At 40.2% G+C, this 70,248-nt stretch overlaps 5 protein-coding genes and 1 long non-coding RNA gene across 9 annotated transcripts in view; 1 reads left to right on the forward strand and 5 right to left on the reverse strand.

Annotated features, from left to right (window-relative positions):
* Window positions 1-4,591: 4,591 nt before the first annotated feature.
* On the reverse strand, window positions 4,592-10,610 carry LOC103826452 (alpha-1-antitrypsin-like). Its single transcript, XM_009101781.4, has 5 exons — window positions 10,519-10,610; window positions 8,228-8,851; window positions 7,298-7,568; window positions 6,599-6,746; window positions 4,592-4,914 (listed from the first exon to the last, which is right to left on the reverse strand). Exons 2-5 carry the CDS (start codon window positions 8,835-8,837, stop codon window positions 4,705-4,707), a joined length of 1,239 nt encoding a protein of 412 aa, XP_009100029.3. The 5' UTR covers window positions 8,838-8,851; window positions 10,519-10,610; the 3' UTR covers window positions 4,592-4,704.
* A 5,548-nt stretch (window positions 10,611-16,158) lies between these two features.
* LOC103826888 (alpha-1-antitrypsin-like) lies at window positions 16,159-22,393 on the reverse strand. The gene is made up of 5 exons (XM_018907268.3): window positions 22,280-22,393; window positions 19,971-20,640; window positions 18,245-18,515; window positions 17,415-17,562; window positions 16,159-16,430 (listed from the first exon to the last, which is right to left on the reverse strand). The coding sequence occupies exons 2-5, from the start codon at window positions 20,626-20,628 to the stop codon at window positions 16,239-16,241; spliced, it is 1,269 nt and encodes a 422-aa protein (XP_018762813.3). The 5' UTR covers window positions 20,629-20,640; window positions 22,280-22,393; the 3' UTR covers window positions 16,159-16,238.
* On the forward strand, window positions 19,510-27,817 carry LOC108961228 (uncharacterized). Of its 4 annotated transcripts, none has more exons than XR_007777789.1 (6): window positions 19,510-19,573; window positions 21,501-21,734; window positions 22,377-22,526; window positions 24,342-24,782; window positions 25,490-25,553; window positions 27,165-27,817. It is a non-coding gene; the product is annotated as an uncharacterized LOC108961228 (long non-coding RNA). The 4 variants fall into 4 exon arrangements; XR_003946265.2 differs by having other exon boundaries at window positions 24,724-24,782; XR_007777790.1 differs by having other exon boundaries at window positions 21,501-21,563; window positions 21,648-21,734; window positions 22,377-24,782.
* Window positions 27,818-34,537: 6,720 nt separating this feature from the next.
* LOC103826449 (alpha-1-antitrypsin-like) lies at window positions 34,538-38,987 on the reverse strand. Its single transcript, XM_009101777.4, has 5 exons — window positions 38,922-38,987; window positions 37,502-38,191; window positions 36,792-37,062; window positions 35,920-36,067; window positions 34,538-35,184 (listed from the first exon to the last, which is right to left on the reverse strand). Exons 2-5 carry the CDS (start codon window positions 38,172-38,174, stop codon window positions 34,978-34,980), a joined length of 1,299 nt encoding a protein of 432 aa, XP_009100025.1. The 5' UTR covers window positions 38,175-38,191; window positions 38,922-38,987; the 3' UTR covers window positions 34,538-34,977.
* An 8,251-nt stretch (window positions 38,988-47,238) lies between these two features.
* Window positions 47,239-54,416, reverse strand: LOC103826448 (serine protease inhibitor 2.1-like). Its single transcript, XM_009101776.4, has 5 exons — window positions 54,310-54,416; window positions 50,926-51,588; window positions 49,796-50,066; window positions 49,000-49,147; window positions 47,239-48,194 (listed from the first exon to the last, which is right to left on the reverse strand). Exons 2-5 carry the CDS (start codon window positions 51,569-51,571, stop codon window positions 48,000-48,002), a joined length of 1,260 nt encoding a protein of 419 aa, XP_009100024.1. The 5' UTR covers window positions 51,572-51,588; window positions 54,310-54,416; the 3' UTR covers window positions 47,239-47,999.
* Window positions 54,417-64,918: 10,502 nt separating this feature from the next.
* Window positions 64,919-70,248, reverse strand: part of LOC103826887 (alpha-1-antiproteinase-like) — a 14,206-nt gene continuing 8,876 nt past the window's right edge. The window contains exons 3-5 of the mRNA XM_009102349.4: window positions 70,018-70,248; window positions 67,620-67,767; window positions 64,919-66,458 (exon numbers count right to left, since the gene is read on the reverse strand). The exon at window positions 70,018-70,248 is cut by the window's right edge and continues 40 nt beyond it. Coding sequence (XP_009100597.2) covers window positions 66,270-66,458; window positions 67,620-67,767; window positions 70,018-70,248 — 568 coding nt within the window. The 3' untranslated portion in view covers window positions 64,919-66,269. The remainder of the gene's footprint in view (window positions 66,459-67,619; window positions 67,768-70,017) is intronic.

Raw genomic sequence — 70,248 nt, forward strand, 5'->3', positions numbered from 1 at the left:
TGCCTACAACATTCCCTATTGCTTCTCAAAAGCCGTAATTTTGCTAAATGTCAGGTCAGACTGTTCGGAAATACAAAACAAAAGCACTGGTCAGATAATCTCCATCTCCACTTAGCGATGATTGTGGGTGGTTTTAGGTCAGGACTCCTGTGACTTCAGCTACAGTACTGCTGTCTCTAAACACTTCAGAAATGCATTTTTCTTAAGTAGGGCGTTGACACCAAAAACATCAGAGACAGACGACTAATGCGGGCACAGAGAGACCTGTCTGTGCAAAATGGAGGTCAAACATTGCAAAGTCAAGGCAGTCTAGTTTTACCCCTTACTGTGCATCCTGTATGCCCAATATTCCTGTATGCCTAATATTCCAGTATGGTAGGGGTAGATGCTACTTTTTTTAGTTAACAAGGGAAGTCATCAAGGATCAAAATGAATGTCCTTGAGATTTTAACCAGTTACCTGTAGGTGCTATGCTGGTGGAGGTTGAGGTGAGGCTAGTTTTCCCTGTTAACACCAGGCCACAGCACATGGGCAGCCCGCTCCAGGTGCTGGCACCACATTTTCTCTCCCTTAGGTCAGTCTGAAGTATGGGGGCGTTGAAGTACGTTGAAGTGTGGCCAAGGGTTCCTTGTATTCTTTAGAGAGATTTTACTCTCCCACTTCTCTTCTTTCCATGTTGCTCCTGAAAACGTGAAGCTTCTCAGTCTGCTGGAGTTATCTTGGCTCAGGGTGATATGTTTTCCTCTTGGTAGCATTTAAGTTTCAGCCAGAGCTGATTCAGGAAATCTGCAGCTGGGCCAATGTGTTGTCTCTGGTCTTAAGGCAGACTTTCTGAACATCTGTAAAGATTTCACTTTTTCTGATAAATCATCATGTTCTTGCTATATTCCCCCTAGCTCCACCATGGAGCTAAAATAACTGAGCAAATCAGCTCAACACTCCTGTTCTCTTCCAACTCTTTAAGCTCCTTTCCAAAATCCATCTAAGTTTCCAACAAAGTCTTTGAACTTAAGTGCTTATTTGAGAAATCACTGGTCTGCCTTTTAAAGCTTTTTTAAAAATTGTTCTTATTTACAGTTGCAGGGAAATTACAAAAGCATAGCTGTGAACTGTCCTCCCAGCTGAAATAATGTTTCCACCCTCAAAAAATGCATTTAACCTATTAGGCATCAAGTGATCTTGCACTGTTTTTCATAAGAAAATCTCACAGTTCTGATAAGAGGATCATTAAGAATTTTTACAAATGTTTTTATTTCTTTTATCTAGTATTTATTAGTAAACAATAAAACTGGGGTTGTTCCTGGGTTTCATTTTGCAGAATTGGGCAGAGGGGAAGGGAACAAACGAGGCAATATGAACAATTTCCTGTTTACTTTCTTTCTTGCCTTCCCTTTAACGTGTCTTAAGTAGCACACAGTTAACTGCTCCCTTAAACCTCACCACTCCCAAAGCAGGGGAGCAATGACTGAGCAAGTTGTATTAGTAGCTGTGGATGAAGAGACTTGTAGCTTGGCAGCCTTGTGTGAAGCTAAAATCCTTGGCTTGTCTCCAACAGCAGACGTTTGCCCCTTCAAGCAATGCTGAAATGATTTTATTTTCCTGGGAGAGAAAACGTCTTAGGTATGGCTGACTCAGATTTTCCATGGAGCATTGCTAGTTTTCTTTGTTTAAAATCTGCAGATGGGGCATATAAAGGGATGATTATAGAGAAAATATTTTGCATTAAGCAAGTTTAGGTCTGTGTGAATAGGTTGGCTAGAGGTTGAGGTTTTTTTTCCCATAGGACTGTAGAAAGGTCTGTGCTTGCTGACATGAAAGGCTTTATTATCTCTCACTGCAAAAACGCACACTATGGTTTTCCCTCCACCACATGACCTGCCAGGGCTCTCCCAAACGAAACCACGTTGCAGAAGCATTTAGCAGCTCTGACCCAGCCTAGCCAGAAGCTAAAGCCCTCCAGCAGTGTCAGGAAGCCCCAGGCCCCTTCAGTGGACTCTTCGATTCCAGCTCCTCCTAAGGAGGAGGGCAGAGCTGAGGATGGAAAGCCAGGGGGGAGCAGTGTCCTGAGCTGTCCTGAGGCTCAGCTCAGGCTGTGTTGGAGAAGTGCCCGCCAGATGTTGATGCTGAGGGGACACTGTGAAGGAGCTCCTGGTAGTTCATTAGCACCATCAAAGTGTTCTACCCACCCATTAAATGGCATTACCCATTGTGAACCACAGCTGAGGACTGGGTTCTGTGTATCTGGTGGGTGTGCACAGGTGCTGGCCGAGGGGCCTGCAGGGCAGCCTTTTGAGGAGAGGTCAGGGCTGTCCAGTGCTGGACATGACCAGTTCCAGCCCATTCCAGAGGGCTCCAACAGACCCATCACACAACACAACTGAGCCCTGCAGCCAAGATGGATGACACCTCTGGGGAATGCATTTGAGAAAAAGGAAAACACATTGTGCCAGCAGCTGGGAGAGGGAGGACTGAAATAAACGAGAGAAGCAGCCCCACAGACATTCAGATCAATGCAGGAGAAGGGGCAGGAGGTGCTCCAGACTCTGTAGCAGAGATTGCCCTGCAGCCCCTGGAGAAGCCCCTGCTGAGGCAGCTGTGCCCCTAGGGCAGCCCATGGAGGGGGCTGGAGCAGAAGCCCACGCTGCTTGAGGACGCCATGCCAGAGCAAATGAATGTGGCCAAGAAGAAGTTGCAGCTTGTGAAGTCCTTGCCCTGGAGCCTGGTCCTGGCAGGACCTGCAACCCCATGGAGAGAAGACCACATGGTGAGACATAAACTTTAAGGTGTTAAGGGGTTTTAGAGGAGCTAAGATTATAGTTAGAGATAAGCTTTATTGGAGCTAAATAAAATAAATGGGTAGGCCTTGATGAAGTTAAGAGTTAGTAGTTAACTAAAAATTGATTGCTTGTCAGCACAATGTTTGGTTAGCTGGGTTTATAATGAAGAATATAGAAACTGATAAATAGCCTTTAGGAACATAAGACAATTGTAGGCCTCCTCTCTTCTGAAACTGATTGAAGACAAGAAATGGGAGTTCTACCAAGGGTTCATTTGTCATATTTGCATTGAAAAAGTAGAAAAGTCAGAACGAGGAAGACTTCATTTACTTCCTCATTTTGGGACCCCTCCCCATGAAAGGGACCACCAACCCATTTCAAGGAACAAACTACGCATTCTTAATAGCTTTGAACTAATGACCATACAAAGCGTGGGAATAGGAGTACCAAAGTTATGAATATGGAAGGACTCTGTAATCACCTGTAAATTGTGGTGTGTATTTGGGAGCCATCCCGCACGCTGCCCAGCATCACAATAAACGTACACTTTCTAACTTGAAACTGTTAGAGAGTCTTTGTCCATCACTGTTGGATATCGGTACTAGATCAATATCCATATTTTTTAATAAATCAGCTGGAGCAGTCTGTTCCTGATGGATTGGATCCTGCAGGAAAGGCCCATGCCAGAGCAGTTCCTGAAGCACTGTCAACTGTGATCATGCTGGAGCAGAGAAAGACCAGGAACAGGAAGGAGTGGCAGAGATGAAGCATTATAAACTGACCTCAACTCCTCTGGTCCTGTGTCTGCTTTCCTGCACCACTCAGAGAGAGGAGCAGAGGAGTTAGGAGTGAAATTGAGCCTGTGAGAAGGACAGGGTTGGGGCGAAGATGTTTTCAATTATGTCTTTACTACTATCCTACTCAATTTTTAATGTCCAGTTAATGAAATTAACGTGCTGCAGCACGACTTTCCCTTCACATAGTGCTGTTGGTAAATGTTGGCTTCTGCCTACTCAGTACTCAGGAAGGTGCCCAAGACACCTTTCTGCATCCTGAACATCAGCTTAATGGAGAGAATCCTCTGGGAGGCACTCAGCAGCCTGAGCTTGCTGAAGCAAGTAAAGTTCAATAGGATCAACTGGCATCTGGACAAAGAGACATGACCTCTTTGCAGTCACCAGTTTCTGGAACCAGATCTGCCACATCTGGTTCTCCTAGGGATCCCATGCTTCACTGTGCATGCACAAGACCAATAAAGCTGATAATTTGTGCAATGATGCACAGCTTTCACTGACACAAAAGCTAAATTTTTACCTTGCCAGAAATGTTGGGCCCCTTATCCTGAAAAAAAATAGTGAGAAATGCAGAAGGGAGCAAGGTTTGAAACTAGCAGAAGGCAGCTGTCAAGCTAGAAGGAAAAGGATTATTCTTTACCAAGGAGCATCCACCATCTAGGAGAGGAAAGGTATGAAAGCTCTATGTCTCTGTATCCATTCCCATGGAAGGACTTCAAAGAGGAAGGAGACTTCTGGGATTTATGGAATGAGAGGGAGGGCAGGGAAAGAAGGGTTCCCCAGCTGAAAGGGATAGAGGTTTGTGAGGTGAGGACAGGAAATGGGAGACACAGGAAGTCTCTCAGCCAACAGCAGGAAGTTGTATCTGCATGCAAAAACCCCTGACACCGTGATAACAGCACAGAAAATGTGTGTCTGTTCCAGATCCCATGGCTGCCTACTTGGGCTGAGTAGTTTTGTAAAAATGGCCTATAATGTTTGCACCCAAATGTCTGTTTTGAAGTAAACAAGAACTTGACAGAAGATTTATTCATTTATTTGTTTGCTAATTATGCATCAGATCAGTTCTAGTCCTGTTTTGCAAAGAAATTTCTGGGATGTGCACAAGCACTGGAGAGCTCAAGTGCTCTGGCCTAGTCTTCCTTGGCTGTTGGGTTGACAGTTTTCCCCAGGAAGAGCAGACCATCAGTGGTTTTGTCAATAATCATCATCAGGAAGGGCCTGTTGAAGGTGATGTGAGGAGGAGGAGGCAATGTTAGACTCATTGGTGCAAATTCTATTATAGTCACTGCAGCAGCCTCTGTGCCATTCTCTCTGACATTCACCGTGGCCTTGTGAATTGCCTGCAAGGAAACAGAGATTATAATCTAGGCACAGAAGAGAGAGAAGCAGCTGGGAAAAATTTGTTTGCTTAACACTGGGAGAAGGTAATTCTTAAAAGAAAACACCAAAGGAATGTAGAACTTGGGTGAAGAAAAGTGTCCAGCCTATCCAAGACAAGCAAACTTTGCTCTGAGTTCAGGAAAGTTTTCTTCAACAGTCAGAGTCAAACATGCCTGCTTGCAGAGACTGAGCAACATAGAGGATATTTATTATTCTGTTATTTCTCAGATTAAGATTTTGTCCTTAGTACTGAACAGAAAAGAAAAAATTTTTCATTTTGCATCAATTTCTGTGTAAGCAAAATAGTTCTCTCTGCAAAAACAATAGTGACAAGCTTTATAGTGTTTTTCTGTAACACAGCCCACAGATAAGATTTTTCAGGACTTTCTGTGGTAGGTGTAGCAAATTTGTGTTTAGGAATTCACATGAGCTATTTCATTGGTTTTGGATAGTCCTCTGTTTTCTTCCTTCGTTGTCTGCAACACATGTAAAAGTTCCTCTCGTGAGTCTCTGCTTACCCTTCACCAATTTACTTGGCTTTCCAGGCATCAATCCCATATCTGCAATCCACATGACAGGGAGGAATGTGAGGAATCACAAATACTATATGATGGAAGGACCTCTAGAGGCCATTGAATGGCACCAACCCTCCTGCACTGTGTCGCCTCTGACACCAGAGGAGGTTACACAGGATTTAATCCAGTCAGGATTTGAGTATTTCAAAGGACAGAAATTTCAAAAGTAAGCCCTATGAGTTTTTAATCACCCTCATGGTGAATTTTTTTACATAAAACCCAATCAGAATATCCCATTTTCTATCTTTTATGTGTTGTCCCTTGATGTATCACAGTTCATCTGCAAGAAGAGTCTGTGTCCATCTTGTCTCTCCCCTTCTAATAAATATCTGTAGCCAGTGCTAAGAGCCCCCCGTTCACCCTCCCTTCTTCTGACTGGCAGCTCTGGCTCTTCCAGCCTCTCCTCATCCATCCAGTGCTCCAGCCACACAGCCATCCTGCTCCCCCTCCTCTGGACTCACTCTGCTCCAGGGTGTCCATGTGTCCCTTGTATCTGGGAGCCCCAAACTGGATCTGTTGAACTCCAGAGGTAGTCTCACAAGTGAAGGATGGAGGGAAGGCTCACCTCCCTCATGATACAAGGCATATACTCCTTGGGACTCTAGAGAAATAATTCTGTTTGTCTGTTTCCTCATTTCTTGCTTGTGGAATGGGGCTATCGCTGTCCCACAAATCTGTTATTCATATAAATTCTGAAGTTCTCAGACAAGGTACTAATGAAAAGCTTATACATAGTATACGAATGCTTATTCCCAGACTTATGTCATGATTCTTGTCATACATTACTTCTTTGACAGCAGCTTTTTGTGAAATTACTCCTGCTATGCTTTCTAGTTGTTCTCTTCTTCAGAGACTTTCAGCTAAGTTTGTAGGATCACTGTGCACTAAACAATTTAATATTCAACTGTAGGAACAACAGCCATTTGGTGCCTAATCTTTTCCTTCCTTTATTACCATCATTAAACAATGACTGCACTCCAGGGGTAGGATCGGCCTAGTTGTTGGATTAAACCTGCATACAAACAAGGCAGGAAAATCTCTTGATTACCATCCCTGCTTGCATACTTACTTTGGAAACCTTCAGAGGAAGATTTCTTGCCACTCCAGGGAGATCAGCTTGATCACTGAACACCTCTGTCACACCCATTTTCTGAAAGAGGCTCTTAACATCATAGGAGCCGGAGACAGAGAATTGTGGAAGATCCAAGTAGATTTCTCTTTTAAAAAAATAAATAAAAATGTGAGTTTGTTATTGCAAGATCCCTTGAAGCAGTATCGATTGCAGGTATATATCCATCCCAAATACCCCCAGAGCTCTGCTCCCAGGCTTGGCTTTCTAAGACTGTGATAAATCTCATGTTAGAGAAGCAGAGACTGAGGTACCTGTCCCACCAACCACACGCTGCTCCATAGTGCAGAGGTAGAGTGATGGTTTATGAAAATGACTGACTGGAAAGTATCATCCAGTCTGGAGAAAAAGAAATAGTATTTTCTTTTTAACTGGATTCCTCCTGCTGAAGGCAGGTTCCTGAAGGCAATCTACCCATGTGCAGGATCCTCACAACTGGGAGCTGTGACTGGGGGAGCTGAAAATGCTCTCCTTTGGTGTGAAATCACATGATAGCTTGTCTGAGTTAAAGAAGCTGAGTAGTGCTTGTTCCTCAGAGCTGTACTTAGCAACTTATCCTGGTATCCTAAGCTTTACCTTTCCTGGATGAGTAGTTTTAGCCTATTCAATATTTAAACAAAGCCACAATTAAAATATTACCTTTTTTCAAGAGCTCTCATCCAGTTAGACACCGTTTCTTTTAGCAGAGCATCTTCCACTTGTTTCATTTTCTCTTTGTCGGGCAGAACAAAGAATGAAGTAACATTTCCTTTGTATGGGATTTCTACTACCCAGCAAGACAACTTCTCATCCCTGTGGACATTAAAATAATTTTCTTGATGCATCATTTTGACTTGAACAGAATTCTTGGAATCCAAAAAGAAGTCATCATCTGTCGTGCTTAAATTGCTGAAAGGTGTTTCCCAGGAGCCTTTGAAAGAAAGAATGAGTATAGAATTGAAAAAAAAAGGGACTAATAAAGGCATGTCATATTAACTGATGCTTAAAACAATATACTTGAACTGTAGAGACAGCAACAAGCCTATCTCAATTTAAGGATTCTTGTTGCTTGGCCACGGAAAGAAGCTTCATCTCTTTTCAATGGTTTTAAAAAAATCCAACAAGAAAAGTATAGGTTGATAGGTTGAAGCTTGCAGTGGAAAAGAGATGAATCTTTGCCTGTTCAGATAATGGTAAATCTTTCACAGACTCCTATATAAACTAAACAAGCTTCAGGCTTATTCCTTTCATGCAAGTGTCATCAGTGTTTGACCATGTCCTGCACAGTCAAATACCTGTGCCTTTCAACAAATGATCATAAGTTCTGAATATTTTCAGCTCTGAACCTGGTTTAAAATTTATATGACATTGATCAGTACTTCTGCTGATTCTGTTGTTTTTTTACATTTTTTAAAAATTTCTCATGTAGAAAATGATTCTTCATACCTGTCTTTCAAGTATTTTTCTGTGTAATTTAAAACCAGAAAGATGTGTTTTAAATTAGATTATGCGTTCACAATGTGAAAAAGTTTTGTTTCTTAGAACTTCCAGAGCTTATTTGTGTAGCTGCTGCCCATGTCTGTCACTCACCTTTAAAGAAAACGTAGTTAATGAGAACCATCAGAGTGTCTGAATCAAGACTCTTGACTAAATCAACAATTTTGCCATGTGTTTTTGTTTCCACGTACACATTGATTTCCCTTATAGCCTGTGTAAGATTCTGGAAGTTACTATAAACAGGTTCAGCATCATAAAAATATGTGACACCATCCAGAAAGTTTGGAAGCAGTTCCACTTGGTTATCTATGAACAGGGCATTGCCCATGTTCAATTGCTCTTCTCGGTGAGGGTCATTCAGCAGCTGGAGGATGCGCTGAAATCCCTTATGAATCTCCTGCTCCTTCATCTGTGTCAGGTTGAAGGCAAGGCCTTCCTGCAGCTCTCTGAGCGTGTTTGATCTGGCCCCCAGGGTGAGCATTGCAAAGGCAGTGGAGATACTCAAAGGAGAGAAGAAAATGTTCCTGTCACCAGACTCATCACTGATCTGCTTGTAAAGCTTAAATGCAAAGTCAGCATTGCTGGGGGCTAGCTTGACATAAGGCAAGTTTTCATAATCAGCCTGGGACTGGTCTTCTGGGACTTGTTGACCCTGGACTTGAAGTCCAAGAAGCAGCAAACACAAATAGAGTGCAGACTTCATTGTCCTGAACAGTTCTGTTAAGAAAGAACAGAGCAACTTTTAGTTTTAGAGTAGTTTATCTTTACTGGATAAAAAGAATTTGTATTCTAGATACTGATTTTCAGATGTCAGTCATTAGAACTGCTATTCTTTTTGGAAATAATCTTCTACTTGGCCTCTGGAATGGACTGGCCTACAGTCTATTTCTAGTCAGTTCTCTTAGTTTGTGGCCAAGGAGCAAAGGAAATAAGACAATGATGTGGTGTTACCAGGGAAGAATCAGCTTTCCCGAGGTATTATGTGTGAAATAGTTCCTGCTTCTGACCAGCATTGCCTCAGTGTGTTCCTAAGTGCCTTGGGGTACGTGGCTGAGTTAATGTATTTGCACCCATCTATCTGGTGAGTACTTTGGCAGAGGGACCAACTTTTGCTGATATGTTTCTGTGGTACCCATGGTCTTGTTATGACTTTGGTTTTCAAGCATTGCAGAGATAGTTATAGCAGTGTATAAAACCCACCTAAATTCTCAGCCTTTAAAGTGTTTATATATTTCTGCCTCTTATATAATAGCTCTGACTCAAGACCTATATTATTTCAAGATTTTACCTTAAGTGTTTCAGGAAATTGAGGCTAAATCGAAAAAGTGTTTTGACACTCTATATTGCACATAAGCTATCCATAAAGTTGCAAAGCTCGAGACTGAAGAGCTTAGGAAAAGCTACAGTGGAATATGCCTTGCTGTGTATATGTAACTTGACAACCTTTCCTTTTCCTTCAAGTGACATAAGCAAATTCTGCATAACCCCACAGTCTTTCTTCTGTTCTTTTTGGGGAAGACTCCTGTGACATATTGGAGAAGAATGCTCTCTGCCTCATTGAAATTATCTCAAATGACAGAAACTCAAACCCCATGAAGCAAGCAGTGGCCCTCAGGGAAAGAGATGATCTGAATACTGTTTATAGCAGCTGAATACTTATCCTGGAGAATGAGATTCTGCCCAGAATCTGCCTCAGGCTGTGTGCATAATGCCAGGTTAAGGTCTTGCACCTTATGGGGAGTTATTATTTCCAGGTTCCCTCTTTTGTGGATGTCCATTATGAAAAAGTGGAGATATAAACTGTTGAAGTGCTGAGTGTGGGAGCTATGCCCAGCATGTCTAAAATTCTGGGTATAAGCGCTGACTCAGGGAAAAAAAAAAAAAAAGCATTCTAGCTTTTGATAATTCATTTTGTTCTGGTAACAATTAATGTCATAATTGGCCAAATCTGTCTTTGAGAGAGACTGATTTCTCTTCCAGGCCACTTGACTGCAAGTAGCCTGGTCTTTAAGCACCCTAGACAGAAATGAGGCTACTCTCATAAGCCCTGCATCCTCCTGAAATAGTTGGGACATTGAGATTTCAACTAAATTTGAAATCTCTGAGAGCAGAGACAAGGTTTTGTTCTTCATCTTGGTACTGATTGTTGGATATTCTTTTTGGATTTCAAATCCCTGTCATCTCTGTCATTCAGTGATCCAGCTCCTATAGCTAGAAGCTGGATCACTGAATGAATTTTGCTTCAAAGATTCATAAAATGCTTCCAGAAGCTAAAATAATTTCTAATTACTGTACAAAACAAATTAATCTCAGCAGTAAATAGCAGGGATCACACCTACAGCATAAATTCAAAGACTTCTAAGAAAGTATAGTATGGTACTTACTGTGCTGGACTTTTCTTTCCCAGTGCTTCTTCCCTCATTCATTTGCTTTCTAGTATTTAAAGCAAATGTCCACTGGTAAAGATTAAACAGGGCAAACAAGAGTTATTTGCAAAGCAAAGATTAAGTAAATGATTTTTTTTCTGAATATCAAATATTTAAAGTCTTTTTCCCATCACACAGCCAGAATGATGCCAGCACCTCGGGCTCTAAAGGGAGAGAAAGACCAGACTTTGCTAATCTTGGCTCAAGCTAAACTGTACATAAAAAAGCTTTACCAATAACCATGTTAAATCAGTTCCTGAAAACAGAACAGGAGAAGAACTGGAAAGCTAAGAAAATGCCAAGAACATGGATCTCCCGTCCCACTGAACTTCCTGCATGCAACAATGCAACTTCCCTGATGCAACAATGCCATCTAATTGAGTACCCAAGGCAGCAGCAAGTTTGTTCAAGTACAGCTCTGCCCTGCCCAAAATGGCATTATTTGATGGCCTCAGAACCTTTGTTAGCTTTTTGAGGGACCATTGATGAGTATTTTAGAAACTACAACAGTGAAAAGCGAAGCATAGCATAGCTTGAAAAATAACTGAAATAAGAAAACAAATGAAAGAATAAAATAGGCAAAGTTTTCCACAGCAAAATGTTAACTGGGGAGAAGAGAGAAGACCTTAACCCCTTGTGTATAGGATAAGCATGAATTACATACATATCATATGTATCTTACACTGAGATCCCTCTCAGAGGAAGCTGAAACAGGCACAATTTAGCTATTTAGAAGGTTATTTAAGGATGAAGTGGATGGCACTTAACCTAATTAGCAATGACTAATGATTTCCATTGAATGTACATGATTTTGCCCCAGGTGAACTTTCAATTTATCTACACATAGGAATCAACCATCATTGTTATTGCTATGTAATTGCTCTCTCTTACAAGACAGAGGCAGGGTTGGTCAGAATATATTCCTACAGAGAGGGCTTTTTTTCACAATATATGCAAGTACCAGAAAGTTTATTGCAGTATTATGTAAAATGGCCAAGTCTCAGGAGTAGCAAGTATACTGTTGCTTAACTCTAGAAAAGACAAGATATTTCTCTCAAGCCTAAGCCTGCCTACATAGATAGCATTAATCTTTCAGCCCAGTCCTAATGCTTGGCTAACCATCTGAAGGATGGTTTCTTGAGAATTTCTGAGAACAGCAAAGCTGCTGCAGTGATTCCTCTCTCCCAGGAAATGCAGCAGCACTCAGCCTGTCAGGACGAGAATGGAAAGTTGCTTCTGTCCCTGCTCACAACTCCCAGGCACCAGATCCTCTGACCCTGGCCCAAGTGTCTTCCTAGAAGAGGTTAAGACCAGCAGTTACAGCAGACCCACAAATGACCATTTTCAAAGAATCAGCTTCCCAGCAATTCCAGACAGATCAGCATGGTTAATGAATCCATCAGTCACGCCCAGTCCTTTGAAAATCTGCCTTAGATGGTAGGTACCAGAAATAGAGACTCTTGGATGATATATGTTGCTTCTGTTAAAGGTAGTGGAAGATGAGGGTGGATTACCACACACAGGAATCACCTGCATGTCAGCCAGGAAAAACAGAGGGAGAGGAAAGCAGTTTGTTACTTTGCTGCACATTCCTGTTGCTGAAAATGGCTGTGTCCCCAGAGCACAGGGATATGCAAGGCCAAACTAGAAATTTTGTGCAGTTTTGCAAAAGGAGAGCCAGCCATGGGAATTGCACAGAAGAGAGTGTGGAGGTCCTGGATGCTTTGAGATAAGTGGTGGCTGGGACAGGGGGACTCTTGCTCGGGGACCACGGGAGTCCTATAAAGGACTGACAAACATGCTTTTCCCATTGGCCTGATAATTGTCTACATGGAAGGAATAATTTCATTATCTCTATCTCTACTCTCCCAGACTCTGCTCAGTTATGCAATGTGTCTTGGTTCCTCCTTATAGGAGCAGTTTCATTCCATATCATTATGTTATTTCAGTTGCTGCTTGGTCATCTGATTATTATATGCTGGCTTTGCATGTTATATTTGAGGGCTTTCCAGGGCAAAGGATTTCTGACTGTAAAAAGAAAAGATCAGGAAAAGAAATGTGTAAATTGTGTGATAAATCCTCATGCAGCCATTTCTTCTTTCCCTATAAAGATGTATCATTCAAGCATGTCTACAAAAGTTCATCTAAATGTTGACTTCTTGACATACGTAACTCCATTGAAATCTGGAGATTGGTGTCATTGTAAAACTGGTATAAGTGGAATAAAAATCAACTCCTTTTGGTAATTTTCTGTTTTTCTGTAGAGGGCACCCCAAATATACTCTCCATGTCTTACAAAGATTTAATCCTTTTCTCCTAGAATAATGAAAGTGCTCCCATTTCAAAAACCAGTGTGATTAACAGAAAGAAAAAAAAGCAGAAGGCTAAGCAAAAGTCTGTGACAGAACTGGGAAAGGAAACTAGACCTTTCCTACTTTGTTTTCAGCTTCTTTCATCAATGCAGTAGGAATCTTTGAATTGAATTTTCATACCAGCTCATAGTCTGCTGGAAGAAAGCTGTATAAGCAGAACCAAATACTCTACTTTTTCCTTCTGCTGCTGATCTAAGAAGAAAATAAAGTCCCTTTATTTATCAGGTGTGATTTCTTTTCTCTTAACAGACATATTACCTCAGATGATTATTTCATCAGTGTTCAGAAAATAATATTTATATTTTCTTGTTTGTTTGTACTTAATCTCCTAGCGTTGAATGAAAAAATGTTTCCAATTTTGCCCAAGCCTTTAGGGCCTGACATGAATTCCATTGAAGTCAATCAGCCAGCACTGTAATGCTCAGTATGGGTAATCTGTCACTGACAGCTCATCTCAGATTTTCGTGATACATTTTCCATTAAGTTCCCAGATAGTAAAGTTGTAGACATACGTGACACTACCAAAGCTTTTCAAAACTAGTTGTTAGAAGTTTGATAAAAACCACTCAAATAAAATGGGGGTGAATATAAGTAATAGTAAGTAGAATTCAAGACCAAAATTTTGCTCTCAAAATGTATCTTAGCTTGAATTTCTCTTTTCGAAAGATACATCAAACTCAAGTAGTTAGGACTACAGACCAAAACCCTGAATTACTGGCAATGGTACAAGAACTTAGAGGTGGCATCTCTAACTCCCAGAATTAAAATAAATGACAGAAAATGAAAATTGTTGTGCCCTCCTGAGTGCCAGCGAGGTCAAAGGCCATCCCCTCCAGCACCTGAGCCTCACTGGTGGCTCCAGAGACCTGGGAGAGCAGAACAAAAGCAGCAGAAAAGCTGACCGGGGAGAAGAAAACACTCTTGCCAGGTTCTTGGGCAGTCAGTTACCTGTAAAACTGCAAGGAAGAGTGTGTGCTTCTGAGGACTATCCATTGGCAGCACCCAAATGGATTTCCATTGTGGGTCTGCTGTTCCTGTGTGTTTTCCTATTCTGCTTGTGGCCACTGAGCAGTTGGCAGTTAAGGACAACAGGCTCACATGCAGCAAAGGAGCATTTCATGCAGTCATGGATAAAGAAAAATTGTATATAGATTTCATATCTGGGTACCATGCCAAAAACAACTCCTAAATTCATCCATCTGCCCCTATAACTATTTCTTTATCAGGTTATAGCCACATTAGTCATTTTGATTTGTCAGTAAAATAACTTCTGAACATTTTTAGCAATCAAAAAATATGAGTTTCCCTTTGATCTGGCACTGTCTTTGAGCATGAATTAATCACCTAGGATTTGATTATATCTCTCTGGCTCAGCACTAATTTGGCAGTAGTGTTACTGCCAGTCATGCACTGCTTTAACATCACTGCCAGGTCAGAGGAGTGGGGAGCTATGCTCTTTGTCACCTCCATCTCTGCGTGCTCTCTCTGCCTGCCCCTGCACAGTTGTTGGAAGGACAGCTGTGTGGTGTTGGCCTTGAGTGCTGAGCCTTTTCAACAAGGGGTCCACCTGCCAAGGCGGACTCTCCCATGGCCTTTTTCTGCCAGCTCGTTCCAGTTTGCAGCATCAGGCCACACTTAGCAGGCAGCTGGGTCCTTGAACTAATGACAGACTTTCTGGATCATAACGAAAATCTTGGTTTCAATATTTTTAAGGAGTAAAGGGGATGTAGATGATGGACAATGCCTATGCTTCCACAGTAAGTTGGATAACATTTTAAATTGCATTTGAGTTCATTTGTGGTACAACATAATAAAATTAAGCTTTCATATTTGATGCTTCATGGTAGTTTCTATTTGCACAGCTTTGAAGTGTTTCTGGTAACTGCATCATCAAAGTGTTGCAGTATCATCTGAGGAACAGCACAAATCCTTACCAAGGAGCAGCCTTTTGAAAATAAGCATTCACATTTACTGTGAAAATAAGCATGCACAATTACTGCAAATGCACAGGACTAATCAGGAGAGACCACCCAAACACATCTGTGCTAAGAATGTGGGAGCCTTGCAGTCTGAGACTTGACGTAGTTTTGAAGGGCGTTTATTGAACTGCCAAATCTTACTCCACATCAGGGTCTCCAGTTCCCTCATTTCTGAGAAGTTGTTGTGAAGGCCTATCAGCATCACTTAGTATTAATCGAAAAAATGCAAATTACCAGCAGAGGGGGAGCTTGTAGGGCTGAGTGATGAAGGGACACTTTCCCTCTCCTCTGTTGTTCACTGTGGCTCCATTTGTTGCAGTACATAGAGCAGCTCTGGGGAGCAGACCTGGCCATCAGCCTGCAGACACATTCTTATACTTTTAGAACAGTTTCAGATGTCACCATGTGATTCTTCCAAGCAAGTACTAAGCATGTGTTTGGAGTTGGCACAGGCCATGGGCCATTTCCAATAAGTAGATGGGATGACTTGTGGGATCAGATTTAGGCAATGTGGATATGACCTGTGATGAGCCAGCTGCCCTTACGGTTAGGGGACAGATCTTATAGCTCTTTATTTACCAGCACAGATGTAAACTCTGGAGATAGGATTAATCTCACTGTTTGTTTTTGCCCCTTCCAGGTATTCCTATCCTGTCCCTTTTGAACATCCGCAAGGGACTTCTATTTACAAGAAATACAAGATTAAATCTATAATACAATGGATATCTAGCCAACTAAAACATTTCTCAGCACTGCTTCCACATAGGATGTTTGTGTAGAGTTACATTAATTGTCAGCTCAAGGACACCAACACAATGTGGGTGGATGCCATCAGCTGTGAATGTCCTAAGGGAGACTATGGAATAAGACTTGACCTTCAAAGGAAGTGTCTAGGCCTGGCCTAATGGAACGGAGTCTCCCAGTGTGTAATTTGCAGCTATGCCTTCCTTCTACTGGAAACCCTACCAATATCAGAAACCAACCTGTAGTTTGCAGAGAATTAATTTGGATTTATCCACTCAAATTTTATTTACTTGCAGTGTTTCAGCTGAGTCTCTCAGCTGGTTATTACCTTGCTTTTCAAAGAAGGCCCTGATCACTAAAAGGCTGATTTATCAAATTCTTCACAATTCACTAATAGTTATATCTCACTGGTTATTTTCTATGGAAGGACCAAGCAAAATAATGTTTCTAAGAATGACTGCACTCTTTTCTGATTTCTTTTGAAAAAGAAAATTGTTAATAACTGTTGGGATATAATTTTAATCACAATGGACAATAATTCCATAAAATGCAATTTAATCCAGTAAGACCAGCCAGTGACCAGTCATTTTTCAGTTGGGTTTACAACTTTTCCCATGAAGAGGATGCTCTGAGTATACTGATCGATAATCAACAGCAAGAATGGATGATTGAATTTAACAATGGGAGGAGCAGAATGAGGAAGAAAATCTATGCTGCTGGCTGCTGCAGCCTCTGTGCCATTTTCATGGATCTTCAGCAGGGCCTTGTGAGTAGCCTACAATAAAATACAGCAAGAATTAATGTATGTGGAAGATGTGGTGTGAAATGACTCAAATTAACACAAAGTTAATTCAACTACTGCCTTTCACAAAAATTGCTGGTAAGCCAGGAACCAGGAAGAAGGGCACTACAGCCCATTGTGTGATTTCTAGCAATGTTGTCTCAATAAGCAAATATTTACACATTCAGTGTTCCTCACCACAAGTGCATCAACTCAAACCTTCGCAACTGCACACCTTGTGGAATTAATTGAAAGTAAAATAACCAAGCAAAGTCACAGGGAATGTCAGTTTCAAAGGGAAAGGAAATAGGGTTCCAGAACTGCTCTGTAAGTATTCCTAACAGCACATGCACACAGTTTAGCCAGGAATTCAACCTTGCTACCAAATTTTTTGTAAAATTATTTTTGGGCATTTTTAATCTTTTTATTTTACTAGCCGCAAAATGCCAGAAAATGGTAAGTGGTGTTTTCAGAATGGCTGTAAAAATGCTAGTTTTTATCTTCACATTCTTTTCAGTAAATGGGACGTTTTCCTCAAGTCTGGTCCATTTTATCTTTTTAGCACTCAACAGAGCCTTCAATAGTAACAGCAATTTCTAAATCCTTTGAAATTGTAGAATGCATGTTAGAAAAAGGCCACTGTTTCTGTTGATATGCTGATACAAGGCATGCACAACCCCTAGTGACCCTTAGGCACTTCTTTTACATGCAGCAAATATGCTGTGTTTAGTTTCCTGGTTAAATGCCAAACCCATCCCTCCATCTGCCCTCCACCTTTGCTTGTCAGACAAAAGAAAATATCCTCATCTCCAGATCTTGGAGAAGTCTGAGGGAGTTTAAAGGGTCTTTATCAGCTAAATGTTCTATTTCAGAGTATCAGCCAGCCCTAGCAACAAGTAAACTTTCACAGGTGAACTTAGGGTAAGGCAGTTGGCTGTAAAGGAATCCATAGGTGGTTGTTTCTGCTGATAAACTTACTTTTGAAACCTTCACTTCAGGGTTTCCTGTGATTCCAGACAGATCAGCCCGATTGGAAAAGACATCAGTTACACCCAGACTCATTAAGATCCTCTTTAAATCATAGGTGCCTGAAATTGATACTTTTGGAATATGCAGTTCCATCCTCCTGTCAATCCAAAAGTAAATTATGGTAGTTATTGCAATCAGAGCATGGCTTGGACTGAAGATTCCTAACTTGATGGTGGTTCTCCTGAGCTAGAATGCTAGTCTTTTCATTTAAGAAACATGACAAGAAGAAGAAGATGCTGGTCTGGAGGCCAGAAAAGGATAGAAAAGTATGGAAGGAGAAAGACACCAGTTCATATTTCTTTTATGATTCTGCAACAGTCACTTTATGAGACAGTAAACAGTAGTGCTGCCAGCAATTTTGGGACCAAGTTTGATTTCTTTTTCTAACATTGAAGATTCTGCTTTTGGAATTCACACCACATTCCTTCTGAGGGATCTGACTGCTATGTCACAGCACTCAAAATATTACCACTAGAAATATTACTGCTCAAAATATTTTGCCTGAGACAAGGGAAATGGTGATACTTAGCATCAACTAAAAATGCACGGGGGAAAAAGAATTAAATTTCCCACCTCAGAGATCTCTTCTCTCATCATCAAGCAATGCTGATTCTAATTTTTGCTGATAGTATCAAATCATTTGGTCTGATCCTTTATACTTCTTCTGTTGTTTACACCTCCCATCAAAAATACAAGATAGTAGCTGTAAAACCTGACCATAGCATTCAGACTTCGGCCTCTGACTACCTCGAATCGTCAAATCAAAATTCTTTATTTACCATCTTTGAAGAGATTTGTCCCATTTAGAAAGAGTGTTTTTTGTCAGGGCATATTCCAACTGTTTCATTTTTCCTTTCTTGGGCAGGATAAAGAATGCTGTAACATCTCCCTTGTAAGGAATCTGCACCACCTCGCAGGACAGCTTCCTGTCAGAGTATGCTTTATAAAATCCATCTCGAGTCATCATCTCCACTTCAACTGAGGTCTTTGCAGTCACGTGGAAAAAGTCCTTGTGAGTTCCCTTAATATTGAAAGGATTTTCCCAGTAAGCTTAAAACCAAAAGGGAAAGAATGGAATTGAATACTTACTTCAGCGAGGATATATTCATATTTTCCAGACTAGTGTACAATAAATAAAACCATATCTGAATATTTACACCTGGAGATAAAAAGTATTCAAAGTTTATTAAATATCTTTTTCTCTAAAATTACATACCACAGGTTAAATTTTGTATGGACTTGTACACAATATTACTAGGTCAGATAAATTAAATGAAGTAGCTTCATCATATTACCTTGTGTTTTATTTGAAGCAAATGAAAACTGACCAGAATCCAGGGATTTGCTGTTTTTAGAATATTGCTTATAAAGCAAGTTTCATAGCAGATGTCTTAACTTGTAAAAGGTAGCATGTTATGCTCCTCACGTGGTTTCTTACATGTTTTTCATCTTGTAGCACTAAGGAAAAGCTTACATGCTAGAGAAACACAAACTTCTGGACCTGAACGTGACTGCAGTATGGTAAATTGAATAGGGCCTCAAGGTCTTAATTCTTCAAAACCCTTTGCTCTGTAGGTTTATTCAACTGAATTTTTTAGGATATTTTATTTTGTAATAGAAAAGGTCATTCACTAAACAAATAGACCGGGATTACAGCTTGCCATTCTGTAAGAATGACTTTTTTGCCTTTTTTTTAATGTTGAATAGAAATAGCCTAATTTAAAAAATAAATAGTGGAAAGTAAACTCCACAATATTCTGGTTACTTTATAAGTTTAAGCCTTCTCCCTTGCCCTCCAGGAAAGAAATTTACTCTGGTATGGTGCTCAGACTGGGAAACCTGAGATTAGGTCACCCAAATTTATAAAGTGTATGAAATAATTTTTTTTGAAATTTTGCTAAATGTTCATAATTTCCAAATATTCCTTTCTGGGTGGGAAATTCTGTGTATGTCCTGCATGCTGCTACAAATGAACATCCAAGAAGAAGTTAATAATTTCCAAAGCAACACATTCAAATACCTCTAGGGATGTGTGTAATATGATGACAAGGTGTAGAACATTTGGACTCCAACTGCAGAGGTGCCTACTCATGTAATAGTCATGGACTGTAAGTAAATTAATATTCTTGGCAATTTTTTTAATCATCTTCAGATTTTTGTTTTGTACTTCACACATCCAATGTGAAAACATTTTGATTTTTAAAATATTAAGTGGATTAAGTCTGACAGGATAATTTAACAATGCAATAATCTGTTGTGCTTTGGCAATTCCCTGAACCTGAATATTGCAATTAAATAAACTTTTATGCTTAGAAGTCTAAATATAGGCTAGAAAAATTTAGATGTGGAAGAGGTTTCAGAGTGGAAAACTTTCAATTTCTTTTTATAATAGTCTCATCAAAACACATTCATTTAAAAATTTTTCAGAAATAACGTGGTGTACTTGTTTTACTTCAGATGAAAGAGCACAAAAGAGATGCAGTAAATAGCATCTATGTAACTTACCTTTGAAATAAATGTAGTTAACAATTACTAGCAGAGTGTTTGAATCAAGGTCCTCAAGTATTTGGTTTATTTTCCCACGGGTTTTATTCTTTACATAATCATTGATCTCTTTTTTAGCTTCAGGGGAATTCTGGAAGCTCCTCGAGACAGCTTTTCCTCTGTACAGTGTTTTGATGTCCTTCAGAAAGGTTTTCATTGGCTTCAGGTGTTTGTCCATGAACAGGGTGTTGCCCATGCTCAGCTGCAGCTGGCTGCCAGGGCGGCTCAGCAGGCGGAGGAGCTGAGCAAAGCCGTGGTGTATCTCCTCCTGCTGGATGGAGGTGAGGTTAAAGGCCAGTCCCTCCAGCAGCTGGGCCTGGCTGCTGCCTCGGGAGCCCAGGGCCAGAAGGGCAAGGGCAGCAGAGATGCTGACTGGGGAAAAGAAAATGTTCTTGTCAGGTTCTTGAGTGGTTGCTTGCCTGTAAAACTGAAAGGCAAAGGCTGTATTGCTTGGGATTATCCTTTGGCAGGACTCGAGAGGATCTTCCTCTAGAGAACGCTGCTCCTGGGGGTCAGTTGCCTCAGGCTGGTCAGTGTGGTGATCAGTCTGGGTCAGACTGAGGGCATTGAGGTGAAGCATGGCCACCAGCAAGCACAGTGGGAGCATGGCCTTCATCATTCTTCACAGATGCTGCGTGGACAAAGAACAAAATGCTGGATGTTGGCTGTATCAACACCTCATCTTTTATTTCTCTCTGCTACTGCCTTCAAGTGGAAATCACTGTTATGTCCTGACCTCCTCCTTTGCTATGGAAGCGTTTTTCTAAATCCTTGTGCTTCTGAGTTTACCTGTAATTCCTATTCATTGCTGCCTACTTCAGTTCTACTTTACTCTAGCTACAAAAGTTCCTTGTTAGTGGGGAAAGAAACATGTGAGTATTAAAGGAAAATAAGAGTCCAAGAGAGAGAAGTGAAAAGGTGCTATTTTTTTCTCTTTTTTTTTATGACAAAGCAACATGTTAGAAGCTTCTGATTAATTCTTTTGTACTTATCTCCTAAGACCTCCAAGGATTATTATGCTATTAGGGTTTGAATGAGGTTTATGTTATAAAACAGTGCTACACTGCTATATCAAAGGAAAACAATACGAGACTGCAGAATTCAGAAGTGCTATTTTCTCTCATTCCTGACTCATTTTACCATACAAAGTAGCTAATCATAAGAGCTGGTAAAATCTTTCTGCTTCAATACCTGATTAAATTAGAATATGTTTATCTATTTTAAATGATCACTCATGTGTCACCTGTATTCCAGACAGGTTTCTTCTTTTGTGTATCCCACATCTGGTTATGGGAAGAGGAGACTATTAGAGTGTACTTGGCCTCTCCTGTCTTTCCAAGCTTCATATCAGCGAGAAAGTATCGTTTTGTACTGTAAATATGCCTAAGGCCAGAGTTGTGCTCAGCAGCAAGACTGGATCAGGGCATCTTGGACATTTGTAGTGACTGTCACCTCTTCTCTTTGTTTGTTTACTGCTTTCTCTTTTACCAGTTCAACCAAGAACACGCTGGGTTGATTTGTGGTGTCTAAGATGCTTAACCTGTCAGAAAACAAGTAAGAGCTATTCCCACTAAAAATATGGCACCAGTCACTAGAAAAACTCCAAACAGCCTTCACCTAATGTCCTGCTTGTAACAGACCAGCTTCAGGCTGAAGATCTCAAGCTACCTGCTTAGCCTCCAGTCAATGGTAAAAGCACTCAAAGACGTGGCTTCAGCAGAACAGGTGAGATGTTTACTGGGGTTCTCTCCACCCTGGAACAGCACTCTGACTACCAAGGTTTGGGTGAAAAGGAGCCAGCTTGTCTTTCTGCAGCTTTGCTCTGTGTGGTCTGGGTAAATTGGAATTTATGGAGGACATCGGCATAGCAAAATCAGTTTGTGAATTCTGTCTGAGTCATCTTAGTGCAAGCAAGACGTTTACTGATTCACTTCACTTCTGCTTATCTGATTGTAAGCCTTAGGGGAAATTAGTAATGATACATAAAATTGACAGTTGAGAAGTCAGAATACTTCTGTTATTGAAGCACATTTTTTCTAGATGTTTTTGAGCTATTTGGGATAAATATTCAGAGCAGTTATCCTCTGTGGAGCTGCTATAATGAATCCCCAGAGTTTGCTACTCAGTATTTCTTGAAATTAAATTCAGCTGTCATTTGAAACCTAGAAACTAGGTTTCACCCTTGAAAGCAGATGTGCTTTATGACTCACTTAGCTATATACCATACAGCTGGGTCAAAGTCATTAAGATAAAGATAATTGGGTACTTACTTTACATTCAGAGGGCTTGTGCTCTTAATGAGCTGTATGTTTCTTGCTGCCTTACTTGTACTGCTGTTTTCCTCTGTTAAACATTACATGGCTTTAGATATGTATTACCTGGAAGCACAAAGCTGAATGCTGATGAAGCCAGTGTTCTTGGACCTTGTATGCATATGTCCACATCTCTTCACTCCAAACAGAGCAAAGACCATGGGGCCCAGGCTGGTCAGTAGAGTACAGAGTTACATCCCAAAGGGTAAGCAACTACTAAGCAAATATTTATGGGAAGTGATACTTTGATGTCAAGAGCACAGCACTCTACCCTGTGTGCTACCTGAGATGAGTATAACTGTTCATCTGGAGACACAGTCTTGCCCGGCACTAAGCTCTGAAGGCCAGGGTGAGGGAGCTACAAGGAGCACCATTTGTGAAGGTGAGGGAGCTACAAGGAGCACCACTTGTCCTCAGTCAGGCTACCCAGCTTACTGGACTCCACTTATGTGTCAACATCTCATCTTTTATTTCTACACAGTAGAAACCCCACGGGTTGCTACTCAGAAGCCAAAGAGCCCTCTTGGCCTCAAATAAAGAGGGTACCTCATTCAGTCTTGTAAGAATGGTGAATTTTATGTCTGTGGCAATTTATTCAGTGGTCTCCTGACAATCAAATGATCCTTTCTGTATCTCTGTTAAGGACCACCTAGCCTATCAAGATCAGGAAAGTACTTTATGACTTCAGCACTTGAAAAAGCTGTATAAAATATGTGCCATCACTGCAAGTGCCCCAGTACTGAACAGATGCAACTGCTGTAATGTATATGAGCAGCAACCTAGTCTCAAATACATCAAATAATAGCAAATGATGGAAGAGAGTAACCCAGAAATATTTAGTAATAAATCAAGGCAGTGTAAAACTGTGAGTCTCACCCTTCCCATAAAGATGTATTTCCCAGGAATCTTCCAAAGGAAGATGAAGATAAGTGCTGTGAAGCCACCATTCACCAGTGGATGAGTTGTTCAGATGCATGGTTTGATCAGCCAGCCAGGAGAATGCCTGCTTAGTCCCTCTGTACCTGTGATACACTTTGCAGGACTTGTTCAGCAAGGGACAGCAAAATCCCCCTGATACTGTAGAACCAAGGAGATGTGTATGCAAAGCTGTGTAAGCACAGCAGTTCCCAGCTGTGCTGCTTTCAGAAGTTGTTCTTTACCTGCTGGGATCCATGGCCTTGGTCATGCAGATAGGTTCCCTGCATGGTGTTTACAAACTCAACCCTTTTTTTTAATTTTCTTTTTTTTTTTTTTTTTTTTTAATTTCAGAATATCAGTTAATTCTGCATTATTGCCTTAGATACAGGCAAAGTTTGCTGTTAAGTATTTTCATTTTTTGAATTTGTACTTTTTCTTATTAGAGTACCAATTCCTGCTGTCCCTTGGAGCACTTGTGAAGGTCAGGTGAAGCTTGATGGAATAGCTTGTTTTCTTTTTTTGTCAGCCACAAACACTCTGAATTTAAATTGAATGAATGTATAAGCCAGAATGCCTGATGGCACAAGTGCAGTGTTTCAGGGAAAATGAGAGAGGTGCTTGTGGTGCTCCAAGAGAGTCAGGCTGTTGGTGGATCTGGGCACTTCTTTAGTCATGGAGGCGAGCAGTGTTAAATATTTACACTTCTGTTAAGTATTGCATGGATAAAAAAACCTCCAACTGTCTGGGGACACAGAACTAAGTGCTGATGTAGCCATGCAGAGAAGGTAGAAGTCAGTGCTTGCTTGGCCAGCTGGCTTTAATGTTGTCCCCAAACATGCATAATAGCCACCTGCAAACTCTGAAGAGGAGAGGTCCATGGCCATGAGCACCTGTGCTACCAGATACACCTCCCTAGCTTTTTGCCAGCTAGTGACTCTAGTGCTAAGGCATCTCCTGAACTGGGTTATGGCCTGTTCTGGGGCTTTAGATTTTTGATCATGCAGCTTGGGCCCCTGATTCAACATGGCTAAGAAAAGCACATCAGAAGAGGTAATTAACCCTTGTGTAACTTGTATTTTTTCCCCACAAATGAACTTTGCAGCAGTTCAGAATATGTCCTACATTCAGAGGCTTTCTTTGAGCCTTGGTTTGATCACAGCAGAAGAGGAATCCTGGGCAGTGGACTCCACTGTGCAGCTGCAGGGCCAGCTGAAGCAGAAGGTAGCAGGAGAGAGAAGAGACAGGTGCTGTAGAGAATGATATTGCAACCATTGGGCTAAGTCTGGATTCCCTCTATGACCCTGAGGTGAACCAAAACATACTTCAGTACGGTGAGAAAACTCTGTCAGAGACACAAACACAAATGTTTTGCTGTTCAGCTATTCATCTGTATTGTTGTATATGTTGACATTCATCCCTCTTGTTGAAAGTCAGCATGGATTGATTTTTGAAAGTTTTCCAAAATATACTTCTCTTTGCTTCAGTTATCCTTGTTGTCATGATGTGGTGGCTTGAAGAAGAGATTCATCCCTCTGCTGGGAAGGTGAGAAGAGGTTCTTCAAGCCAACAGCTGCTCCACCCCAGGGCCTGCCTCTGGAGACAGTAAAAGCGAGCATACACTGATACTTTGTTTTACACCTTAGTTCCTTCTTAAAAATGTGACTCTATTCCTATTATTTTATTCAAAATACTTATTTTAAAAGCTACCTAGGTCCTTTCATCAGCAAATACTCAGCATGCCTTGCCTGCAGCGCCAGCCATGCCTTGCTGAATGCAATGTAGACCATCACTCTATAGAAACATTTTCTCAGGCTGTTAGAAAGCTCTCCTGTAATTCTGGGCACTCTGAAGGAAAAGTAATGGCACTGTCTGAAAGCAGCCATATGTCAGCCTTGGCTGAGGAAGGACCTGGACAAAGTATTTGCAGAGCAGTCCCAGCCACCCCATTCCAGATCTATAACATCCACCTGACAGAATACATATCTGATGTAGATGTGAAACCCTCGCTGTTGGCTGGCCCAAAGGTGTCTTTGTGTCCTGTCCAGAAAGAGTACTTGCATTACCAAAATTCACCATTGCTTACCCTGGCACCAGACTCCAGCTGAGAGGATGCAGTGACTGTGGGGGAGCTAAGGGGTGGTGGCTCTGGGGCAGTAGTCAGAGTTAGTTTGAAGAACTTACCTAAAGTGTGTCTTGAAGGCATCCATGGCTGCAGTCAGATTTTCCCATTAATTGCTATTCTTGCAACAGGACTGAAAGGTCTGCCCAGCCCTGGCCTTCCAGTCAGCAGGGAAGGAGGAGGGATGCATGGAAGGTAAGCCATGCTGTTTTGTCATGGTTCACAGAACAATCTTTCCTGCACTAGTTTGCCCACAAAGATTTTTCTTAGCTCTGTTATCCCATTTGACAGAACTCATGTGCTTATTTATACTGTAGATGGAGATGAATGTTGGCAAATTTTGCTTTAATGAGTCTTTAATAATTTGCATCATTTGAGAGGTAAACATATCTATTCTCATCATTTCAAATTATGAGAATAGAAGCTACAGATGATGAATGGTATTGTCAAATTGTCCAGGAGGAGCATAGATCTATGATTCCCATGTCAGTCAAACATAATATAGCAGGAGTTCACTTTCTGATGGACATTAAAATCATTATTTCATGATAACATTTTGTATTTAATAAATTTAAATGTATTCAAGATTTTCTTTTCATTCATTAGATTCTCAAAAGTTTTTCTTCTACGTATTGCATTCATTGAATCTGAGAAGAACCAGAATTTATGTGACAAATACACAAGTTTTCTGTGTTGTGTGGAAAGTGAACTTCTTAAATATGGAAACAGATTTCTTAAATCCATGTTTATGGACCAAACAAAAAATGTCCTAATAATCAGTCTGTACTTTATGGCAGATGCTTGAAATAAATGTTAAGGTGTTTGATATTCATGCTTTTATCCAAGAGGCCTGTTCTCACTAAAAGAGAGTAATTTTGAAACTCTTAACTTTGAAAACTCTAGTTGTACTAGTGGAAGGTTACTGGTCCTAAGTAGGTATGTATTTTTTTAGTAGTAATAGTAATGATTGGCTTACAAGAGACTTTAAAAACAGCAAACACAAGCTCTGGATGCACTGAATTGCCTCTCAGTGATCTGCTTCATTTTTCTTGTTAGCAGACTTGTGGAAGAAACATAATTGTGCTCTTCTAATGCTAACACAGGTCTTGTGCAAAGTCATTCTGATCTGATGTATTGTGTTTTATTCTTTCAAGAGAAACAACCATGTTGATGTTTGTTATTGATATTAAAGAAAACTCTCCCCTCATGTTTTCACTTGGCTTGGGCTGCTAGCACTGCTGAATTTCTGTAAGCAGTAACACAGTGGCTGTTCAATGAGCCATGCCTAACAAAGTAATAAGGTTTAATTAGCCCAACTTAATCTGACAGTATGCTGTTGGCACACTATCTGTTTTTACAGCTGGCTAGTGATGCATGTATTCATATGAAATAAAGATCACTCCTTGAAATTCTTCTTTGCTTCTAGTATTGTGTAATGAAATTTGAAGCTGTCTTCTCCTACATTCTCTGCTTCCTTCTGTACAATAAAAAACCACATCTCATTTCAGCAAATTGACATGTTCTTCAGTTTGAGTCTGATAGAGGCTATTTTTAAGCTACACATTTCATATTGTTGTTAAACCACAGCAAAAGTTTGGATCACACAAGAAACCAAAATCTGTGCAGCCAAGCCCCTAATCCTTAATATCTCCAGCATGTAAAATTGTTTCAGGGTGCAAAAGCTCTGAGTACAGCACACAGGCTCCTTAAGGCAGCATAAGGTCTGCACAGAGATAATAATGGATTACAGTTTACAGCATCTTCCTTTATACTTTAAAAATATGATCTTTTTTGTTTTTTCCCCAGTGATGTTGATGTTCATCATGCCTTACATGGATTTACAAACTCAAAGCTCTGAGCCAAGGTTTCATCAGGGATTTTTGCTACAGACAGTTTAACTATAGCTGTAATCAATAACAACTGCTGAGTAGTGAGCAGACAAGATATGCTGCAAAGAAAGTGGGCAAATTTCATCGGAACAGAGGTTGGACAGTAAAAATGTAAAGGGAGGTTGCTGATGCTGTGGCTCCGTGGAATAATTTCTTCTGAGGAATCCCAGCCCAGCGACTGGAAACAGACCTTCCTTGTGGACAGCAGGGAACTGGAAATGCCAGAAAGGGGCTGAGGTGAAGAAGTAAGGGAGATGTTCTGTGCTTCTCTAACAAAACACATGAATGCATTTAGTATAAAATCTTGTTCAACTTCTGTCCAGCTATGTTGTCCAATGGTTTCTTGCAGCAAACTTATAATCAATATAGCTGAGAAACATTAAAACTCAGGCATGATAATCAGATATTAAAACATGTTTCTAAAACTGTCTCTCTTTATAAAGTATTTTCCTTTTTGGGAAAACATCGTCAACAAGTGTCCCAGTGTGTTTTCCCCGCAGGTCTTGTGCCTGTGTAGCAGAATCTTAGAATCAAAATCTAGGATGGAAGAGACCTTCAGAGGCCATCTAGTGCAGCCCTTTTCATAAAACGTCAGGTTTCTTAGGTACGTGTCTCCAAGCACGGGTATTTTGCAACCTCTCTGGACCATGTCTTCCAGACTTAACCACTGCATGGTAAAAATCTGTTCCTTATTAGAATTTTTTTACATTCAAACAGTTCTGTTCTCTGATCTTCAGTGTCTTCCAGCTCCAGTATCATATATCTTTGTCATGATCCAGGGACTTCTGAGCTGTCATTTACAGAGAAACCAATGCATTTTCTCAGCTGAACTTTGCTTAGCATTAATTGAGAGAAAGCTTCCATGGATCTGCTCTTCCATTTATCTCGCGGTGTGGGGGAGGGGGTGTCTTTGTGAAGCATAATCCACATGGATGCTTTATCCTCCCTCCCTCCCAGGTGGGCCTCACAAAAAAGACTCAAAGGAGAAAATAAATGTTCTGGTCACCTGCTATTGCCTAGGTCTGCTTGTAAAGATCTGGTGCTTACCTTCAGTAGAGTCAGGTTTTGACTACAGGGCTGCTTTCCAGGAGATGGAGCTAATTTACTGCTCTTGAGAGGTACTATTCAGTGAAGTGATCAGTTTATGGGATTGAAACCCAGTCACACAGAGGACTTTTTATTTGCTGGCTGTCATTTACAAGATAATGAGGAAGGGAATTAACATCTGAGTGAGAAAGCATAATGAAAATTTCCCACCTCTGCACAGAAAGCCATCAATATTTTTTACAGAGGTTAATTTTATCTTAGTTCAGACTATGAACTCAAAGACGAGGAGAAAAAAAAAAAATTAAGTTTTAATTGATGCCTTCAAGTAGTTTCTAAGGAAAGATTGGAACACCCAAAAAATCCAAAGAGTGCCAAAAATAATTCCTCATTTTTTCCCACAGAAATGAGTTACAAGACTTAGAGCTCAGTGGTCAGTTCAGTGTTCCCAGGCTCCATGAATACTGAAGTGTTTAGAGAGGCTGTTTTCCCCTTAAACTTCTCTTGATCTTGCAGTAATGTTGTTTAAATTGCTGGCAGTTAGAACGGATATAAATGTCTCAGGAAAGAAACTGTTCCAGTGCTCTGCAAATGCTACATGGCTTGGTGCAGGGAGAGCTAAGGAAGAAGGAGCGAGAAGTGTTTATGTCACATCAGCTGTTAGCTCCTACACATGACCTTGTCTTGGGGAAAAAATTCAGGAAGCCAGTGCCAAAGGCCCAAGGACATGTGGGAGTCAAAACCCTAAAGCCTTATACATGCTCTGAAGTACATAAAAGACTGTGGAAGATGACACTGGAAAGTTAACACAAGGGCAGAATGTTTATTCTGAGTGTTCCCAAGTTTTAAAGCCTTAAAGGCCCTGTGTGGCCAGCATGTGACATCCAGCCAAACTCTGATCTCCCAGCAAGGGAGAAGCAGCAGTGCAGTTGCACTTGCATGGGTCTGAGCCTGTGCCCTGTGACTAAACGTCTAAGTGATAGAGGTGAAAACTTTAGTGTTAGATCTACTCTCCTACAATAATTTCCTTTTTTTCTCTTTCTGCTGGTATCACTTTCTGGCTTTTTGTGCCAAAAACTTTAATATCTGCTAATTAAGTTATGCTCAAGCCTTAGAAGATCTCAAACTCTACATTACATGGTGCTCTGCCCAGGCAGAGGAGTTAATTAGGCCAAGTGTAATGTAAGGCTGCTCTTGCTTTCCTTCTTTCCTGTGTCATGGCAGCTGCAAGAGGCACCTCAGTTTAAGCTCCTGCTTCTCACAGCAAAACGTGGCTGTCTTGGTAATTCCCCTCTTGCTCACACATACTCCCCATGGACCTCTGCTGTTTATTTGGGAAAGAACAGGCCTCTTCAAGACATAACATGTTTCTCCACAGAACCTCCTAGAACATTTCTGTTTTCTCACCATTTCACAAAAGCAGCTATTTTCCCAGTCCTTCCTTTGCAGAGAGGTGATGTCCTCTAGCATCACTATCAAACCCACCCTTAGGAAGCTGTACCATGAGTAACAGGTAACATGAGCTCTCATAGGAGTCTTATCCCATGTTCACACCACTTGCAAGATGCCCCCTTAGCCAAGGTGTTCTTGCTGCCCTTTCTTTTATTGCTTGCACTTCACACAATATGAGACAACTGAATGAGAATGTAAAAACAATCCTGTAGGCTGTAAATAATCTTCTGAGGAAGATTACTTCATTTTCATCTTTTTTTTTCAATGCAGGAAGCTAGTGGTTTGGGTCCTTTAAAGGTATTGTGATAAAAGTCCAAGATGCGTTTTTCAGTTAACACAAACCAGACACTTGTATGTCTGTTTAAATTGCAGAAATCTCATAATCAATGTCAAAATCAGCTACTAAGAGGGGAATGAGTAATCTGAAGAATGGGTTGGAAAGCCAACAGCCTCAGCTAGAGCATGCTTTGCTTATAGAACCATCCACTTCTGATTGATTTGTAAACCTATTTCTTTCCCAGCCCTTTTTCCTGGATGAAATAACAAAAATGACCAAACCATGTTGTATTTGAAGAATAGGAATACAACTCTTTTCCAGGCCTTTGAAGGACTCAAATAACCACAGATATTTTTTGTGTCCCAGCCAAATGACAGAGCACAAGTCAGGAATCGAATATACAGAAGAACTGCTGAGTTAATATTATGGCTTTCCATTAAGAAGGCTTGGAAATATTTGAGTGAAATGCATTTGTTTGTTTTGTTTTGACTTTCACCTGTTGTGGTCTCCTAGTAGCCAGTGTTGCAATTAAATCCACCCCATTCCAGAAGCCAGGTTGTCTAGCTCTGTTTCAGCCCCTCTAATACTTCAAGCCTATGAACTGTCTCTTGGAATTCATGTGCCACAACAGGTCATCAGCCTGTGCACACTTTGTGCAGGTACCTTTTCTCCAGGGGAAGCATCTGGGCATCAATTGCAAGCTCCCACCTGCACTGACATCTCCTTCCTTACCAGGCCCATCTGGGTGGGAGCTCCAGGCTTCTCAGGGCTGTCTCAGCAGGCACACTGTTTTGGCTCTGAGGTACCTCAGAGCCTGGTTTTGGCACCTTTACAGCAGAGACCAAGAGCACTCAGCACTTCCCTGAGCTGTGGACCTACCTGCATGCCCTGCCCATGCCAAGTGCTGCCCCACATCCGATGTGACACACCCTGGTCACACGCTCCCAGAGCCATTTACATTGCCCTGGGAACGTCCCCTCCTCACCAGACTGGCTCACAGGAGCTTCTGGGTCCTGAGGGGCCCTGGGCTGCTGCTCAGGTGTCCCTGAACATAGGTGATTCTGCTGCTGGTAACTCATTCTGATATGCCAGGAGTATGTAGGGGGCATTTGAGGTTACCAGAGCTCTAGTTGTGAGAGAGCACTGCTTTGAGGCATATATCTATCACATGGATTTCCTGAGCCTAGAGGTTGTTGTGATTAGCAGCTGCTGGCTATGAGGATCTTGGCCATGGCGCCTTCCTAGCTGGCAAGTTCCTGATGGTGATAGAAGCTGTACTTTCATCCCCAATTCATCACCAAGTTCTTTAAAAACTGAGAAATTCATATAGTATTTCCCAGGAAAATCTTTTAATTACTAATTGTGTGACAGTTACTGTTTGGGTTTGGGTTAGAATGGACCTTGAAGATCATCTAGTTCCCAATCCATGCCATGGGCAAGGACACTTTCCACTACACCAGGTTTTTTCAGGGCCCCATCCAGCCAGGCCATTGACCCTACCAGGGATGGGGCTTCCACAGCTTCTCAGGGCAAACCAATTCAGTGCCTTACCACGCTCACAGTAAAAAAATTCCATCTTAATATCTAATCTAACCTACTCTCTTTCCATTTGAAGTCATTCCCTCCTGTCGTGTCACTTCAGGCCCTTGTTAAAAGCCCCTCTCCATTTTCCCTGTAGGGTCTCTTCAGGTACTGCAAGGCTGCAATTAGGTAACCCCAAAGCCTTCTTTTCTCCAGGCTGAACAATTTCAATTCTCTCAGCATTTCTTCATAGGAGAGGTGTTCCATCCTTGTTTTGTGCATTTGAAGGAGCATTAGTTGGTCTTTCCAGCAGAATATGAAATTTGTTTTCAGCCCATGACATTTAAGGCTGTTGCTTCTGTTATGTGCTTTTAGATTCTCCCTAGTGGGTGCTGTATAACACTGGGAGCAATAACAGACCTGTACACTGGCACTAACCACTGGCTGTTGGAAATATGTAATTTTCTTTTATACCTTGAGCATACTATTTCTCTCTCTGGCTCCACAACAATATACAGTTTCCTGATTTTGCTTGTTCCTTCTTTTATTATCTTTAACACTACTCAAAATTGCCTCTGGTTTTCTTCCAGTGTCTTTTGAACTTCACATAATTTGTAGATAACTGTTAAATCTATCTCCACCATGGGTTAGCCTGGGTTTCTGAGCTCCTCACTTACATTTTTAGCTTTTGTTTCCCTTCTGGTTCCTAAACATGACGACAAATACCTTTTATTGCTATTGCCACGCTGCTTGTTTTCCTTTTCTCCTTTTTTCAATGTGTGCTGTTCCAAAGTTTCTGCCATGTTGGCAATTCTTTTTTCTATGGCTGTTAACCTACAAGAGAAGACTGCTTTCAGCCTTCACAGAGACTGCTTTGATCCATCCCATCCCTGGTTTCCCTCAGGGTCTGCACAGACGGTGCTGAGGCTGCAGCCTGTGCGTGGCATGGTTGCATGCACTCCCACATCCCATCTTTGTGTAGACACCAATGCAGGCTGCATTAGAAGATGTCCTTTGCACTTTGTCCTTCATGGGGCACATCACACGAGCTCCAGCCTCCAGCAGTGCCCCTGCACTGAAATGACCCATCACAGTACTTGCATGCAGCAGCTCTTGACTAGCTAGGATGAAAGTCCTGGCTACTCTGAGGCTTCTTGGTCACAATACTCACAGGCAGAGAGCCAACCAAGAAACAAAAACCCATGGAAGAAGAAACAAAAAAGAAGAAGACTGAAAGAAGAAACAGTCTCTTGAGCAAACCATGACTGCATTGGGTTTGTGACAACCTAAATGGTGACATTTTTGTGGGGGGTTGTGCAATCTTTCTGGGTTCATTATTTACTACACAAATTTGCTGCACATTTGTAGTGAAAGGCATGCCCTTTCATTACAAAATGGAAAGCAAACCAAGGCAAGACATGTATGGTTCCTGCACCTGTCTGGAGATGGTTCCTTACTAAGATGTTTTCCGGTCATCCAGTTCTTAAATCAGATTCATTTTTGTCTATCACTTTCAAATGAGTTAAGAGGTAAGGTTACTTCTCAAAATGAGATGAGGTTGGCGAAATAGCACTCAGATATTTTTTCCTACTAACAAACAGAGACTATTGATCTGAGGTCCATGATGAACAGCAAACACATTGATATTTGCCTACAGAGTTATTTGTCATTGCAAAGCTGGACTTTGACAATTCATCCTGAGTTAGCCCCGAGATTTGGCAAGAAGTTTTAAATGATCTTTTGTAGAATAAATTTATCTGTATTTCACCTAGACCAAGTCCTGATACATGTTTAGAGGCATGAAGCCAGCTACTTGTTACTAAATATGCAACATACTAAATACAGTTATGAGTAAGAAACTTTTGTCATTGATTTATGTGATTTTGAGGAGGACTTTAAAATTGAATATCAAGTGTTACCTGTCTGCAGATAGATATGGAATGTTTTTTCTATTCCTTATTGGTATTCTTGAAGTACAATTTACTCATATTGATGACACCGGTTTAATGTGAAAGAAAATAAAGATCCCCAAACCAAAAAAAGAATTATGTTTTAGAAATATTCACCACAGTTTTTATGTTATATTTTTCACAGGCATCATAAGAAAATAAGGTCTAAAATGTCATTTATAATTTTTTCTACCAGTTTGAGATATTCTGTAACAAAAGATTTAATCAATCTATAATTTACATGCTTTCTTTGGCTTTCTGTATTTTAATAAGATGCACTAAAGATGTTGATTTAAATACTAAAGCAATAGATAATAAAATAATTTAAATATTTACTGCTTTGTAAGTGAAGTTATGTTTTTTTTCATAACATTGCAATTATCTAGTCCAGCTGGATTCAAGGAACCTTAAGGTTAGAAAAGGTACAAATGTCAATTCCCAGACTGCTTTTACTCTATAACAGTAATCCACTGCTAGCATTTAGAAAAGTAACTTCTGAAATATTTTTTGTATTTTTCATGTGTTTTTATGATAGCTTAAACCAAGTTAACAGTCCCTAGGAAAGCTCTGCAGTTCCTACTGAAGAAGTGCAAACTTTCTGGAGTTTAATTTGTATTCCTCCTTTTTTCTACCACAATCTGTCAAGTCTAACTGGAAAGTGAATACTGAAGGTGGCATCAGTAGAAACAAGAATAGACAGTGACAACAAATCTATGAAAAGGAAAGTGGTGCTATGTCATGGACTACTCCATCAGGCTTCTATCTCAAGGCATTAGCAACAATCATTATATTCGTAGGATAAAACAAAAGTCTTTTTTCTGCTATGCATTCCTTCCTTAGCAGAATTTAAATTATCTGTACAGCAAAGCAGCCTTCTTGTCGCCAGGCAGAGGGCTTCTGCTGAGTAGGAGACCAAGGAAGGGAAGCTAAACCAGCTGCACTCATCAGCCCTTTACATTGGTGGTGTCCTCTAACGTCTCAGTCACCGATCCTGCAGTTTCATTCCATGCTTGCTTAAAAAACATAAAGAAATTAATGAAAATTCACTCCAATATTAAAGAAATCTGTATTTAAGTGTATTCATCAAGGGTGAATAGTGGATTACACAGACAGGACTTACAACTTGCACTTCATTTTTCCCGTTCCTCCTTTCACATGCACAGCCTGTGACTGTACAGCAATACCTACATCAACTGGAGACTTTGAACCAACTGAATACCCCACAGGAGCACATCAGAAAGGGCTTCTTACAAAACTGGTGAAAAGTGACTTGTATTTCATTAACACTGCATGCTATATTCAGGTGTAGGTTGTGGGAAATCCTAGTGAGTCTTGGACAAGGAAAAATAGTTTTAGTGTTCTAAGGGATTAATAAGGTTTCTAAGAGTAATGCTTGAAAGATGAGCACTAGCACAGGGTGGTATGCATACATAAGTGTTTCACTGGATCACAGGAATTTAACCAGTGATGTGCATAAGTTTCGTCAATCAGTCATTTTTCTGAGGGTTTACAATTTTCCCAATGAAGAGGACAGTGCGGGTGAACTTATCCAGAATCAGCAGGAGGAATGGTCTGTTGAATCTGACCCGAGGCGGGCGAGGAAAATCCCCAGATCTCCAGGTAATCTCCTTCAGCGTGGCCCCAGCCGCCTCAGTGCCGTTCTCATGGACATTCAGCACAGCTCTGTGGATCACCTGCAAGGAACAAAGGAAACAGCCTCCAGCTGACAATCCAGCAAGAAGAGAGCAGCCTGCCACCCTCTTCACTTTGGCCAGCCAAAGGGAGCCCTGCCTGCAGCAAGACCAAGCAGCAGCAGCTTTTGGGAAGGTCATCACCAGTTGCTCCCGCTCCCACCGCAGCACCAGCAGCCATCACACCACTCAAGCCTTTCTCCTTCACTGCTTGTGCAGAGAGTAACCCTCAAACTGCAGGCAGCCAAAGACCACTCAAGATGACTGATGACAAGAAATTCTGGAAGCAAAGAAACCTGGTAATTTAGCCGAGACTCAATTTTGTCTTTGGCAGCTTCATGTATTATTGTGAATTTACCCTGTCATCTAGCTGAAAAAAATAACTTTTTGAGAACACTAGAAGGGCAGGAATAACAGCCCTTCGCCCTGTGTAGGAAGAATTAGAGGAAATTTTACCAAAGCTAATGCTCTACATTTAGATAATTTTGTTTAGTAGCCAAGAGAACATTTAATTATATGTATGTTTTCATCCTTGTCCTCCAACCATGCCTTTCTAACCCCTTGTAAGCATGTTTAGCTTCAGGTTTATGAAAGACAGGGCTTTCTTTGCTTCCAGACTGGCAGCTATTGATAAATGAGTGATGCTTCAGAGAGACTGGGATAAGCTTTTCATGGAATATTATTGTCAGATTCCTGGGAACAGGCAAATCCTGTGGTTGCTTTCACATGCTGACTTACTTTTGAAACCATCAGTCCAGGCTTCTCAGTAATCCCTGAGAGATCAGCTTGTTCAGTAAACAGATTGACCATACCCATCTGTTTAACTATATTTTTCACATCATAGGTACCAGAAATAGAAAATTTTGGAATATGCAGATGTATTTTTCTGTAACAAACAACACAAATAGGGACAAATCATCATCTAGGCAACACTCCTCAATGACTTCAGTATATTGACACTTCACATTTGTTTTTGTAAATATTTAGAGCCTTCACTCAGGGTTCAGATAGCACTTCTGGTCAAGTTAGCTACTTCATGTGGAGGGTTGGAACAGGATAAGTCTGTGCTAGCTCCTGCCTCTACGGTGGGGTTCGAGGAGCGGGGTGGAAGACACAGCTACACCAACTCAGTGGCAAACAGCTACTACTGACAGGTAGGAGGGCTTTTTCAAAAGATTGTAGCTAGCTGACCTAAGGCTGTTCAAATACACATCAGGGCCTTGGCCACCACAGAAACAGCTGCAGTAATGGTGAATTAATCCACTTTTACACAGAATGCCCTCAGCATAACACCACCAGCTACTCCATTGTAGTTTCCCTGTGCTTGTATGAAACAAAGGTCTGTTGACCTCATCATGGTGCTGCGTAATTATTGGTTGAACCAGGAACTTAACCCAAGATGAATCCCAAGCTTAATGACCTATTTGTTCACTAGCCATAGCTCTTTTTCATTTTCCAGCTAAGAAAAGGGAAGTCCATCATAGAGTCAAGTCTATACATTAAATGGATAGAGTTCAGTCAAATAACCTGCCCTTTAATGTTTTGTCTAGGTGAGATAAACACAACTAGTCTGTAACATGGTCACCTCTCACCTTTGCAAAAAATCTTACCTGTCTTGGAGGGACTTTTCCCATTTAGTTACAGTTCTTTTCAAGAGGGCATCTTCTACCTGCTTCATCTTCCCTTCATCAGGCAGAACAAATAATGCTGCAACATCTCCATTGTAAGGAATCTGAACCAGCCAACAGGACAGCTCTTCATCAAAGTAATTTCTGTAGTAACCCTTTCGATACATCATATCAACTTTCACAGATGTCTTCTCATCCACAAAAAAGTCCTCCTGTTTTGTCTGTGCTGTACTGAAGGGTTTCTCCCAATGGGCTTATGACAAAAAGAAAATGTATTCAGTGGAATACAAAGAGGAATGGTCACAGTGAATAAAACAGGACCTAGTTCCACAGCCTTCCTTTCATTAAATATCCTTTTCACATTACTGCATCCTCAGGTGTTGCAGCATTGTATATATGTATTTTTAGGTGCTTAAAGACAATTACGGACAGATAATACTGAAAACACCATCTTTCACTACAGCATAAGTCTGTGATCACATGACAAAATTAACCAAATTCAATAAAGATATTTGATTTAAAATTTCATTAAAGCAGGTGAGGACATATTTTTACTGGCAATAAATATACATGGATTTACAGCGATACCTTCCAGATATTGAACATGATTTCCTCTATTTAAAATATTTAATTATTTTCTCATTTCATTCTCTGTAATAAGCATTATCTTTGCACCCTTTGATATATCTTACCTTTAAAGAAGACATAGTTAATGAGAACCATTGCGGTCAGAGGATCAAGATTTTCCACTAGTTTAGCTATTTTCCCATTTGTCTTTTCCTCAATATAACTGTTGATCTGACTCTCAGCACCAACAGAGTTGTTAAAGTCAGTAGAAAATACTTCAGATTCATAAAAACTTTTGACATCATCAAAGAACTTCTGTAGTGGTTTTAGTGTCTCTTCTATAAAAAGGGCATTGCCCAGGCTCAGCTGGAACTCACTATCTGAACGGTTCAGCATGTGGAGGAGTTGGCAAAAACCTTCGTGTATTTCCTGCTCCTGAGTCTTTTTCAGGTTAAAGGCAAGTCCTTCCAAAATCTGTGTCAGCGTCACAGCCTTGGCACCAAGTGCCAGCATTGCAAAGGAAGCAGAGATGCTTATGGGTGAAAAGAAAATATTTTTGTCCATTGCTTCAGATGCAACCAGCTTGTAAAAGGAAAATGCAAAGTCAGCATTGCTGAAAACTAGTTTGACAAAGGTTTTGTTCTTAAGTGGAGAAGCTTCTTCCCACTGAGAATTACGTCCTGGATAATATGTCTCTTTAGCATCATCCTGCTTATTATGGTAGCGAGGATGCTGATGACGCAGGGCAACAGTATGCAAACCAACTAGCAATAAACACAAGGAGAAAGTGGTCTTCATTTTGCTTTCAGCTGTTTCTGCAAAAGAAATAGACATGCAAAACACATCATGGAAACTAATTTGTTCATACTGTAGCTTCCAGTAAAGTAAAACAATGCTCTCAGAACATTCTTGTTCTCCAAAGTCCCCCACACTTATAATTCGCATTTCTGATGCATGCTGGTGTTCTTTGGAAAGAATACACCTCCACTATTTATATGTATCGTCTAGTTCTCTTTCAAAAGAGGTAGTTTAAAACTTTTAAAAGTTTATTAACTTTAATATTAGCATATTCTTCTAAAATTTGTAAATAACTGGAAGCTTATGACCTTTTCCCAAGAGAACTGGCATGAGTTGGTTTTGTACTCAGTACTGCACGAAGGTTACTGCAGCTCTGTTAGCCTTCCTCAATTCATCAAATAATTAGAGAATTTAATCTGTATTAAACAAAAATGTGATATATGCATAGATCATACTATCCAGAACCAAAATTACAAAATACTCTTATATTTTCTTCAAAAGGGAAAGACTAAATGACTGGTCTTTGTGGTATAAAAGTCTATAGTAATTTCTCTTGTTTCCAAACAGATTTTTACTTTATTATGTGAAGTATCTTCTTTAGTATCTGTTCTCTCTGGCTTTTGAAATTTATGATTTTTTTATAAGAAGTATATTCTCTATTTACATGTACAAAGGCACCAATCCCAGGCAGTGAACCCCTCAAAATGAAGTGTAAGAGATGCAAAAGAAAACTAAAAGGGTACTTACAATGCTACAGTCTGGTCTTGTCTGCTCATTCTTCTCTTCAGTACCTTTAAACCGAGTTAATCAGAGCACTCCGTTAATCATTAATTAGTTCAAATAAAAGTTGCCAGTGAGGATGCACTACAAGCAGTAATGACATTGGCTATTTTGGACAATTTTTCCAACCCAGACAAACGCTGGGTGATGGGGCTGCAGACAAGAAGGAATGGAGCAGAGACTGTATCTCTATCTCTGTTGCTTCCATGCTTGCAGATCGACAGGAAGGACCTGCTGTTATGGGTGTTTGGCAAGAGAGCCACAGCCATACCTTTCATGTCTGGAGCTGTAAGCTGTGACTTGGTGTGAGGGCCACCCCTTGCTTGGGTCTGTCTGAGCCAGCACCACTCACAAAGGATCACAGCATCCCTGCCAGAACGCCCTCTTTGATTCGTCCTGGGGCCGTGCTGGAGCCGCAACCTCTCTGGCAGGATTTCAAAACAGGGTTTGGATTTAGAAAGTCCTCGTCCTTACTATATACCTCAGTCACAGCTTTCAACACCGTGTTTGATGGTTTTGCGGAATTTCTTATGCAGAGCAGATTGTGTGTGATTGGTGAACAGTCTATAAGTTTCTTAGGAGAATAACATGTGACATTATCACTCTAGTGAGACATTTACAACCAATGAAGTTGATTGCTCATCGCTGTTGGCCATCCCCTGTGACTGCGTATTTGGGGAACTGGGGAAGAGTTTTCACCTGGCTTTGTAGAAAATACACAACAAAACCACTACTGCTAAGAAGCAGCACTGACTGCAAGGAGAAACATGTGGTCAGAAGCAGACATCTTGTTTCCTCTGGTTAATTTTCTGCATCATATGAAGCTAAAATGGACACCAGGAGGACACAGACCAGGCTGCCAATTCACCTTTCATCCAGTATTAAAGAAGACATGCTGGCATCACTAGATGATATTCAGGGTTGAATATTATACATGAACAAGTCACTGAAGGAGAGACTAAGGCAGAAAATGAACTTTTAAAACAGATTTAGTTGCCAACATGTCCCTCTCTGCAAGTTCCCAGGCATTTGGTTTCTGAGCAGGAGTCCCAGACTCTGTCAGATATTGAAATGCCCCATATGAGGTGTTCAACATCTCTGAATGAGAGCACACTGATGGGGAGCTGTGCTTAGGAAGCCAAAGGCAATGCTGGAAAGGGAACTGGATTTTCTTCCCCTCAATCTCAAATCAAGGCTCTTGTCCTGTGGTTGTTTCATATGGCTGCCTAGTCAAGCAGCAAACAGGACAGGGCATACCCTTTTCTTTTGAATTCAGCAGTGTTAATCTTTTTGCACACTAACCTAGGCACTGGAGCACCTGATCACTTGATCTGGTTACAAGACCCTCAATCCATTCTGCTTGAGACCATCAGACCCGAGTCATCCACTTGGCTCATATGTGGGCTGCAAGAGGTTGATGAGGAAGTGAGGGGAAAGGCAATTCACAGCTTTCCTTCTGAGTGTCTTCTGCTTCAAGATCAAATAAAATATAAAACTACTTGTGTGACGTGTAGATAATTCTGTGTGAATAACTGTAGGTGTTTTCACCTGTCTGTGAAAGACATGTATGTGAATGCACACACCTCTAAGTATTCCTAGGAGTGGAAAAAGGTCATCCAGTAAGGCTGATGTGTTAATGGAATAATACATGCACAAGTCTGACAGACAGGAAACTTGGGTTGCCCTCTGAGAACAATTCAAATGGAAAAAGAAACAAAAGCCCTGGGAATTGTTTCGGAATTTGATAACTGATTGTTACTAATTCTAGTCATAGCAGTGTATGAGTAGTTCTGCTAAAGAGAATCACTACCTTTGTTAAATATGAACAGAACCTGTGGCTAATAATATGTGGCATAATTAATACATTATGATTTGAACTGAAAAAAAATACTCTCTCAAATTGCTTGTGATATTTTGATAACATATAAATAACATTATTTGATATATGATAATATATAAATAATATGATAATATGTAAATAATAACCTTAAAACATTTTTAAGAACTTTGAAGAATTACACATTTGATATATTTTATATGCAATTGTTTTAAACTTTTTTTCTAAAAGTTCGTAAAAATTAGGGTGCTCTTTTCCATCATGGTATGAAGTAATGTAAAGGGGCGTTTTCTTTTCTGATGACAAAATGCCTGAGAGAGTTAATGTCTCTCAGCCTGATTATTTACTGCCTAATCAACTTATTTGTCTTACTTTTGTTAATTTTATAATTTCATTTACATCTGAAAGTGATTCTCAGGTTTAAAATATTTTTACATTACTTAATATTAGAATGGAAAAAAATTCAAATCGCACTTGTTCCTCATTCATGGAGAGCACTTTCTGGGGAGAGTGCTAATGTAGTGGAGGGACACAACACATTGCTTTCTGTAGCCCTTAATAGGGAGTCTGTTCATCTAACCAGAGTAAACACATGTATTTTCCAACCTTTCCTATTATATTAGCTAATTTTCCCTCACTTCGAAAAGCCTAAGGGTGGCAGTGCAAGAGATGGTTGAGATGTTAAGGGCTTTTTTTATTCTGTTTTTTGGGTTGGTCCTAAACATTCTCCAGAAAAAGTGCTCTCAGCCCAGGTCTGTCTTTCAGGACAACACCAGGAGGTCATGAATGAGGAATAAATACAAATTGCTTCACCCTTCATCATCCTCACAGCATTTTAACTGCAAAACTTAATCCCTTTTTCCTTGTGTCAAAAAAAGCATTTACAATGGAAGATGAACTTATAGTGGAGGAACCTCCATACTCTGTTCTGTAAGTTCCTATTTCCAACTCCTCCCCATTTCCAATCTGCCTCCAACCAAATGTCCTACATTTGCACCTTGGTCCTGCCTTTCCTTGGTCCACCAGCAGTCTGGGCTCCCTGAAAAAGGGGTTGCTTAGCAGGGGTTACTCCTGTGAAATATATGACAGACACAACATGAAATGGAACATGAAATGGTAGTATGCAATATCTACCCAGGAAGTTTATGATTTGTAGGCTGCATTGTGGATAAAGATAGAGTTAAAAAAAAAAAAAGCGGTACTGATCAGGAATTTGTGTCAGGAACACATGAGGAGCAAGCAGTGTGCTGGTGCACCTTTGGAATTGCAGCATCAGCCTGCAATGTGCCACTCCACATACATTGCCTGTGTGTGCAGAACCATCTCTTTTTACTGGTATAGAACTTGGCTCCTACGTGCTTCGTATGATGATCTGTAGCTCTGGCATCAGATGTGATGATGGAACACAGTCCCCCCTTGCCCAGTCTCTGCCACAAATAAGTTTTTCCTTCTTCATGCCTGCTAAGTTGTCTCTTTTCAAGGCTGAAAATCTTTCACCTCCAACAGGAGCTCTTCCAGACCTTAGATTAACCTTACAAATTTTTTCTGGAGATTTATTCCGTCTGTTATTATAGGACCATGTGTGGATGGCCCAGAGATTTAGATCATTTGCTATGCAATTTGCTCTTTTTTTCTTTCCCTGTAATTTCCAATATTTAATTTTCTTTTTTCCACTACTGAGCTGATCTGTGTATGTACTACCACCAGAACACCAAACCATCGATCCTGTGTGGCAGCAATCAGTTCAAGTGCAGCATTTTGCCAAACCTGCAGCTAAAACTTAGCAAGAAAATCAAAGTCCCTATCAACCCAATAACAAGCCAGAAAGATATTGCTGTATCTGGTTTGAAAATGAATCAGAATTTGTCATGTCCATTCCTTTATTTTACCAGGAGATGGTGGCACAGGGCTCCTTTTACTATAATCCCCAGAACTGGAGGCTCCATGCATAACAGTTCTACTTGAAGATAACAATGGAGAAGAATCACACTGAAAGGTTGGCTTCTTGCAAGGGTCTCACTCATAGCTGGTATACTGAAATAATTGCATTTTACTAGTGGAATTTGCCCTATGGACCTTTTTCTCTTGGTGTAAAAGAGCCCTTCTTATGCAAACAACTTTTAGAATGACAAGTTCACCAGAATATAAAAGTTCTTATTTTGAAATGAATTGTCTACCCAGAGAAAGTTCTTGGTGTTAAATTAAATATAAATGGATGTCTTACGTTCTGTATTTTTGTGATGCAAACAAGCCCTAATCAAGCACTAGGAAAATCCCTTATGTAGATATTTTGGAGTTACCCTTAAAATTTATTCCTTCCAAAGCCAGATGGAAAGTATTAGGGCTAAACTTTGCAAAGTGCTACCATTTGTTATTGTACAGCAGATTAATATTGTTGGCCTTAGTGAAGAAGCAGAAGGAAGATCAATTAGCTGAATAAACATATTCAAGGAAATTAAATTTATTGTGTGATTCTATTGCTCATTTCCCTATAAGATTTACCACAAGACAAAGCTCTCACTTGAAAGATAGAGGAACAGAAAATAAATTCCAGTAACCATCCTGTGAATATGAAAGTTATGTTATGGCTTTTTCGATGACTAGAGAATCTGCATCTGTGGGAGCAGCAAACCTAACAGTATTCATGCACATTTTAGAACCTATTACATCTTTCATCTCTGTGCACAGATGTTTTCTCCTGCTATGAGGTTCTTTCCTGGCTACAACCATCTTATATGGTGACTATAACAGGTAGGTTGATAATCTTGGAGTCTTTTGCAGCCTTAATGATTCTGTGATATTGTTTTATACTGATTTTTCATTTCAAACCTCTTTCTTCATCAGAGCATCTTCCTTGTGGTCTGTTTTTCCTATATGAAACATAGTAAACAATATAGTAACTTTTCCTTAATAAGACAATTGCTCAAGTCACACAATCTTCTTCAGACCTTCCATATGAGAATCACATTGCTGTTAACTGTTTTCAAATTATGAAGAATACATTCTTGCTTAGTAAAGTAATAAATCATAAGACTTTTTTTTTTCCAAATGGCTTTTAGAAAAAAAAACTGAATGCAACCAAAAATAGAGAAATAAAGACTGTATAAAAGATAATTATTTACTTATGCTAAATTCATCTCCAGCACTAGAACTGAACTGTACTTTCATCACTGAAATTCCTTTTTGCAAGAAACCACCAAAAGAATTTGCAGTAGCATCCGTGGAGTTTGTGTGACCAGGGTGTTAGTCATATCAAGGACATTTACATGAAATTTATGAGTTATAGTTTTCTTTAAAATTGTTAGTCTGAGGAAAGTACAATCACCGGATTGTTTAAAATGGATTCACTGTTATATCTGGGACTGGGAACTTAATGAAGAATAATTCCAGGTCAGTCTTTGGTGGCTAACAGTTTAAAGGGAATGAATGATATCATATATACACTGTGTTTACATCTAATGATAGCAGTCCCATGCAGGTGAGGGCACAGTGCAGTACCCAACCAGGAATGGGTAAGATTTGAAGGGTGTGTTACAGGACTCAGAGATACAAAGCCCATGGTGGTCTTCATGTTTTTTTGCTCTTGATAATTTGCACTTGTTCTAACTCCCACTGTAGTGAATGTTTAGAGTTTTCAAGTGAAATGCACATTTAAGGATGTTTGTATTTCTCTTGCACTTTTTCTGCGGTTGGAAATCCTCGTGCCTCTGTTCTTTGGAGACATGATTTGAATGCTGGATTAGGGATTAACTCTGTTTGAGGTTTTTTCCTATGCTCCAAACAATCAAGACTCATGTCAAAGATGAGTAGCTGTGTTCTCAGAATCCCCATTCAAAACCCACCCTTCCTGGGAACTATCACAATACGGTTTTAAGAGCTTAGTGATTGTCTGATTGGAAGTAGTGTGAGCACAAGGAAAACGCCAGCAGCTTTTGTTGCACTGCATCTACTGAAACATTTAGAATGGGGTTGGCTGTCCAAATTCTCATTTCCTTGCAATAAGAGCAGTGATCACAGGCTGTGCAGATGACATGACTGTGGGGAGAGGGTGGATGTGCTCATTCAAGGCATTCCAGATACTGGGGCCGAGACTCAAATTGCATAGCTGGGAACAAGAAAGTCCAAAGTACTGGTAGCATCTGAACAGCAGAATTTATGTGAGCAACTGGTGCTTCTGTAACTATCCAAATGCTCTGTGCCTTTTGGCATTGTCAGCACCTTTCCTTTCCGCTGAAAGAAACACACACTACAGTGGCCCTGCAATTCCACTACTTCATGTTTTGTAACAACATTCTACATGGACTCTGCCATGTGGCAAAGCAAACAGGGTTACTTACAGAAGATACCCTGTCATCAAGCAGAGTCCCACTGGACCATAAACAAGGTCAGACAGAACAAACTTACAGTCTCTCACATGGCTCATGGGCTGCCAGGAGAAGTTTGGCACTCGGGTCTGCTGGGGCACAGCTAGGCTGCCTTCCAGGGACCCAGCCCTGTGGGTCTATCTTCCCTCACAGGGGTTCTCTGCTGAGTTAAAGTCTCTCTAGGTAATTTCTTTTCCTCATGGGAAAAGAGTCCTTCCTTATGGGAAGTTCTTTAACTTCCCATAAGTGTGTCAGATCATGGCTCACAGAGCCACAGCAGGCCATTTATGTTGGATGTTCATCATAGGTGGTCACATGCTTCACTGTAAGCTGTATTATCCCCTTCTGCTGATTGTCACTGAAGGAAGTCAGGTGGATTAGGGTATAAAGGTTACAATCTTTAGCTTATGGAGAAAGTCTAGTTTTCTTTCAGGGCTTAGTTTGGATCCAGCTGCCCCATAGGCTGAGAGAATGCATAAGTGGGAATTGTAGAGGAATAAAAACATCTCCAGATGAATGAGAGGCACAATAAAACACATGTGTTTACCACAGATTAAATACACAGTCCCTAAATAAAAATTTTAGTTATTTATGTCAATCAGAATTCTGATAGATTCAATAGAATGAAGAGGGTTCTCTATCACATATTAAGACAAAAGAATGATGCAAGGACTAATGATGCAAGGTAGACCAAGACAGAATTTCTTGGAATTAGGAAAAAATACTCCATCTCCCTACACAAGCTTTCCAGAATTGTCCAGTTCCTAAAGAATATTATCAGAACTGTGCTGAGAGTAACATCAGCGAGGTATGTTCAGTGCCCAGGCTCTATAGACTTCATACTGTGAACTGTAGGCATTTTTCTGCTTTTGGTGTATGTTTGGCACAAGATTTCCTATCCCCTACACATCCCCTTCTTCCGGAGGGATTTAGGATGATCCCTCTTCCTACCCCGGGTCCGTGCCACAATTCAGGTCAACCTGATGGTCTGGAGCATGAAGTTGCTCATGTGGAGGAAAACTGCAGACATGCCCCACAGCTTGGTAGATAAGTCCCAAACCAGCATTCAGAGGTATCTATCCCAGTTTATACTTTTGCTAGTAGCAGTCATTTTTCACAGACAGTAGGGAAGCTACCAATGCAGCTGTTGTCCTGCCATCTCAAACCCAAAGGCCTGGGAGGTACATGGGGAAGGAAGTTGCTCTGTGTGTGATTTCCCAAAGCTTTTGCTCTGTCCTAGCAACCACTGGATTTTTCCTAACTTCTTTCCTTTTAGCGACAGGCCAATAACCTGTTTTTCTGCCACCACACTGTGATAAAAATCTCGTGGCTCTGATAAAAATCTCACCATCCTACCTTGTAATCAGTCTTGGTGCACACATTTATCTGGATGGGATCTCACAGGAACTGCTCCCAGCTCCTGTTGAGTTTGTGTAGGCACTGCAGGGCAGGCTGCCTCACACCACGGCAAGTTCTCATTGATCTTCACTCTGTAAAAGCCCCTGCTTTGCACAGAGGTGTGGTCTCTGCCAGTCCCCTGAGTGATGCCATCTTGCCTCATGAGGAGAATAGCTCAGGGCTCCCACCAAGTTCTTGCCACTTGGAGCAAAGGGAGTCACACAAGGCAGCAATCTCCAAGTCCCCCTGAGTCAGAAGCACCGCTCCCCATACACCAACCCAGTCCTACAAACACCAGTGGGCCCCTGCAAAGCACCTCTGTGTAAGGTGGGCCAAGTTTGGGAGAACAGGTCAGGAGGGCAGAGGGATGTCAGGGATGGGGACCTTGTTGATTTGGAGCTTGCACCACCTTCAAAGTGCTTGAAACAGACTGCCAGGATCACTGTAGAAATGAGCAGTGTGCATTCAGAAGCCTCATCTTCCTAGGAATGGGGACTCCACTTCCAAAAAATGTCTCCAGGATCAATGTGCAATGGCATGAGAGCAGGGCAGTGAGATAGAAGCTGTCACTGTTAGACTCTCCTTGAGGCAGCAGCTGTGCAATGGTGCCTCCAGGTTTGCTATAGAGTTTAGCCCCAGTGCTCCTCTGCAAGGGTGGGTGATCTACAGACTCACAACAGCAAGAAAGTGTTTAGGTATTTCTTGAAAACAGATTTTACCCAAATAGGCACATAAAGAGAGAATGTGAAGAATCACAATTTCTCTATGAGAAAAGCTGATCCACCTACTCCTGAGTGGGCCTCCTCCATGGGCTGTAGGTGGATCTCAGCTCTCCCCTGGACCTCCATGGGCTGCATGGTGACAGCCTGCTCACCATGGGCTGCACCACAGCCTGCAGGTGGATCTTTGCTTTGGCATCTGAAGCACCTCCTCCCCTAGTTCTTCACTGACCTTGGTGTCTGGAGGATGATTTCCATCATTTATTCTTACTCCTCTGGCCTCAATTACTTCTGCAAAATAACTTTATTCCCTTCTCAAATATGCTTCCACAAATGTGTTACTATCATTCTTGATTGGCGCAGCCTTCAGCAGCAGCAGATCCATCTTGGAGCTGACTGGCAGTGGCTCTGTCTGATATGGGGGAAACATCTGGCAGCTTCTTAGTGAAGTCACCCCTATAGGCACCACACATGCCCCACTACCAAACCCTTCCCATGCAAACCCAATACAATTATTCAACTGGGGAAAATGTTACATTTAAAAAGTGTCAGTTGATGGTGATTTTTTACAATGTTTTTTTCTTATTAATTTGATAAGAAAATTTCTCATTTACTTCTGAATGTCCCTCAATCAGAGACTAGTTAGCAGCACTACCTAGCCCAAAACTGTAAACGCTGTAGCCATTATATCCCATATCCAATATCAGTGTTCCAAATAACCCAGCTATTACTCCTTAGTAGGATCAACAATTTTCCCCATGAAAAGTGTGGTGCCAGTTTTTTTGTCAGAGATCAAAATAAGGAAGGGCCTGTTGAATTTGATGGTATGAAAAGTAAAGGAAACTCTGGTAAAGATTATGGCAGTGGCTCCTGCAGCTTCAGTTCCAGCCTCATCAACTTCCAGCAAGGCCTTGTGAATTGCCTGCACAGAATAGGAGAAAACACTGTGGTTTATTTATGGGACAGGAAGCAGGAGTAAAATAAATTAGCTTCTTATGGAACATTTAGGAGAAGAAAGGAGTAATAAATCCAGTAGGTGAAATTGTATTGTATGATAAATCTCCAAAGTTTGAAACAGGACTATTTTATATGCCAGGAGTGAGCAAGGAGGGCCAAAAATTAGCATGGACACACTGAAATGCATTCTCACCAGTGCTGAGTAGAGTGGGATAGAAATACCCCATGTACAAGATGGTTTCTTTTCTTAGATGGCTTGGACTTCTACTAGCAACAATTTCTCTTATTTCAAGGTTAGCTAAAAACTGCCATTTAAATAATATGGGGCAGAATTTGACATCTTTAGCATTAAATCATAGCTCAAACTGTCCCAGTCAAATTCTGCTACTGCAAACTGGAGATTTCCCGAAAACTTTGGGAATATTAAAAATTTAGATATTAATCAATACAAATATCATAATAGCAATTGTAGTTTACAAATTACACAACTTCATGTAAACTATTATATTCCAGTGCAAAGAAGTTTTTTAAAAAGTTGCCCAATTTCTCCATGTATTTAATATCTAGGTTTTTAGTAACTGCATTAAAGTAATACAAAAGTGAGCTGGCAGATTCTTTCTGTAAAAAAGCACAATTACTGAGCTAGCCCTTACATGTCATTGTGAGTTTTACTTCAGTAATATAAAGAGGGAAATAAAGTCTTTAAAAATCCCAGACATAACTGATCAAAACAACCAACCACCCTCCCATCACCAGCTCTGTCTACTTACTTGTGAAACCTGGAGATCATGGTTGCCACTAATTCCAGACAGATCAGCATTACCTGAGAACACTTCAGTAATGCCCATTTGCTCAAACAGGGTTTTAACATCGTAAGATCCACTAATAGAAAACTTTGGCAACTGCAGATTTAATCTCCTGTTGATCAAAGAAAAGAAAAGAGCAGTGAGCCCTTGCAGCCTCTTTACAGCCAGCAGGGTGTATGCAACTCGGCAACACTTGAAAGCATTCTTTTGATTGCGAATTTGTTTGATGGTAGTCTTTGTATTCCTTGAGCAATTTTGGCTTCCTGAGAGATGCACCATCTTCTTGTATTTACACTGTCTGTTTGATTTTGGGAAACAAACCAAATTTGTTCATTGTCACTCTTTCATCCCAGTGCTACATGAGCAGCTAGTTGAGTGTTTTGGCTAAGGGGTTAGAGAGTAAGACCACACAGTGGTCTGCTGGACAGTGGAAAGCCTAAAGTAAGGGAAAAGGAGGATAAAATCTAAGACATAGTGAAGGAAATTAATCGTGCTAACACCATGAAAGAAGAAGTAAGGAGTCAAAAAGTAGCCAAGTTTTAAGGCAGCTGTTGCAATGCTGTGATCCCCTTCTGTCAGGTCACAGAACCTGCAGTTTCTTAGTGATTGTGCTCTGCTCTGACTCATTTGGGGAATTGCTTAACACTTCCCTTTATGAAATCAGGACATTATGTCCAATAGGAGGTGATCTGAAGTTGGCATTTTCCCTTGAAAAGAGTGATGTGTGCTCAAATATAGCAATCCATATGCTTAGAGTTACCTGGTCACAAGTTTGCTATCCCATTTACAAACCGTTTCCTTGGAGAGAGCATCTTCCACTTGCTTCATCTTTCCATCATCAGGCAGAATAAGCAATGCTCGTGCAGTGCCCTGGTAAGGCAGCTCTACCACTGCACAGGAGAGATCCTGGTCATAGTAAATGTTGGAGATACCATCATGCTGCATCATGTTGACTTTAACAGATGCATTTGGGTTCACAAAAAAATCGTCCTCATAAGTGCGCAAAGGATCGAAAGACTTTTCCCAGGCAGCTAATGGGGAAAAAGAGATGTTGTTGCACTCAAATGTGAAAATCATGAAGAAAGGCTCATCTAAATTAGACCAGCTTTAATGTAGGATACTGGAGGTATATTGATGGGAGAAGAGGCTCACTAAATCACTTCTACCTCCTCTATAACACACAATAAAGTATTCTAGCTGTGCAGTAAGCTCATCATATTTTGTGTGCACATGTCATGTCTTGCTGAAGAACAACCAAAGGCTGATGACCAGTTGAGAGTCCTTCTTTGCCTGTAGGCCTGTGTAATGTCTTTCATGCCATTTAAAAGCAGTCACTTAAGCATTCAGTCACAGGACCTTCTTATGCCTTTTCTGTTAGGCCATACCCTATGCAAGCTGACTGCACTCAGCCTGGTGTAGAATTCATCAGCAATTAAAGAGTTCTAACGTTTGAGCAAGGCTCCAGAAGCACAGGCCCTCAAGATGTTATGTCCCAGATTTTCATGCAGAGCACCTAGTAGAACCTACCATAAAACTGGGATCCCTGTGCAAGGATGTCAGTCCACCAAGTCTGTATGGTCAGCATAGAGTGATCTTGGACATATCTCTAGTCATTGTGGCTCAAACAGTGAGACTCTGTGGATCCTTGGCTATGAGGCATCCACTAGGGTGGAACTTTTCTGTCCACAGCTTTCAAGCAAATTGAGTCAAAACTGAGAAATCAGTGTTTCTCAACAATCAGATACTCTGCTTTTGGCCAAGTCTAATATTTACTTGAAAGGTCCTGCACAATTTAGCTCTTTCCTAACTTGTCACTCTGGTAATAAATCATCAGAAGTTCCCTAAAATTTTTATATCAAATCTATTGAAATTTTATGTTAAGTATCTTACCTTTAAAGTAAATATAGTTAACAAGAACCAGTACAGTACTTGGATCAAGATGACCAACTAATTCAGGAATTTTCCCCTTGGTTTTCTCCTCTACATATTTATTGATTTGCTTTGTAGCTTCTTCTGATTTATGAAAATCACTGGAGAAAACATCTGCATCATAAAATTCTTTGGTATTTTGTAAAAATGACTCCTGTGGTTCATACCCAGTAGCTGTAAAAAGGGCATTCCCTATATTTAATGTGATATTAACATCAGCACAGTTCAGTACTGACAAAACTTTGTGAAAACTTTCATGTACATCACGTATGCGAGTCTCAGTCAGGTCATCAAAGCCCAGTCCTTCAAAAATCTGAGAGAGAGTTGTTGATTTAGCACCAACAGCCAGCATGGCAAAGGCAGTGGAGATGCTCATAGGAGAAAAGAATACATTTTTATCAGCTTCTTTTGATGAAGCCTGCTTGTAAAATCGAAATACAAAATCTGCATAGTTAGAGCCTTTCTTGTCACAGCTATATGTTAATAAATTTTCTCTTCCATCCTGCAGATTAGTATTGTTGACTTCATGGCAAATATCTTCAGGGCAGCAACGGGTTACAGCACAAAGAACAGCAAGGAGTAAACAGAGGCACAGGAGACACTTCATCTTCTTTTCAAATTATTCTGTCACAAAATAAACAGTCATTAAATGAGCAGATGGTAATGATGTGCTTGGTAGTAAGAAATAATGAATAGTTTGTTAGCACAAATGTTGCATAGTTCAACTGTAAATATCTGTGTACATAGCGAGCTCAAACTTCTCATGGGCACAATGTCAACTTTATTTAACAAATTCTAATAAATTATGGACTAAAATCTCAGGCATAAGAAATTCATAATACTCCATGGTAACTGCTGTGAAAAAGCAGTACTTTCTTCCATTGGTGATGAAAATATAAAGCTACAGTCCCTAATAATTTTTGTTAGCAATGACATTATCTTCCCAAAACACTGTCTGCTATAGGGTGCATCTGAACATACAAGTTATTACAAGGTAAGGCAGGGTGTGGGTTTCAAAGACGTCAAATATTCCACAGCACCTGCCCAAAAACAATTTGGTATATGTAAGGAAATGTGAGACAGCTCACTATTCACTGGGACTGAGTAAATTCCATCACTTTCCTCAGGGCAGCAGCACATGGACAGAGAGCTATCATGGACTATCCTGTGCTTGTTAAATTCACACCCCTGTTTACTTCATGGTTACTTACTCACATGGGCAGTTACTGGCCAAAACTGATAAGTGATGGAAGAAGGTCAACTGCATGAACTCCAAAGCAAAAGCCTAGAGCATGCTGTGCCATGACAGCAGTGCACAGAGAAGTGGGCACAATGACGTGTGGCAAGCAGCAGGTTTGAGTCAGATAATGAGGTCCATGTTTGGAATGAAGGAATCTTCCCTTTGGGGCAGCTGCAAGGAGTGTTTGTAACTTCTTAAATGTGGTGTGCCCCTCACCATGAGTCAACCTGCATGGGATGTGGGAAGGACCTGGGTCAAAGAGGGAGAGAAGCACTCCCCCCATTTGGACACCAAAGGACACAGATTAATTCCTTTGGAGATTACAAGTTTCTTCATTATGCTTGTTCTCCTAAAGCTGACATGATATACTTCACATGAGCCACCTGCTCTCCACATAAGCTGGAACAATCTCTGGTTTACTGTATTCAGTTCCCTGCAGTTCTGGGGAGACACCTCCATAAACCCTCTTCAGAACTGTAACAAGTTATCAATGAAAATAAGCTTTTTGTCCTCAATATTCATCATGAAAACATTTCTAGAACTTTTCTACTGTCATGGGTCCTCTTCTGGTTTCCAGCCAATACAGCCTATCTATATCTTTTTCTTTTAGGAATATATTTTCCCATGTCTGTGGTAAAGTTTTCTTGGTCCTACATTGATTCCTAGATGTGAAAGATGACAGTATATACTATCTAAAGATTTAGAGTTTCTGATGGCAGCCAAAGTTCAAGGATTCTTGGTTATTAACCAGTTCTTTTATTTTTGTATTGATAGTCTTTCTTTTTTTCATAGCAAACATATAGATAGCACATATAGTGTGTTCTCATATTTGCTAGGATCTGGGTGTACTGACTCTGCCTGAGATCAGCCAGGGCCCACTGCAGTGACCCACAGTAACAAGTGGTAACACTAAATTTGAATTTCCTTAAAAGATGGACTATGACCCTTGACGGGAATATGATAAAACTATTTGCAGATAACTTTTAAGCAGAACTCTGCCTCTTTTTCATAGTCAAAAAAAAAAAAAAAAAGGCAAAACCCAAACAGCCCTTATGTACTGTGGAAAAAAGAAGAAATAATATAGTACAAATAGGGTTTCAAAAGTATTTGATGTTAAACATGTCATAGTCTGTTTTTCTCTAGTTATTTGAGATATTGGACACGTAAGTGAGAAAGAAATAAAAAATTTACTTCTTGTGCCCATATTGAGCTTAGCCTAAATTTTAAAGTATTTCTGAAATGGAGAGTATGGTTCGGGGTTTTTTTTTCTGCAGCAAACTTATATTAGGCACGTTTATAACTTCTGCTGTAACAGATCAGTTAAAAAACTTCACCTGGTACCATAATTCTCTACAGAAATCGAAAATAAGTACTTCTATCAAAAGCTGGAAAACATGGAATATTGTCATCAGGTTTTCCTCAAGAACTTTTTCCTTTCAGAGATGAAAACCATGTTAATTTCAACATTTTGAGATTAGAAAATTCCTGACATCAGTATTTTTGTTAACATTTCAAAACTGAAGAAATTGTAAAGGCTTTGTTAAATCTGGAAGTCCTTTTTTATGCAAATTAGAAATTCAGAAAATAATTCCCTTCCAGACGACATATTAGTTTGTCTATGGGAGGAAAAGGGGCAATTAAATTTAAATTGTGGCCTTCCACCTCCCCCTATACTCACCCCAGTCCTAATTAGAGAGCCTGGCCTTAGCAATTCAATTGTTGCTTTATAAATTAAGTCACCAGAAGAGTTTTTAAATTGGACCTGGTTGCTCAGTCACTAGCGGGATTATACTAATTTTGAGTCACTGTGAAGGCTGTTTCCAACCTGAAAGGTGATTACATCAGTATTCTCTTTTAACAAGTACTTAATAAGTCACCATGACTTCAAAGGGTTTTTAGTTTGATTTCAGTCTAAGCATATTCCCCCAGAACAGCAGGTCCCACTGGTCCCTTGCACTTCTGCTTGATTAATATTTCATTGCAACATCCCCACAGAACCAAATCACAAACAGAGAAATGAAATTAACCTAATATTAAAATTCCACTGACTGCAGAAAGCATCATCTCCAGCTCTGTAAAAACAAAAATATGTGTGTAGTACTTACAAAATCCCCCTTGCATTCATCTGACCACGCTGTTCTCCACACTGTTACTTATACTGCTTCATCATCTTCTGCTTAATTAGAGATGTTAAACATTACACAGACCCGATAAAAATTAGAGCCAACCAAAATAAAGGAGGAAACAAAGCAAATATTGATGAAACGGGGTTTGCAAGGACCATCTCTGTTATTCAGCCAAAGAAGCTGACAATCTTCAGCCGTTTCGTTAGCAGCTGTGACATCTCTCTGTTGCCTCTGACCATGCAGAGGAGCTTAAGTGCAAATGTGTGGTCAGGGCCCTCCTGGAAACCAGGAGGTTGTGCCTGGAATCACTAGAAACAGGTGCTAACTCTCAGTGCCAGAAGTCAGACCTTCTGTGTTGTGATGAAGCACACATGGAGCTGTCAGCCACGTATCACATCAGGTTGGTGCTCTTCCAAAATCTACCCAGAGACAAATCTTCTGCATGATCCTCAGCCTGCAGATGGATGACAAAGCAATTGTCTGTACCTTCTCACTCTGTAGCTTAATAGCACTGAGGGGGTATGTGATAGACACATTTCCATGATAGATGTCCCACCCTGGCTGATGTGGTCCCTTCATCTTAGTTCTGTGTGCATCTCAGTTCCTGCCTTGGGCAGGAGTACAAGTGGTGGGAATACAAGAAGCAGGCTGTTTACTCCCACATGTTGGCGTGCTGAGTGTGCTCACCCACTTCTCATTCTCCTTGCCCTCTCACACGCTTTTAAATTGTTCAAATGAAAATACGTGCTGTTTGTTTCTATTACCTTTTCCCAATAGGACTGAAATGCTGATGGATCAGGATGACTGATTTTTTCCAGTTAACAATAAAGACCATGATTGAGTGATGACATAAAATACATTTCCCCATTTGTGATGACTCTTTTCTTTCTACTTGTTTACTCTCATGTGTAATTTTGTTGTTAGAAACATAGATAAACATGGAGACAAAACATAAGTAAACATTGGACACTCCTCTTCTTTGTTTTCCTCTATATTTCTTCCACTCTCCCCCTCCCCCCTTCCCTTTTTACTTGCTCCTCCTAACTCTGGCTGTAAAGATCACAAACACAGAGATTATTTTACTCATCCAAGCCCGAGTGAATAACAGGTCATGGTGGTCAAGGACGAACTGTATTGCAAAATGGTTATAAGCCTCTTGTTTTCTCTTTCATTTGTGATGCCTTGTAATTACTGGTTTTTTTTTTTAATAATGTTAAGCTAAACTTTAACAAGGCATTTCCTTACTATTTCATTATAGCAGCAGAAATAAGGTACTACAGCAGCTTGAAACCAAAACGATGAGCAGACAGACGCGCGCATGCCAGGTGTACCACGCACTGCCACAAGCCATTACAGTCCCACCTCCCTGCTGGCCACAGTTTCAACTCTAGGTCATGAAACCAAGTTAACCAGCTTCATACTGCTCATTTATCTAATGAACTAGATCTTTGTCTCTACTATTTGTTTTTTGTAGGAATAAAAGTACAGAACATGGAAATAACAAAATAGATGTGTTTTATTCCTTCTGATAAATAAAACCACGACAAAGTCTACGTTGCCTGAGTCCACGTTGCTGCTCTATAGTTCATGTAGGTCAGTTTCTACACCACACCCCAGCTCACATTTGGATGTCTTTAAAAGAAATAGAGCCATATATTCATTTCATGTATTTGGTAATACCTTGAAACGTCTTCCAGACAGTTTGGTTTTTTTTTTTTTTTTGAATAGAACATTCTAAAGCAGGTTTAAAGAGTTCTTAATTAACCTTTAACTGGTGTATTCAATGACAAGAGAACCACTCAACTTGTCCAGTGTTCTTGTTATGCTTCTATACCTTAGGTAAGGAAATTAGAGTTTTTGTGTCAATTTAGCAACAATAAAATTCTTCTGGGATTATGGCTCACAAATACACAAGTTACTTAAAATATAAAAAAATTATGCCTATAAATCTATTATGTCATAACTTAGACTTTTAGTGTAAAGAATACAGACCACAACATATTGACAAAGCAGCAACATGAAGGAACTGGACATGCCTTCCCCTCCATTTCCTTGCTGATAGCCTTGAATTATGTTATAGTCTTTGGGAAGGATCAAGCACTCATAGTGCAGGAAAATTTGCTAAGATTGGAGATTTATGCGTGTGTGGTGAACTATGTTTTTTCTAGTCTGAATGAGGTTTATAATGAAGAGTAAAGGCCCAATCTGCTCATAATGGTCATGCCATGCTTTCAATACTTCTTGGAGAACCTCCTCTACTGTCCTGTCAGAAAGACAAAATTCAGTAGTTTAGAAAGGGACTGTGAAATTAGGATGAAATATAGTCTATATATAGTGAAGAAAATTTGCACAAGGAGGGATAAGTTCTGCTCACAGAACTTTCTTTCATTTGAATTAGCATCATTCATATGAAGTAAGTAGAGAAGAGGGACGAGAATTTAAAAAAAATTACTAATGGCAATGACCAATAGTGAACACTCATCATAATTTTTCAGTTGGAAAATCAATTTCAGTTGCAAATTATACACTAAAATGTAGCAGGTGTGTTGCATGTATGATGCACCAGTAACAACTGAACACCTGAATGCCCTATTGCTGCTTTAGTGCTTTAGTGTGTGCAGGTTGGTGGGTATGACACAGGAACCATAATCCCATATAAAAGGGGCTGGAGAGTAGGCAAATTGCTCTAACATTAGAAACCTTTATTTAGGCCCCAGAATCTTTCAAAAGAAGACTGAGTTTTCATTATTTCTACATGTAACAGCTTTGCCATGGATTTTCTTTTCACACCTCAGTATTTCTGTAACACTAATATTAGTAATGAAAGAGCTACCAAGATTTTAATATCTGGGTGATTTCCATCTGGGATATTGCAAAAGAATAGTATGTATTCTGCTTTCTGTCCTTTCTAACTGCCAAAGTAGATGACAAAATAGTCTTATTGGCCATAAAGGTCCTCAAAAATGTCTTTCATTGGCCAAGTACTGTTCAGGTTACAGGAATGATTTCACATAGGGATGGACCACCTGATGAAAGAACCACTGGGCTGAAAATTCAGGATCGATGGCTATCTCTGTTGAACAGCTGAGTTTTGGCCTTGGGAACATCACTAACACTAACAGGCCCCCTTTTGCTCACTTTTAAGATAAAAATGACACATCTAAATTCCTCACTGAGATTAGATGATGTGAAAAGAAAAAATTACTTTAGTTCTTTATTGATTTTAATGAAGACAGAATCATTTTTATCTGTTTTACTCCATTACACCTTCCAGGGGTAACAGTGATACACAATTTGAAAATCTGTGCTCTTCAGGATGCAGCTTTATACAGCTTCAAAGTGAAACTTGAAAGTTTCCTCAATTGCATGCTTCCATGAAAAGTCCTCTGGGCTTTACAGAAAGTGTCTTTTTTCCTGGTAAGTTTATCATTTATATTCAAGAGCTGGTAGTTATGAGGTGCATTACAGCATGGGGACGGGTGATTAAGCACACATAAGTATTGCAAGTAGTGCACCTGTATGTACAACATGACACTGCACAAGCCAATCCTTTTACCAGGTATTTTTCTTTCATGTCTAGGAAATGCAAATATCTGTTGCCAGCACCTACAGCATAAGAGTCATATACAGGAAATAGAGAAGGATAAGACCATTGCACTCACTGAATTTTTTTTTTTTTTGTCTTTCAGTTTGACCCAAGCATCATGCCAGCATTGAATATTTCACCTGAACCTCTTCATCTATTGCCCATCCAGTACTGTGCTTTTAAAATCACATTATTTACCTGTAAGGCAGCTAACTCCTGCTCTGACTATGTAAGCTAAGAGAGGAAGGATGGTCAGTCTTAGTGGGTAGCTATAAGCAGCCAAGAAGATGTTTCTGTAACGTGAACCTGTGACTGAGCTGGGAAGGGAAGCAGAAACTCCCAAGTCCCAACCCAATACTTTGTAACTACTGGTCTGTCCTTCTTTCCTAATAATGTTCTTGCGTTAAAGAAAGAAAAGAATTAATCAATTAATTATGGGTTTCCAACTGCAATATAGCACTTAAAATTTTAATAAATGTGTGTCTATACAACATGAAAATATACTTAACAAGAACCATCCCAATGAGTAATTCAAGACTTAAGCAACTAACATCATTCTGAAAGCCTTCATTAAAACGTTCTTCTTCACCTTCCCATTTGGTCCACTGACCCTGCTATCTGTGACCATCTCATCTGAACTGCTTTCTTTACCTCCTGAGTGATACTGAATCAAATGTCTACCTTTAATCACACAGCTGATCAAGTAAAGTTGTTCAAAGTCAATTGAAGTAAACAGTAATGACATTATTCTGTGACTCAGAAGCTCAGCTGTCCAAGCACACCATATGGATGTTGGCTAGTGCTCAAAGAAAGGACACAGAAAGTGGTCTTGCAAGCCAGAGTAAATTTACCATTTTTATTACCCCTTGTCAGAACAGCTCTGTTGAGAATGAGGGTACAAACACAGGAATGCTTCAGGGAACAAGTGCAGAGGGGAAGCAGGTTTCAATTTTATTTTGAATGGATATAGAGTAGATTAAATTTTGCTGTGGCCACTGCTTTTAACCATGCTGGGAGAAGATTTAGACCAACACCATATAGCTTTAAAAAATCCTGCTCTTGATCAATATGCAGACAAATTAAACAAAGCCATTTTGCTACATAACAAATATAACACAAGCATCTCAAATCTTACTTTTAAGAGCAAAACTGTTGGAACTGTGACAAAACTTCCCTAATCCAAACTTGACAATACCCTGTCCAGTGCTGTCTCCTACATGCTGACATCTCCTCTAACTTTCTCTTCTTGCCTTTCCTCACATCACACACAGTCACTTGCAGACCACTCTCATCTTAGCACACCATTCCTCTACCCCTGCTTCCTGCATTTTCTTGGAGAGCAATGGCAAATAGAGCCTGTTGAAGATTATAGAGGAAGGCATTCCCAAAGGAGTCCCAGTAAGACCCTTCCTTGAAACTTAACCTTTGGGGATGAAGGAGAGGCCAGACTGATTTTCACAGAACACCCAGGTGTCTTTTTGGACAGGGCAGCACAGCCTTATGGCACTTCTAGGGCTGGGTTCAGCACAAATGGGGCTCAGCCGTAGAGAGCAAAAAGGTTAATCAGGTCACAAAAACTTCTAGGTGACGATGTCCTGCTCTTAGGTTCATTGATCAGCCAGTGAGAGTATTTTATTTTTCTTGATGATGCAATGTTTTTAAATTAATGCCTTTGGTAGAACTTAGGTGGGTGGGGATTATGAGAACCAGTTTGAACCGGTCTTTGGCCTTTGTGAATGCTCCGACTCTCATACTAATGATGATTGAATTAATCTCTTAACAAACACGTTTGTTTTTCTAATTCGCCTCCACACACTTAATTACTATAGCTCCAAACCCAACACCCAAATATTACAGCAGAGAAGGCTCTTAGTCTTCCCTGATCTCCGGAAATCTCTCAGCTCTTGGGATCCTTCCTAAAGTAATTTCTGAAGCACAGTGAATAGGGTTTCCTCACCAGAAACAGAATCCTGCAAGCCAAGACTATGTCTAAGAGGATTCACTGTATACAAAGGAAAGGTATTTTTTACCAGCATTTTCTAAACATATTTCTGTTCACAGTTTAATGTAAAAGTAATTATTTTTACTTATGCTCTATAACATTCAGTGGCCAGCCAAAGCTAAGAAGTCCCCAAATCCTTTGAGCTGGAGGTCCCCAATTAGATCTGGTGGTAGTAGAGTTATACCCAAGCTATAACTTCAGTGTTCTCTTACTTGCAACCTACTTCACAAATGCTCAACATCTTTCCCACACTTGAGAAAATTTCCTAGATTGCACAAGTATTCTTCTTCTTCCAGATTCTGTAGCCCTTAATGTTCCACTCAAAAATCCTTTCTCAGAAAAGCTTATTGGAAGTTGTCTGAAAGAGAGGTTTCCACGTAGGAAAGCAGAGTCAGAGAAACCTTTACATTTTCATGAATATTTGACTTTGTCAACATTTTGAAAGAGAAATGATGAAAATGTTCCATGCTAATTTTTATTTTATAAGATAATATGAAGTGAATGATTTTTCTACTATTTAACAATAAAATGGAAAACAAAATTCAAAATTATTTTAGGAAATTTGCTGAGAATTAAAATTTTTGTCACAATTTGTTAAAAATTCTCAATGTATTGAAATTTCCCTTGGGAGAGAAAGGTAATTTATTTTATATGAAGATAATAAAAATAAGGGACTATGAACATTATTTAAAGGCAATCATAAAAAATTCTGATTGGAAAGGAAATGATTGTTTACAGGAAAGATTTGATCACACACTCAATTCTTCAAGTCAGGATGGAAAATCCTCTGTATCAGTTGTAGGGAACCTGAGGATGACATTATTTTGCCACTCATAGTTTAATTCTCGTTTGCCTTTTTTTGTGAACTAAACCAGATTTGTCATATAATCTAAGGAAATTGATGTTGAGGAAAAACAGTTAAGAACTGGTATACTGAGAGCTAATTCACATTAAAAATTAAATTTTATTCAAGTTTTCTTTGAATCTGATGGGAAAATGATTACTAATGAGATATTCCCATTTAAAAAAATATATAAATACATTTGATAGAGAAATAAAATAACAAACCCCAGAAGCATTAAAAAAGAGATGTCAGATCTGGTTAGAATCTTTGTGAAGGTTCACTGGTAAATAGCAAGGCAATAATTTGATTGAAGTATAATTAATGGTTGCAAAAAGAATAAAACTGCAAATATGAAGGCAAATATAAGTTGACCTCCTTCAACCATTCAAAGTGATAAAAAGACCCTTTTAAACTCTCACAAAAGCCCACACTTTTTTCTCTTCTTTTTTTTTTTTTTTTTTTTTTAGTAAATGTTTCTAAAGTATTGAGTCATATAATTTGGCTTAGATTTTTAGTAATTTCCTACTGGACCATTGAGCTGATAGAAGTGTTGCTGTTAACTGAGGAAATAAAAATGCCCTGAGAGGTCCTGGGCAGCCTTGGGCACAGCAAGAGGAAACGAGCACTTAGGCTTTGGCAGTAAATAGAGGCTACACATACACAGTGGAATACATATATAGGATACACATATGCACAAGCTTACTCTTTCCCTTTCTTCACATCTCACACTGCTTGGTTTCCTTTTTCCTTGTCACTGAGCACAGAAATGACATATTCAGTGGCCTATCCAGCATCACTGCAAAATCTCTGTCCTGAGTGGCAATGACTAACCTGAGACCATCATGCCAAGTATAAACCAAGGGCTTTTCCTTTTGTGTTCTTTGCCTTGGATTTAGTGATTCTCCTCTGATCAGCTGGCCACTGGGTACTGTGAGATTCTTCCCAATGAACAAGGTGAAACCACCAGAAAAATGTGTAATGTCACAATTTATTAAAGTCCCATGTCATCTCTAACTTCTCTGAATAATGCACACCTAAACTCTATGCTAATAAAGGCTATTCCCTCCCTACTAGTTTATGATTGGTTTAGGTCCTGTTCTGAGGAATTTTGTAAGTTTTCAGAAGTATGTGGCATATACCAACCAAACCATTACAAAATGTGGACATACCAGCTCTTCAAAGAATTCTTTGGCAACGGGTTCTGGCTACTGCTGTAAAAGACAATAAAATGTTTTCTATAAATACATTAGCAATAAGAAGCTAAAGAGAATCTCCATCCTTTATTGGATGCCAGAAGGAAGATTGTGACAAGGGATGAGGGAGACCCTGAAATTCTCAGTGCCTTCTTTGCCTCAGTTGTTAATAAAAAGGCCAGCTGTTCACAGGGTACCCAGAAACCTGAGCTGCAAGACAGGCGCAGACAAAATGAAACCTCATAAACCAAGGGATAATGGTCAGCAACCTCTTGCACCACTTAGACACATACAAGGGTATTGAGGGAGCTGGTGGAAGAGCTTTCAAACCACTTTCAAACAACTTTCAATCATTTATCAGCAGTTCTGGCTCACCAAGGAGGTCCCAGACAAATGGAGCTTGGCAAATGGGCTGCCCATGTATAGGAAGGGCCAGAAGGAGGATCTGGGGCATTACAGGACACTCAGCCTGACCTCAGTGCCAGGGAAGGTTATGGAGCAGATCCTCATGAGTGCCATGACACAGCATGCAGAGGACAACTGGGTGATCAGGCCCAGCCAGCACAGGTTTATGAAAGTCAGGTGTTACTTGTACTGACCTGACCTCCTTTTCTGACAAGTGACCAGCTGGGTGAGTGACTGAGGAATGGCTGTGGATATTGTGTACCTGGACTTTAGTAAGGCCTTTGATACTGTCTCTCTAAGCATCCAGCCAAAACAACCACCTGCAATACTACAGACCAGTGGCAGAGTGGCTGGAAAGCTGCCTGGTGGAGAAGGATCTGGGGGTGCCATCTGACTGTGGCTGAACATGAGCCAGCTGTGCCCAGCTGCTGTGTCAGCAATGGTGTGGCCAGCAGGAGCAGGGCAGGGATTGTCCCCCTGTACTCAGCACTGGTGAGGCCACACCTCAAATGCTGTGTTCATTTCTGTGCCCCTCATGACAAGACTTGCTTGAGTCTTTGAGGTGCTGGAGCAGGTCCAGAGAAGGGAAGAGAGGTAAGGAAGGGTCCAGAGAGTCAGTCATATGAGGAGTGGCTCAGGGAGCTGAAGGTTTTTAGCCTGGAGAAAAGAAGGCTGAAAGGGGACCTTATCACTCTCTACAACTCTCTAAAGAGAAGAAAGAAGGTGTAGTCAGGTGGGGGGGATCAGTTTCTTATCCCAAGCGATAGAAGAAGAAATATGGCCTCAAGTTGTGCTGGGGGTGGGGGGGGTGGGGGGTGTTGGGGGGGTGGGGGGTGTGGTTAAATTGAGTATTAGGAAATAATTCTTCATGGAAAGGGCTGTCAAACATGGGAACAGGCCACCCAGGGAAGTGGCTGAGTCACCACCCCTGGTGGTATTTTGAAGATGTGTGTATGTGGCAGGGACAGGGTTAGACTTGACCGTTCTGGATTAAGGGCTAGAGTTGATCTTAAGGGTTGATCTTCCAACCTAGAAGATTCTATGTTTCTATGAAAGTCATGTTTATTATTCAATATTTTGTCATACAAATTCTGCAGTTTCAAAAAACCTGAAGTTGATCTAACTAGCCTGCACTCCAGATGCTTGCTTGCATCTTTTTACAAAAATTGAACATCACATCTGTCACTTCCTTTTAGTGTGATAGGGAGACAGTTTAGCAGTTGCATCAGTGTGGAAAGCTTAACATTTTTCTTCTTGAGACAGCTAAGAGCTCTTGCATGCATACTAAACAATCAGGGTAATTTGTTGTTACTTGCTCTTTGACTACTTCCCCCCCCCCCCCCCGCCCAATACTATTCTATTGTTAGTTCAGCTTGGAATAGTGGTTTAAACTCAGCCACTGCAAAGGAAACCCACATGCAATGGATTGAGCTTTTCTGTTTTGCCAGTGCCTCCCTTGAACACTTCTTTTACATTTTGAACATCTACTGGTCCCTCAGGCTCTTTGAAAGGATCTCTTTAAAAAGAATATATTATTTTGTGGCATTTCCCTCAAAGTTCTCCTTGTCCTTTCTTATTACAGTTTTAATGTTCTGGAATTGTTCTTTTTGGCAAGGGGGCATTCCCTGAGCTGATAACTACTTCCATTTCTGAAATTTTTCTTCTTAATTCTAGTTGGTTTTCTGTGTGAATATACTTTTTTTTTTGCCCCTTTTCTAGTTTGGGTTTCTCGGATTTACTTCCAAATATATTGCTGTACATTTGTACAGGAATGCAAGCTGCAAGATCTAGTTTTTTTCAGAAAACTGTCGGTGACCGAGGAAAATCTGCAGTGCCTTTAGATTGATGTAGGTTACAAATATCTGTGAGCACCTGAAAAAGGTTTGCTATGGATCCAGTAATGTAGATAAGTTTAGTACACTTAACTTTCAGTTTGGGAAACTCTAAATTTAGTTTTTCTTATTGCCTTATTTGAATGCCATAGATATGAGTTTTTCTTCCCTGTGATTTTAATTTGGAAGTGGGTTCCTCTACAAAAAGCTTCTAAGCAATTTTTTTGTTGCCCTGTCCTTATTTATTAAAACCCAAAAAGGTATGATGGAGATGGCCTGTATTTTTTTAATGGAATAACAGGAACTTCAGCTCAAAGATGTGCCAAGACTGATAACAGAGCTATTAGAGGGAGTCAAGAGAGAGCTTTTTAGAAGAGTGATGAGTAACACACAGAAGCTAAGCACTTGATAGAGTAGAAGCAACGCGCTTTCTAAAAGTTTTGAAATAAACGTCTTTGCATGAAATGAATGTCCAGCCTTCCCAAAAAGGTTCTCTCCCTAGCAGAGACAACCTACTATTAATTGCTCAGGCTAAAGGCAGAGGGATTTCTGAAACTCATTATTGGCATTACTGTGCTGATCTAATGTATATGAGCAGTAAATTAATAATTATTCTTGACAGTAGTCAAAAAAACCTGCTTGAACCACACTTAATTCTTAACTCTGGATTATAGAAGTAAAATAGCAAAATTTGAAACTTTTTAATGTCATGTTTATTAATTGTTGCTGCTCTCCCATACTACATTTGTCTGCATATTTCAAGGCTGTACAAAGACTGGTGCAAGTGCTTAATACCTATTAACAGACTAACCCACTTTAGTCAATAATTGACCCCTCCTGCAACCAGAGATCGGATATATACCAGGAACTTGAGCAAAGAAATAAAATAACGATAGATGTAAAAACCAGAAGAAAAAAATAGATAGGAAAGAAAACAAGGAAATAAAATAAGCATGTTTATTATGAATGTGACTGGTTATTGTGTCTCTTAATAGTGAAAACAGCTCTTTGTAATATTGTGGCTATACTAACCATGAAGCAGATGAGAAGAGTACCAATGTTGTATTACCAGACAGTCTGGGAACAGAAGGGGTTATATCAAGAGACATGGCAAGTACCACTGGTAGGGATGGGTGTTATTGGTTGGGTGCCCGATCCTACAAACAATACTGGAGTGGTGCTTACTACCGTGGGTAATCTCCCAGGTACAGACAGTAATGGTACAGACACTGGCTCCAGGGGGCCATGGCTTGTGCTTCCAGCTGCTTGGGGACTTCCAGGAGCTACTTTAGGTGCAGGCATAAGCTAGAAGTAGTCTTCTGGCTGCTCTGAGCTGTATATTTGATTCACAATGGTTGGCTTTAGGGTACCAAAGTGCAGAGATCAGATCTATTTCTTTTTTTCGTAGATCAAATTCTTAGAACCTCTAAAGTTTGCCCTGGAATGAGTCTGGACAATCAATTACACAGAAACAGTAGGCAGAGGAGTATGTATCTGCAGGGAAAAACACCCCTTTGCAGCAGGCAAGCTGGGACAACAGCTGGCAGGCAAGGGTGTAATAGACTCACTGGACAACAATGGTACTAGGCAAGGTAATAAGCATTATGCATGTTAAGGTTTATGCTAGCCATGAACTTCATTTTGGTAGGAAAATTGACACAAATAGTAAAGTGACATAACTTATACCTATTTGTCAGTCAACATAAAAAAATAGGAGAGAAGGCAGCCATGAGGGAAGAAGCAGACATATACAACCCTCTCCACCCACATGTTCCTCATCTTCCCTGCTAGAAGATGTATCTATGCTGTCAGCATCACACAGGCCTATTTTGCCCCAGAGCTAATGACAGTTCTGCATGAATGCAACCTTCTTTAAAAAAAAAAAAAAAAAAAAGAAGCAAGGCCCAAACAAACATGCAACTATGATAACTTAAATTGATGAAGGGTCTCATCTACAAAAAACAGTGAATAACATCAGTTAAGCGGTGGAGAGCCCCTCTGTAGCCATGCCATACTCATCAGGTCTAATACTTGCTTGAAGAGTGGTCATCACCACATACCTAATTTGTACATTGACTTAATTTTTTTTCAGAGGGTTCACAATTTTTCCCATGAAGAGTATAGTGTTCTCCATAGTGATGACCATTAGGAAGGGCCTGTCGAATCTAACGGTGACTGGAACGGACATGGGCACTATTTCCATGCTTGTGGCAGCTGCTGCTTCAGTGCCAGTCTCATCCACCTTTACCACAGCCTTATGAATGGCCTGTGAAGAAACAGATATTTTACAAGTCAAGGGGGGGTGGTACAAAACTAGTCACCTAAATAAGAATGAGAGTTAAAAGTGCCTGAAGAAGTTACTGGTAAGAAACAAGCACCAGATGGACAGGCGTGAGTCCACTGCTTAAAGACAGCAAAGTTAGGGGGAAAAAAAAAATCAGCAAGCTATATGCAGCTCAGCTTCCTAGGCCCAGAGAGGAAAAGTTACTCTCCACTGGGAGGAACATGTCCCTGCTAGTGAAAACATTTGCTTTGTTTCTTTTCTTATTCATTGCATCCACTCACGGAGATCTGTACAGCTGGAGCAAATGTTAAGAGAGTAAGCCCATATTTAACTGTGTATTAGAAGTTCATACAGTTGAAGAAACAACATGAATAGAAATCTTAAATTATGTTTCCTGTGTTCCTTCATGTTTTGGGAAAAATGGGAGCAAAGATGAATGGCCAGAAATGGAGGGTTAAAGCACAGCAACACGAAAGTTTGACCTTGTTAAATCCAGACACGGACAGATCCTGATTCACTCATGTCCACTTGAGGTCATGAGGGAAGTTGTTTTCTTCATTAGAAAATTAACTTTGCCCTGATTGTCACCTTTAAACTCTAGGTTTATTGAAGCATGATCTATCTGTAGCTTTTGCCTGAGCCTAGCAGTAATTGTTCATATGCTTGAAGCCAAATGTTTGTAATAACTACATTTTCATTTCCCCCAAACAGTTTAAAAGCAATCAGTGTGGTTTTCCTCTTCCCTCACCTCCATAAAATATGAGCAGTGATACATCCTACATCTCCCTACTTGCCCACAAGCAGGCTAAAGAAGGCAGACACAAACAGAAGCAGCCAGTGGTGAATGTAACAACCTGCTGCAAGAGGGTACCAAAGTGTGGATAGATAATGATTTGGTCATGTATGTTTTATAAAGTTGCTCCATGCAGTTCAAAATAGCCTTCTAAATTAAAAAATTACAGATTAGTAACTTTCTCTAACCCAATTGCTCACACAGTGAAACTAAATGGATAAAATACCCTGTATGCCATCAGCTGCTTTTTCATGTGAAGCAAAGGCTCTTTACATGAGTTTTGCACCATGAATAGCTGTGCAGAAAGTGATGTAAATGGGCCCATAAAACAAAAAAGCACTATGACTTACCTGGGAAATTCGGTGCTGGGGCTGCCCAGTGATCCCAGAGAGGTCAGCCTTATCAGTGAATAGATCCATGATGCCCATTTTATATAAGATATCTTTTAGGTTATATGTCCCATAAAGCGTGAATTTCGGAAGATATAAATTTACTGACCTGCCAGAAAAGAAGTGCAAGAATGCAGTGAAACATTTGATCAGTTATCACAGAACAACATAGACTTATAAGAGAAAAACTGATTTTGCTTTCTCTCTAAAGACATTTTGCCTGCAGTCTCCCTCTAGTCTACATAGGAGATGTAAATTTTCTGAAGTTAGTGATCTCTTCTGCTATCAGCTGGAAGCACCTTAATCATGAGCCATTACTGGGGATGCAGAAGATTCACCCTGTGAAAAAGAGATTCCTTTAGGTGTCTCAAGCTAAGCACAAAAAAATCCAACACATTCAAATTCACAGAATGTTACTTTTGGAGAAAAAAAACTGGCCTTGTGTATTTGTCATATAAAACAGGACAGATAAAATGGAGCTATATCCACTGAAGAAGCAGGACAATAGTAAGGAGCAATAGAAGGCATGAGAAAATAAAAGACAAAAGCAAATTTACAGAATATAGTTAGCCAATAGATAATTTTTTTTCTGTGTCAAGCCCAGTGTCTGACTTACTCAGTTTTAAGTGACTAGATTGCTGCTTTCCACAAATTAACCAAAGCTCTATGTTTCTGACTTATTTCTTCCTTGTTTTTCCCCTACGTAACAATTACTTTTCAAAGGTTAAGCCCAACATTTACAGCTAGAAGCAGCATAATGAGACAGAGCTTAGGGATAGCACTGACATTAGGTACTACTTTCTGGTGAGAAACCAGGACAGCTCTCCAGGGCTTTAGGTCAGGGAGATGTGGAGCACTTAATGAAGCTAGCCAAAGAGAAAGTCACAGTGGGCAGGTGGGAAGGAAAAGCCCATACCTTCAGCACTGCACAGCATCTCATGCCAGCTCTGGCTGTATCCAAAACCAAGAGTTCTGGTGGATTGATAACAGGCTGCTGACCTCTTACTTCTCCCTGATTTCAGTCTGTGCTGATTGCTGGCCCGAATGAGGGTGCAGCTATCACTGAATCATCTGCACACTGTTGCCTAAAGGCAGTCCTTCACAAGCTCCCAAGCTTCCAGTACCGAGGAATGGGAAAGCCAGAGACACACAGTAGCAATGCAATCAGGAAAGGAGCAGTGGGATACACTTTCCAGAAGTGAAAATGAGGTTTTCTCTATAGTTAAGCCATTTAAAAGATCTCACCTGTCTGTACTGGTGACATTTCAGCACTATTCTCTTTGTCAGCCACCACAAAAGAAAGATGTCCTTTACAACACTTCTGTCACTAATAACAACATCAATTTGCAGATGGAGAAGGGACAAACAGGTAGCTCACAGCCTTTACATGACTCCATATAATACTGTATTTATTAAGACCTTCCAGAGACTCCAAACAATTGATAATACAATCAATTGTTTTAAAATTTAAAGGGAAAGGGAGGAATTTGTGTAATTATTTTTGTAGGAGAGAATGGTTATGATGAAAAATGGGGAGCAGCATGAAACAAACTTGTCTTTGACTGTGATTCTTTTTCATATTGTAAGATGGAGAGAGGAAATACAAATTCCTCCAATTGTATTTAGCATTCATATTGATAATTGTAAAGGCAATTTTTTCTTTGGCAAAAATTATGCCTAAGTATCTTGATTCAACATCTTTTTCTCTTGTAGTCACAAACCACATGGTTACTCCCAGAAACTTCAAAACTCTAAAGGTACACAGAGAATTACATTGTTTTTGCTGGTTTTGTTCGTTTGTTTGTAGGTGATTTTTTTTATTGTTGTTGTTTTTGGGGTTTTTTCTTTGTTATTTTTTTGGGGTTTTTGTGGGGGTTTTTTGTTTGTTTCTTTTGTTTTTTTTACATCTTGTCTCGTATGAGCTTTACCCTCACAATTGGTGAATGGAAGTTTTTATTTCAGCATTAGCTGTACAATTGCTGTAATTTTAATAGGCAGAAATTAAGAAAGAGACAAGAAAAGAGGATGAAGTGGTAGGAATTTACTTGCAAATAGAAGGCAGAAAACTTCCCCCCAAAAAAGTGAGAAGGGGTCTAAATCAAAAAACTTGGGCCTATTAAGAGCTGGAGATAGGGAACAAAATGCAAAAATAGCAAAAATCCTAATCTGTGAAGGTTTTCAGTGCATGCAGTCCTGAATGTGAGAACACATGAACACTAAATCAGCCACATCCAACTTAGGTCAGGAAAATTCTTCTGCCTCTTAAAGCAGAACTAAAACTTGCATACCAATTCTGTGTCATACCCCAGCACACTTGTTTCCTTGGCTTTTATCTGAACCAAGAACTGCAGAATTTTACCTTTTTGTGACTAATGTTGACCACCTTGACAAATGTTCACAAGACAATCTTTTCTCCAGCTTCCTCATTCTTCCTCCATCAGGCAGAATAAAAAATGCTGAAGCACCTCCTTTGTAATCCATTTGCACCACAGTGGAAGAGAGCTGCTGATCATAGCCATGCTTGAACAGGCCTATTCCAAACATCATGGGGACTTCCACAGCCTTGATCCCATCCACAAAAAATTTGCTC

The sequence above is a fragment of the Serinus canaria genome, chromosome 5, assembly GCF_022539315.1.
Source record: "Serinus canaria isolate serCan28SL12 chromosome 5, serCan2020, whole genome shotgun sequence".
Lineage (NCBI taxonomy): Eukaryota > Metazoa > Chordata > Aves > Passeriformes > Fringillidae > Serinus > Serinus canaria.

Bases quoted from the DNA above. Each gene is read 5' to 3' on its own strand.
- LOC103826452 (XM_009101781.4), bottom strand. From the start codon at position 8,837: ATGAAGTCTGCACTCTATTTGTGTTTGCTGCTTCTTGGACTTCAAGTC. The intron at 6,747-7,297 runs GTAATATTTTAA...TTTTTTTAAAAG, and splicing joins ATGAGAGCTCTTGAAAAAAG to AGAAATCTACTTGGATCTTC. The intron at 4,915-6,598 runs GTAAGTATGCAA...GTTTCCTTGCAG, and splicing joins TTCCTCTGAAGGTTTCCAAA to GCAATTCACAAGGCCACGGT.
- LOC103826888 (XM_018907268.3), bottom strand. From the start codon at position 20,628: ATGATGAAGGCCATGCTCCCACTGTGCTTGCTGGTGGCCATGCTTCAC. The intron at 18,516-19,970 runs GTAAGTTACATA...TTTGGTTTTAAG, and splicing joins TAACTACATTTATTTCAAAG to CTTACTGGGAAAATCCTTTC. The intron at 16,431-17,414 runs GTAAGTTTATCA...ATTTTATTGTAG, and splicing joins CTGAAGTGAAGGTTTCAAAA to GCTACTCACAAGGCCCTGCT.
- LOC103826449 (XM_009101777.4), bottom strand. From the start codon at position 38,174: ATGAAGACCACTTTCTCCTTGTGTTTATTGCTAGTTGGTTTGCATACT. The intron at 37,063-37,501 runs GTAAGATATATC...TTTTGTCATAAG, and splicing joins TAACTATGTCTTCTTTAAAG to CCCATTGGGAGAAACCCTTC. The intron at 36,068-36,791 runs GTAAGATTTTTT...TGTTTGTTACAG, and splicing joins GAAAAGTCCCTCCAAGACAG to AAAAATACATCTGCATATTC.
- LOC103826448 (XM_009101776.4), bottom strand. From the start codon at position 51,571: ATGAAGTGTCTCCTGTGCCTCTGTTTACTCCTTGCTGTTCTTTGTGCT. The intron at 49,148-49,795 runs GTAACTCTAAGC...TTTGATCAACAG, and splicing joins GATAGCAAACTTGTGACCAG to GAGATTAAATCTGCAGTTGC. The intron at 48,195-48,999 runs GTAAGTAGACAG...TATTCTGTGCAG, and splicing joins ATGATCTCCAGGTTTCACAA to GCAATTCACAAGGCCTTGCT.